The following is a 72,089-nucleotide window of genomic DNA, read 5'->3' on the forward strand; positions in this document are numbered from 1 at the left end:
TTCAGAACACCTCAAAATCTGTGCGTCAGTGGCTAACCATGACAATATCTTTGAAAAATATTGGAGTGCAAGAGGTCAAATGACTTTATTGTCAAGTGCCTGGCATTAGGAAACAACAACATATTTGGGCTCAGAATCACTTGTAAGAATGACAGTCATATAGAAATTCAAAAACTCATAATAGCAGCAAATAGATGTTTCTTTGGAGTTAGAAAACATCTTAGATCACATCTAATAACAAAGAAAACCAAACTATTGATTTATAAAACTCTTATGAGACCAGTAATTACATATGCACAGGAAACTTGGACTCTTTTAAAGTCAGATGAGAAATCTCTGGCTACTTTTGAAAGAAAGATACTAAGAACTATTTTTGGGGCTGTGACAGAAGGTGATACTTGGAGAAGAAGGAGAAATTGTGAATTGTAGGAATTATATAAGGAACATGACTTAGTGAAGTATATTAAAATTAATACATTGGCCTGGGTTGGTCATTTGATACGTATGGACAATAATAAAACTGTTAAAAAGATATATATGACACAACCATTACAAACAAGAAAAGTTGGAAGACCGAAATTAAGATGGGAACATGATGTTTTGCAGAATATTAGAATTAGTAAAATTATAAATTGGACGAATTTAGTAGCAAACAGAGAAATCTGGAAGGACATTCTGAAGAAGGCTACGGCCCGTAATGTGCTGTCATACCATGTATGATATTAATAGACATTACACACACAAGAAGTTTTTACATTATTGTATCTATGTTTTTAATGGTGTGCATGCAATAAATACAACATATTAAATCATTTTATCACCAACAGGCTTGTAATTAAATCTTCGGTAATTTTTTACATTTATTTATTTTTTTCCTTTTCTTAGGCTTATTGTGCAATTATTGGGATGATTTTTGAAGTCCTTATGATTGCTCATCAAACATGTGATTCGCTGCTTGATGCCATCTTATCGATTCAGGCACAGCATCCAGGTCTGACAGAGTCCGCGTGAACAGGAACACCCCTCTGCCTCCCTGTGATATTCCTTTGCAGCCTCTTAAGACTGCGTATACAAGGGCATGCCATGATTGTAATTCAACAAGGGTCGAACAAAATTCGAGACTTTGTTTGCTCTTGTGTATGCAATTTCAAGGACGTGCACACTTCCCATGCCGTGTAGCAAACCGTTTCCTGTCAGTTTTTCTCGCAAACACAAATGGATTAGTTGCCATTTGTCTCATGAAGAGTGCACACCTCAAGCATGGAAGACCTGAAGTAAACTGAACCCTTGAAACATATAAATTACGTCCAGTCCTGTGGAATCCTAGTGATATTGACTATTATAATAAAAACAACGAAACGTACCAGTGTACACTCAAGATGAAGCAGGGTTTCAAAACGAGTGAAAAAGCAAGATGATAAATATTATTGGGTCGTGAATGGTAACCCTCGTGATCAGAAAAATTGGGGAATTACAATAGTGGTGAAATGTGATTAAAAAAAAAACATAACACCTGTACAGATTTGCACCACTGACCATGCAGCACTCTTATCCCTTCTGTTAGTTACACAATTGACTACTAGATGGGAGGCACATGAACAACCTTGGCTGTAGCGCCATAGACTTAGAGAGTCAATTATCGGGCAATAAGACGAAAATAGTTCAATAGAAGACTCGCAGAACCAAATAAACATTCCTGAAGGTCTTACAAGTTTGTGGAATTTACAATAGTAAAGTCATAATGAAGGATTCGTAACAAGCTGTTTTTTACGGTGATGCGTTGTTAGCCCTTAGCCCAATCCCCAAGCTGGAGGACCACCCCTCATCGGCTGTCCACGACTACTTATTCAATATATTCACACCTGACATATTTAAGAACATTAAATCCAGACGTTTGAGATGGGCAGGGCATGTAGCATGTATGGGCGAATCCAGAAATGCATATAGAGTGTTAGTTGGGAGGCTGGAGGGAAAAAGACCTTTAGGGAGGCCGAGACGTAGATGGGAAGATAATATTAAAATGGATTTGAGGGAGGTGGGATATGATGATATAGAGTGGATTAATCTTGCTCAGGATAGGGACCAATGGCGGGCTTATGTGAGGGCGGCAATGAACCTCTGGGTTCCTTAAAAGCCAGTAAATAAGTAAAGTCAAAATGAACACTGGACAATAATGGCCGTGTCAAAGCATGAAGGCTATTATTTTTTACTTAAGAAAGATTAATTTCACAATGTCTCCCTTACGTTTTCTTTTTATCTGTGTTTGAGAAATGTTGCACTATGCCATAATACACATCTTATTTTTTCTATATTCATTCATAGTTTTCTGCCCAAAGACAGGCCTTTTTCCATTACAATCGTTCCTATTTTCCACCTTCCTCTTAGTCTCCACACACAATCCATATATCTTAATGTTGTATATTATAATCTGATATCGTATGCACCAAACTTTTATCCCATTCACCATTCCTTACAGCGCATCCTTCAGTAGGCAAATTGTTCTCCGTAGGTACTATTTTAATTCTTTAATCTTCTGATCTAAAGCACCTTTAGGAGTAGTAATGTCAAAACTTTTGCTTTTTGTTCTAGTGCACAATGGAAGGTGATCTATGTTACACAATCACGATGAGTAAGTTTAATCGGAGAAATGTGGAATGTTTTGAAGAAATATCTCTTGTAAAACTATCACCAACAGTTTTTTTTTTTTTTTTACCTATTAAAACTTTAGTTGAGGCACTAAGATATTCAGTTACTGGTGCACTAGATGTAACTCCAAGCAATCCTACTACTAACACAAAGCCATAAAATATTAAGGGGCAATTTATATGTGGAATTAATCGTATACTTCACATGGAGAATGACTGTATGTAACAGTGCTAGGTGTCAGATCTGTCAGGTTCATTGGTATCATATGCTTCACTAGTATTGCAACTAATGCAAGCTATTATGATTATATTAAGTAAGTAACTGGTAAATTGGCCACTAGTATGGTTTACTGCAAACTAGAGTGACTTGTGGTATGCATCTGAGAATTCTACTTGGGCTGATTAACAGGTTGTTTCTTCAACTATAATGCGAGTTTTAAGCTGTTCCGCAGCATGTGTGGCTAAAGTGCTAATGCACGGCTCTTCTATTCAGGCAACCCTGGTTCGATTTGTGGAAATATTCACAATTTAATTCCAGAGTGTAATGAACATACCTAACATCTTTGGCTATCAACATCACGTTCTTTCTTGCTCTGTTCTCCAGGAATGGTAAAAACTCCAATTGTGACATAGAACTAATCATAAGAAACTTCAAATTGATAAGATAATATAATTGGAAAGTTTTTTCTAGCTTATTTCCATCTTTAAATATGCGTCAAGAACATGTGACGAAACAGTGCTGCTGTGTCCTAAAAATATTATCTTGGATCTTTCTTGAAGAAGAGAGACTAATGGTTCTTCAACTATTATATTCTTTCCTTTATCCGACATGTTTGCAACGAAATGAAATTACTTAATAGAACAATAAAAGTGAGCTATGTACTGTTCCTAAAATATACAATAATTTAAAAGTACATTCACACACTCAAAATCAACGTCTGTGAGAAACTCTCACACCTACAAGTAAATAAACCGAAACACTACAGAATAATGAGACACAGAAGTGAGTGAAATTTTGGGGCTTATAATGCTGATATAGATTAGACAGAGCTTGGGGCTTCAGATCCCAGAGTTTATCAAGTATTATCTGCGGATAAGACTTGGCTGTCAGGATGATCTAGCTGTCGAACTTTAAGGGCAATCATCGCATGTATGTGGCGCACAATAGACCAAAATAAGTGAGTGCAAAGCTCTGTCCTGGATCCAAGCCAAGTTAGATCATCCCTTGGTAAATGCCGAGATTATTCTCTTTAAAATACCATTATGCTATCACCAATTCCAACGTCACAAAATAATCTCACAGTTGATTAAAAATGGTAATTACATATTGGTAATTTGAGAATGACATCAATACAGAATATTTCAGTTTTAAAGAGGTGCCTAGTACGCTTCACATTCCGTAAGTTTAGAACTCAAAGGAAACTTCGACGAACATGGAGGAAAATCGATCAAGCAGTTGCAGAGGTAGGAGACCAATGAATCCTGGATAAACTTACCATTACATATTGCTAGTACACTTGTCACCAGATACCTGCAAGCATGGATGACACGATATGGAAACATTGACTGTAACCATTTACTTACAATTACTGTTGTGTAGAGCATTTATACCATTGAGTTCTCTATCATCGTCAGATTTTCATCATTATCAATGTCACAACTCAATGTGATAGCCACGTGGTGAACGAATGTTTTTTGTGATGTACATAAGCACCTCATGTATGTATACTCCCTAATACACAGTCAAATCTCAAAGGTTGCCGTGCTTTCAGCTATCCGACGACAAATGTACATTCACATAATGCTCGCACACAGTGTTTAACATGTATGTCTGTAATAAAAGTAAAATATATTTGTTACTATTTTCAGCAGAGGACTGCTAATTTTCACAGCCTTACAAAAGACATTAAATGACTCAACAACCTGCACACTTGTATTACATACGACACTTCATATAATACAAAAAAAGTCTTTGACAACCACAAACTCTCTTCCCTGACAACTAATCCCACATAAGCTTATTCTGGTCTACAATTTGAATGGAAAGTACATCCCTTCAGTGCTTCAACGATGATTTTCCTTTCCCTTTTCCCTTTCCTTTCACAGTGCCATCTCTGAGGAATGGCTGGTGTAGAACCTTGTGTAATCGACTAGCCTTCTGTGGACCTAGTCCAGGGCACAGTCCCAATGTCTCAGGAGATGCTCGCACAATCTTCTCAAGTGAACCAAATGATGTGAGAAGAGTCATTGCATCTGTGCGATTTATGGATCGAATGCTTGTTAATGCATTTACCAGCTGTAACAGGAATTAAATGTTTATTATTATTAGCTTGTGATATTCTGGTATGCTCATAGTTCAGACTATAGTGCAATTTCATTTACACATTTTTTATCAAGGTCTGAAGAAAAAACGCATACATAAGAAAAACATAACTGAAATGACATTTAATAGCATTTGAAGAATATATGGGTAGAACGAATTAAGTCAATTCTGTAAAACTTTCGCAAAGGAAATTTGGAACTTCATAATTAAGCCTACCTCTGATTGAGGTTCTGGCTGACAAGTACACTGGGTTGAAAAAGAAATGCTAATACGAAATTATATCGTTTTCCGAAGACTTCAGCAAACATGGCGAGGTGGAAAGCTATTTTCCTGAGTTTAGTTTTTAAAAACAAGTAATATGACTTTTGTAACATGTTCAGTTATTATTTAATATGAATTGATTTTAAATTATTCATATACTTTTATTTTACAATATTAATAAGAATACTTCACGAAAATAGTGAAACTACAGTTTATATGGTATTCCACAGCCTTCCTAATTATATATGCATGCTGTCATTTACAGTCAATATATACTGCCAGTTACCTATCACATTGTATTAACAAAAAAAGTATCAATTTTATTATAAATATAAAATTTATAGTTTATTGATGACATACACGAACAAGCTGAAAGATGTAATGATAACAGAACAATAATACAGTTTATGTGCCATGCCTTCTGTGTATCTCTATTTCTATTGCACCCAGTGTACATCTATTATTATCCAGTGGCATATACTGGTTAAAGGGTTTGGGCTACCACTGACCCTATTATTACACAAAATATATTTTAAAATCCCTATAATAAAATTCCTTACATATTTATGTGAATTCCAGACGTCTTGATTGGGACGAAAATACGTTGATGACTTCGTCATTGAAATTACAGTTGGGCCACTTGCAAAGTTTCTGTAGAAATGACTTTTCAATGGACATCAGTGCCAAGCCGGATAAACGTTCTTGTGTAAGAGTTGATCTACAGTAGGATTTTATTCTCTTCAACGCAGAAAATGTTCTTTCTATCGATGCTGACGTAGCTGATATTGTCAGAATTAATGTTGCCAATTTAAGGACTTCAGGAATAACTTGGTTCAGCTGTTCTTCATATATGGCAGATAATATTTCATGGATAGGTTTGTTCGAAAAATCAAAGACTTCTGCTGAATATATTACACTTAATTCATTTTTCAAACGTACTTGATCAAAGTGACTGTTATAGGACTGAAATAATATGTTTAGTGCCTCATTCGGGAAGTTTTCTCCATAAGCAGAAAAATTGTGAGAATCTAGAAGATGTGTGAACTGAAGCTTTCCATAATCAGAAAATCTGTCAGTAATTTCCATGTGCATACGATCTAGTATGCTGTAGTACAGCTGCCTGTATTTCAATTCATCATCTCCTTTTCTTCGCTTTAATGGTGGTTCCATTGTATTGGCTGAAGAATTTTCATTTTCCATATTACTCCATATGGATGGAAACCCACTACGTCTGAACTCGGATATAGTATTTTTTTAACTTTGATACCTCTTGCAAGTATTGCAAGTAGTATGCTATGTCTAGACTTTCTGTTTTAAGAATATTGTAGAGCACATCTGTATGTGCGAACACTCTAGCATAGACTTCAAGAAGAAATATATTCTGAAACTGTGTGAAAAAATTCTAATATCCTTGAGCCTGCACAATTACAGCATCATCCCAGTTTTCTTCAGAGTCATTACAAATGATATTTTTAAAGAAAGCAGTCCGTTTTTCTCTGTATTCCTTTAATGTATTTACAAGCCGAGATGTAAAATTCAATCTAGTTGGTGCTACTTTTGGGAGTATCTTGTTCATAAATTCCTTGAGTTTTCTGATCTTTTAGGAGATGATGAGAAAAATGCAGCTAAACCCGACAGTGTTTTGAAAAAAAATGCGGCATTCTGGAATGGATGAAGTAGTTTGTTGCAAAACTAAATTGAGAACATGGCTGTAACAATGGACAAATAGTGCTTGAGGATACTTTTCTTGAACTTTTGTTTTCAAGCCATTAATATTTCCCGCCATAATTGAAGCACCATCGTATGTCTGTGCAATTAACTTATTGCTGACATTGTATTCTGCTGTAACACCTTCCACATGCTGAAACAAAGCAGCAGCAGTTTTGTCCGAACTGACATTTGTGAATCCTATAAACCGTTCTTGAACATTGGCAGTACTGTCGACGTATCTTAAAACAGTGGACAATTGACTCTGATTAGAGCAGTAACTTGTTTCATCAACAACAATGGCCACAAAAGGTTTTATTTTCTTTATCATAACCCCACTTATAGCAAATATTAAGTCATTCTGAATTGCGGGAGAAGTACCACGAAATACTGTTGAGCTCTCAAGATGATTGGCCAGTAAATGGTCAAATTCACTTAAGGAACTTAAATATTCAATATAATTTCCTCTATTGTCTGATTTCACACTCTCGTTATGACCTCGAAAAGCCAATTCTTGTTTTCCTAGAAAGCAGACTGCGTTAATAAGACGCAGTAATATCTTCCGATTTTTTTTTTCACAAGAGCATTGTGTTGGTTGATGTGAGAGCTTTTCGCTTATCTAGCTGTAAATCAATTCTTGTCTTCCCAAAGTTTGCAAAGTTCATGCTACTACAAATATGAGCTTTTGATTTGTCGTATTCTAGGACTGCCGTTCGAAGGGAGTTCATATTAGAAAACCCCTCTTTTGACCACACATTAGTTTCGTGGCTAAATAACAAACATGGCCAGCAAAATAGTTTAGACAGTTTAGAAGTACCACACAACCAATTCCACTTACCATATGATGTTGAAGTGAAATGGCATGTGTACTCAAACTGTTTTTCTTTTACGTCCATGGACAAATTTAACTCAGGAGATGGTCTTTCCATTTTCACAATTTCAACTTTCTCGTTGTTATGTACGACGGTTAAAAGGCACTTTTAATAAACCTTTTATTACACAGTCATTTTCAACACAAACCTCTCCAGAAACTTGTTCTGCCATATTTTTCACAATATCACTTAATTGGGAAATTAAAAACTTAATAATTCACAATTAATATAACTCTTAGACACTCGAACAAATCACAGATTTAAAATAATGCACTGCAACAACACAATCACATTCAGAGCTAGCGTACTAAGTGTATTGTTGCTTCGCGCCTGCGAAGAAACCGATCACGAGAGCGGCAACTCATGGCCTACACTGCACGATAGAAACAGTAGGGAGCGGGGGGGGGGGCAGTTGTGCAGACAGCGTGAGCGGAACGGTCACAGGCTACCTCACGTAGCAAGCGGTTTTTCCAGCGATGCCGCCTTGACAACTTGTTTCTTTTCGAGAGCAGAGAGCGCATATAAATCTAACAATTACTTTAATTTTAATTACTATGGTAAAACTAATAATACAAAATTATTACATTATGTTATATTATAAACTTTTTCTTTTGTAATTTCCTTGGGCTACCGCCGGTAGCCCCGGTAGTCCGCAAAATACGCCCCTGTTATTATCAGGCAGTACATCTCACTTGACGATAGGTGACAGAGGATGAACAATTATTGTTTGTATACATCTGAAGTCTGATTAGTGTAATATGTTACTAGTCAGTGATGTATGCAATGAAGGGGGAAAGGAACTGGCCACACTACCCCATTATTTCCTGACTCAGTTGTCTCATGACTGATGCCTTATTGGTGTCACTTATCAGGTTCAAACCTGTCTTCAGACAGTTGACTAAACAAACATAGTTAAGCCACTTCGAATCAAATTTATAACACACAATCATGAAGAAAGTAAGATTATTTCTAGGAAATCTTAGCTGCTTACAGTCAAAGCTGGCTGATATATTACATTTCGAACTCCAATGCACAAAATTGTACGAAATTGACTTACCTTGTGCTTATCATGTGATCTTAATTTAATCACGAATCCTCGGACCTCATCTCATCTCACTACATCTCGCCAAAATGTAAAAAAATTGTACAAAATTGTAAAAATTGTAGAAAATTACTAAATTGTAAAACTATAAAAATTTGTAAAAATTGTAATTGTAATATTGTAAAATGTTGACATGTTCCACATCTTAAAGCTTCATTGCTCATGTAAGATCTATGGAATAAAATGAATGAATGAATGAATGAATGAATGAATGAATGAATGAATGAATGAATGAATGAATGAATGAGTATGCTTATCATGTGATCTTAATTTAATCACGTTATTATTTTACAAAAACAAATGTCAGTTATTTTGGAGTGCTTGCTCGTAAGGAATAAACCATGCAATCAAATTGTGATAAGTTCCACAACCTGTTCAAATGCATCATTATGTGTTACGAAACGTTTTATTCTTTCTAAAGGAATAACAGCATCATTAAAGGAGGAAACGCACTACGATCATGTCACATGAGCTCACGCATATGATCGCTTCAAGAAAATATGTGCTATGCCTTTCCCAGTAAATGGAAGGAGCTAGACGCACATTTACCTCACATCATGGGTCCTCACGTTTCCCTGACATCAATGTGGCTTTGAATCACGTGACTGTGTCCCTCACACAGAGCACATTTTTCTGCTGTTGCACATTTTCGAGATGTGTGACGGATGGCTGTGGAGTGAGTTTTCCTTACAATACGGAAAAATACCGATCGAATTGATGTGGGTGCATGAGAACCTCTATGTTCTTTATGTTACAAGTTTCAATGATCGCAGATATCAGCAGATGCATCAGGAGGCTTGGGAAGAAATAGGAAAGCAGTTAAAAATCTTAGGTTCACAATAGGATTAAATATTAATAAGTATGTAAGAATAACATTCTTATTTAGTAATAGTAATAGTAATAGTAATAATAATAATAATAATCTATTACAATACTATCAATATAGTAAATTATGAAGAGAGAACACTAAATGATTACATATAAATAAATTTATACAAATTATCCTGTTCAATCAGAGATTAGTGAATATTATCATTGTTAGGCCTCTTAAGCACTCCACAAACATTTATTCTTTCTTCAATTTTTTCTTCCACAATGAATGATACTGGTACCTAATCACTGTCATAACACAAGAGCCTTCAGACGAGCTGAAGTAACTTTCAAAATTTCCTCTCAAAAGCTTTTTGTATAGGATTTCTCCGAATCAATGCTGTATAGCTCAAGTTTCTGTATATAGCTGCTCAGGTTCATATGGCAAAGGATTTTTAGGCACATGTGAAGCAAAAACAACTTAGCATAGTGAAATTGATGAAAGTTGTTGCTGTCAACATCTTTAAGACTAAGCAATCTAGTTATTTATGATCTGGGCTAGCAGTCTCTTGTGCAGGGTTACCACTATATGTCTTCTTTTCCCTGAACATGTCCTATTTTTTGACAAGAGAAAATCCGTCCAAGCGGGTTTTATGAAAAGGTACAATTGTCCAGGTTTTCATTTGAAACTTTGTTGAATCCATGTTGTGCACTTTACTTTAAGTATTTATTATTTTATAATAGTTTATGTTTATTAATTATGTAGCTTTCTTACAATGTCAAGAACTTTTTTTTCACAAAGTTATTAGTTGTAGATCCTGCACCATAGCTGCATGGTCTAACATGTCATGTGCTGGACTAGCAATATCGAATAAACACTGGTTCCAGTCCTCATGAAGAAGAAATTTAGGCCAGTGTATGGGACTGGTGCCCAACCAGCATCATGATGAATATGGCCCGGAAGTTCATGCATTTGCATGTCTTTTCTTAGGGGTTAAAAATGTATGCTTATACATTATGTGCACGAATTATGGAATTTTCAGCTATTTGAACATGATTTTATTATGCATATAACTACATATTTTCGTTATTTTGATAAATGCATCATATTTCAATATTTTAGTGCCTATATGGCATATTTTAACGAGTTTTATAGTTTTTTTTTACCTGGATCATATTGGCAGTAACTTTGCGTGTAATGATGCCTTAAATAAGGAACAAAAGACGATACCTTAACTTCTTAATGTATGTGAATTGCTGGCTACTAACAATGTAACTGTGACCCAGTGTGTGATGGACTCCGTGAAATTATTATGACCATCTGAAATCAAATATGACCGGCTAGTTTTATTTGTAACTGATGCAGGTACTTATATAGTAAAATCAGGACAAACACTGGAAGATATTTTTCCTAACTTAATTCATATAATTTATGTGGCACATGCTCTTCGACGCATTGCTGAGACAATACATAATTATTTCCAATTGGTAGATAGATTTGTGACCTCTACAAAGAGAATTTTTGTTAAATCTCCTTCAAGAGTCAAGTTGTTTAGATCAACAGCACCTAATATCCCACTTCCTCCTGCGCCAGTGTTAACTCAATAGGGAACATGGCTGGGTGCAGTTTTGTATTATGCTCAGCACGTAGAAATAGTCAAAGAGGTTAGAAACTGTCGGGTGCTGGGTTAGAAGAGAATCTTGTTTTCATATCTGCCCATTTTTCTCTCTTATCAACAGCCATAACGTAACTGGAAGCTGTGGGATCTCCCTTAAATGAATCACTTATTGTTTAAAAAAAAAACAATATGCAATCAAAGTTCTGTTCCTGGTAGTATAGGACAAAAAGTGAAAGAGAAAGTGAATTATGTAATTTAAAAAAAATTCTGGTTATAAACAGATCTGCGATATTCAAGACATCCTCGAAGGAAAACTGTCTGTCACACCAAGAGACTCTCTGTGGAGCAGTTAACATCATTTAAATATGCCCCAATAACATCTTGTGACGTGGAGAGAAGTTTTTCACGTTATAAAAGTGTTTTGCGAGAAAACAGACGAAGTTTTTCAGTTGAAAATTTGTGCAAAGTGATGGTTGTGAACTGCAATTCATCAGTCAACACTGGCAATGGGACCACTTCTGCTTCAACCTCTAAGGAATAATGTAAGTTTATTATTGTTAATATTAACTCTTGTCTTGTCTACTGCCAAGGGACATTAATTATTTTAATTTAATAGTGCATATTTATTGGCATATTTTCAAGTTTTTAAGAACATATCTGCATGCATATTTTATAGTTTTTAGGGCATGAACTTCCGGGCCCTAGTGATGAATTTGGGGAATTACAATGAGTAATGAAATTCGGTTTCATATGTCAGCTATTTCATGCGTCAACTATAAAGTGCTGACCATACATTATTCCCATACTGGTTGGATGGTCGTTCACCTCTGCTGAGGCATGTAAATGTGAGGTCAGCAATTAGCTGATAAGTCTTGGCCCTCCATGGACTTTTGAACCATAGATTATTATTATTATTATTATTATTATTATTATTATTATTATTAGTTGTAGATATGGCTGTTATTAACAAATATTTATTATTTGAAGACAACTGAGATTATTAATTTAATAACTCTATGATCAGTTTTTTCTGTCACCCAGATTATATTCTTTTTCTCTTTGCCTCCCAACATTTGAGGTATTTATTTGCAGATACTAAAATCGCGCAAAACCTCTTACGCCCAAGATACTGCCAATTTAATCTGGATGTAATGTAGTGTAATATTATATAATCTAATCTAATTTAATGTACTCAGGAAGCAGAATACTGAGAACGGGATAAGAAAGAACTTTGTCATTATGCCACAAGTTTACTCCCCGATTGCTAAGAATAAGTTATATTCACACATATTATACGTACCTTCTGATAAGGACTGTTTTCTTGTTTTTCCATAATGAGGTCTGGTGGTTTATGTTCAAAAATTTTATATGTCTCTATTATCCGTCCAGCCTCCTCTGCACTCCATGCCAACATCAGTGTCACGTCTGTCAGAATGCTTATTCTGGTTAGATTCTTGAGAGCATGATGCGGATCTTTTGTGTCCACCTAGAAGGAAAAAAATAAAAATCTAATTTTTTGAAATGTAAGTTTACAACACATTTTCATTTACTCACATTCAACAACTGGGCACATAAATAAACAAATATAAATCAGCAGTAATATGAAAACATTGTAAAACTTGGGCTTTATGTATCTGAAAGGGTGTAATTTAAATTACGCACAACTCAGAACTATGTACAAATAAGGTTTGAATGCAAGATAATTTTCGAATGGCTAGAAATCAATTTAATAGAATATAGAGAGCTGGGAACACTTAAGTTTTCTTTTAACTTGTCCAAATGTATTGTAACTTTTAATTCAAACAATAATAATGTTGCTTTTATTCACAACAATAATGACTTTCTATAACTGAATTTAAACACTTCCGTCAACAATGGGTACTTCACTCCACACAGCAACACAGTATTCGTTATTGCACTCCACCGACGACAATGACAATTCATTTTGATTATTGAGAACAACAATGTACTGCTAATCTCAACTAATGTTCACAAAGCACTATTTATAACACAAAACTGTCAGTTCTCAGTTCACAGTTCGTTTGCCTTGGCTAGTTCTTCTAGCTCATTCACTCAAGTTCACCCAAGACTTGCAGAGACAGTCCACTGAATTTCAAACTCAAGACTTCTGGAGATAGTCCACTGCACTCGAACTCAAGACTTCCAACTGCGTTGCTTCCGCCTGGACGCTGCTCAAGTTCACTCGCATGTTGAACCCTAGATTCCTGGGTGCTGCTGATTCACAAGCTGAACTCGCTGTCCAATACTAACAACAACAACTGGCTTCCTTCGAAGGCTGCTCGTTTTTTATTAGTTAAACCACACTTTCCAGAAACTACGATTCTCGAAGTTTCTGCTTCTACCGACTTCTGTTCTCGCTGCTTCTTTTCCTGGACGATTCTGTTCGGGAGGTTTCGTTCCCCCCTTCACCTCGCCAACGCAGCACCTGCAGCCTTGCGTCCCCTTTGCTTTGTACCACACCGCAAATGCCCATGCACCAAATGCGCGAGCAACCTCCCCCGCCGTGCCGCCCGTCTCTCGCGCTCCCAGCCCTCTGTGGGACTCGCGATCGACTCCCGGCTGTCACAGTATTTTAACCAATGTTTAGCATAAATGAACTATATACATTTAATATAAAATTTCCCTTCAATCATGAACTTGGACTTCAAGTTATCTTAATTGTTAACTTTTTATATTATACATGTTTATTATCAGAGCTCGGATGGTTAGGGACTAAAAATCAGTATACAGTAAAACCTCGATAAGATGATGTTCAAGGGACCGCGTATTAACCGGGACCGCGTATTAGGCGGGTATACTAATTCTGACTTATATATAGTATCTACGTATTATTGAAATACATGATTCATGAATGGTAATGCAGTATTACTCCATTATGTAATTACTGTATTGTACACATTCTGGGAGCCTGCCCTCATGGAGGACTACTGAGGAATAGTCATCACCACAAGATTCGATCCCTCCTAGCATCGGCCCTACGAGGAAAAAATTACCAAGTACAAGAGGAGATCCATGGTTTGTCCACAAATGGGTCTTCAAGGCACATTGACATCATCGCTATCCCAACAAGATCAACAAGCAGATTCATAATTGCTGTAAGGATGGAAACGTACGAAAATCAACCTGCTGAGGTACATCAGGAAAATACGACATATACGACCCCACTATACCATATTATAAGGAAAAATATCATCTAACGTCAATCCAAGTTATTGGATTACTGATTGGGGCTAGAGGGACCATCACAAAAAGATTCGCGCATTTTTTGCAACAGTTTGGTCTAGGACTCTTGTCACTGAAGTATCTCTGTCTGCAGTGAAGGGATCTATAAAAATACTAAGAAACCATCTCTACACTTAAATAGATTGATCTCTTTCCTATGGTGATCTGCTCATTTAAGTTGGGACTTGCAACTAGTGCTAAATAGACGACTGTGATCACCTGATAGCAAATAAATACTAGGAAATTTTATGTTTCTTCTGGAATTAATGATGTTTTGTTTAGTCATTTTCAATTATTTATAATTGTGTTATTTCTTTTTCTTTTCCTTCTCCATTGTTTTCTTTTTTTCCATTATAATTGTTTACCTACCATTTACTAAAAAAAAAAAACAATAATTTTATGGTAAGCTTTGTCTTCTAGGCAGCCTTCACTTGGAGGAAGCTGAATAAAATTTATTCAAAATAAAAGACATTTACGATACTGTATGCATGTACTGTACTTAATTCTTTCGAAAAGAGTCATTTATAGTTGTTCGCCATATGCATGTTCTCCAAGTCCTCATGTTTACCACACTTCACTCTCTTGCACTTACACCCTCCTGACGTCGCAGCTGTGGTGATTGAGTCGCGATTTTTTATTATCGTTCTTAATGTCGATGATGGGATTCCTAATGAATCAGACAGTTGTTTCTGATTAAGAGTACTGTTTTCATCGTACTTTCGTAAGATTTCCAATTTTTCCGACACAGAAAAAACTTTTTGTTTAACATTCATTGTAATCGCACTCATAGACACTTCAATACATAAGGACAACAGATGACCAGCAAAAATTTACAGAATTTTATTATGGTCGAGTGAGGAATGCTGTTTGAGAGAGAGAGGATTAGCAAGAGGGTGGATTATTTTAACTGAATGTAAGCATTAAGCGCGCAGGTAAAGGGTCGAATAAGAGAGTGTAACAAGAGGATGGGGTATTGTATAGTATGAAGGTTTAAATGCGAAGGTAAAGGGTCGAATACCAATACTTTTCAGGTTAATGGCACCAGTAAGTTCAATGGCCAAAATGTTTCATTGCTGTTACAGTACATTGCAGAAAATTACATCGAAAATATTCCACAGAAATAGCGTATTATGTGCAATAAAAATGGGGTATTTTATAAAGGCCATTATATATGAAATGTACAGGGACCGGACGAAAAAAAAAAGCATATTACACGGGATAGCATAATAAGCGGACACGTATCGAGGTTTTACTGTATATATATTTAAAAATCTTGAAATAAGTAATAAAACCATTGAAATACCAAGAAATATGTAACATAATAATATCAGAATTTCCCTACATTTTCTTCAAATATGTTGCTGATTGACTACCTACAAAATCAAATACCATATTGTGGATCCAATACTACAACTAGGTATAATAATCTGGAGATGTAAATAACTCAAACATTGAAAATTACATATTGTTGTTAACTTTCCAAATTAAGATCCCCAAAACAAGAAGTAACAAACATGTGTTTCAAATTGTCAAATAGAGAACTTCTCCTGTTATCGCGTAACATGACTTTGTACTGACTAAATGATCGTTCAACTTCACATGAAGTAGTAATGGGTGCATATTTAAACTTGCACAAATCTTCTGGTGTGAACTCAATTTCAAAGACTTCGGTACTACTTTCACTTGATACTCTGTTAATAACACTGATTGTCTTGAGTTCTGAGTTTTTCTTCAAACTGGAAGAGAGCTTATCCTTTGCTGCAGCTCCAACTGGCGCTTGTAGACTTTCCAGAGAAGTGACTACAGAATGAACAACATCAAGGCTGTCTGAGAGTGATTCTGCGCACAACTGATGGATACCAAATCATATGCCCTGTGCAGCTGGTCATCTCCCTTGAAGCAGTGGCGGCCACTCTTATATGTGCTGCAGTGCTGCAGCACACAGTTAATTTTCTGTCCCTAGCATAATCTTATTTATATTTTCATTCTTTCATTCGTGTTACGCGTTCCAATGCACACAGAATCAGGAACTGCTATTGTCTATAGCTTGTGCGTCGTCTGCAAGTCCCAGTCGGTAATGTGTGCTGACTTCCTTATCGCAGTGAACTGCAGTGAAATGCAGCGAACCTTGCACATGCGCAGAGAGCTTACATTCGCTTGTTGTATGACGTAATCTATGGTTTCCCATTATACGAGCGTAAACAGTGTGAGCTACAAGATGACGCAGTGAATTGAAATGACTCATTCGCATTGGCGTTTTATAAAATCTACAACCAATCAGGTGTGACTGACTGTTTGTATAGATGGTTTGCAGTCTACAAACAACGCGGACGTCACGACATCTTTGAGAAGCAGTCATGTACTATTTGTGAGTTAAGTCTGGTTCAGACGGTGCTAGTTTCTGTGATGGATTCTAAGGTGGCTATGCTGATGGGTGCTCTGCGTGCTCACTGGTGGCTCCCGTGTTGCCTACGGTAATGGTAGTTGTTCACACGGAGCTGGCTCTTTTCACAGTTCAAATAGGGATATCCTGAACTAGCACCAACAGATAGTGCACGTGTACTTTGAGGGATGCGCTTTGTGTGTGCATTTGTTTTTCGATATATAAACATTGAGGATATACGTATTGTACTAGTATATTGAATACTATTAAAAACAACTCAAAATGGCAAATTTTTGTTATGTTCCTATATGTAAACATCAGGGAAAGCTTTTTGCCTTCAATCAGGTCCCAAAATATTCTGAATATATGCTTTAAACCTTAAAAAATATAAGTAATTAAAGTGCGCCTCGAAAGTGCTAGCTATTAAATAAAAGTAACTACTCCAAGTAAAGAATTGTTGACTACAGTTTCATTTTGGAAGAGGAAAAAGAAAAATTAATAAAAACATATGCAATCTCGACAGCGAGCTATGTTAGCTTAGATTATAAATGATGTAGTAGTTGTAGGAGTCTCCGACGTTTACGCCTGCAGTAAACTCTCGATAAACTGGGAAGTTTATTATCCAGGATGATCTGTAGTGAAATCCATTTCGTGAATTAATGTCTTTAATGTACTGTACCTTAATTATTAAAACCATGTTTTAACTTCAAATTTTCAAACTCATCCTACATAGTATTCAAAACTTTATGTCCTTAACCTGCAAAACACACTAGTAATCGTGATACTACTGAGATCATATTATATCATCCTATTAAAAATTGCATTTGATCTTTTTGGAACTACAGAAAAAAATACTAGGAATTCAATCTCGATAGTCCCTTCCCTATAAAAAAAACACACACACACACATACACATTGGTGGCTGCATATCCTGTTTTTAGCATACGGTTCTTAAATACTAATGATTAAAGAGGGCAATATTCACCTTCGACATATTTCCTACTTTTTTATTCGTGCACCTCGTTCTCAGAGTTCTCGTTTAGGTTCATGAACATTCAATTTACTCGTATCTGTATTCTGCATACTGCAGATTTCCCCATCCATCTCGGGGAATCGCTCAATATTATAAAGGTTTACATTATTATTTATTGTGAATTAAATTAAATTATGAGGTAAGAATATATTGAATTATGTTAAATTATACTAGGTTGTGCAAAATAATTGTAAATATAATTTTGACACGCACAGAAAACCAACAAGCAGGAAAACGTAATCAACTGTAGCATATGACATAACATAGCCCTACAACATGTTGCGCCGCATGGAACGCTCCTGCCATCTAGCGGTAAAACTTCGCATACGATATCCCTATTGGAAAATCATCTGCTGTTTCATCTGTGGCCAACACTCATGGTCAAAAGGAAACTAAACCCTGAGTGGAAAACAACTAAAGTCGTACATTAACAGTAGTAAATGTCGCAATAAAGTAATTATGCCATAAGTGCAAAACAGCTAAATTCCGATATTTAATTGTTGTTTCTTAGAAACTAAAGAATATAGAAAAAAAAAACAAGTTTAGTTGGAAAACAACGAACATGGCGACATGGTTTCAGTGGTGATATTCAGCAACCCAGCCTGCAACCCATCACGAAAAATAGCAAGGAACCTACCCTCGAAATCCAGCAAGCTAGCCATCCACTGAGCCACCAGAGGACATTACTTCCGGCTAGTGAGCACGCAGGCGACCCATCAGAGCAGCCACCTTGGAATCCATCATAGAAACACGCACCGTCTGAACCGGGCTTTAGTGTCTATTTTACAAGTCCTGATCACAGAATGTATGGACGACTATTTTATTCTTATGCTAATTATTAAACTTTCCTGTAAAACTGAAATGTATTGTTTATAACATTTATTATTAGCTTATTTATATGTACTATATTTAATACAATTTAATTAAAAGATGCTGCACTCCTGTTCTACTCCTTCAACCTTCCGACAGATGGCTTGAATGCACCAGAATGCTATTCGAATTTAAAATTTTGATTGCTGGTTGCCAACATGGAGGGGTTGAACTCCAAAGTAACTGGCAGCAGTGTTTCCAACTGGATGGAAATTCCGTCAGTTCCGTCAAAACTGACGGAATTTCAATGTAGCAGACGGGGAAAAAAATGGCTTTTTAACTGTTGTCATTTTTAATTGTTTAATTTTTTAGGCAATGTAGGTCAACCCAGCACATCAACTGCAGAACTAGAGGCAAATGATGTGGAAGAATTATTATTTTAATCAAGACTGGTAAGAAAGTTGCGTTAATGTGTTTATTTTTATATAGATATATTAAGTGGGTCTTATTTCTTTTTAATTTTAACGGATTCTGACGGATTTCCAGGTGTTAGACTGACAGGGATACAATTTATGTGTTGGAAACACTGATTGACAGATTCTGCAGCATGAACTTCATACTGCTCCAGTAGTGAGTGGATCAACCAAATTTTAAAGACTTTTTTAAAGTAAATTTCCCATATTGTAGCACATTCTCATTTTCAGCCATGAGCTGCCACTGCCTTGAAGTCGACCAGAGTAAAGAGGATGTGGAAGACTTCCATATAACTCAAACTCGATTTTTAAAAGATTATTACTTACAAATGCGAATTACACACAAATCAGTTATGTACAATTCAGAATTAATTTATATGTTGTTGTTGTTTGGTCAACTGTCCGAAGACAGGTTTGTACCTCTAAGTGATGCCAATAAGGCATCATTCATGAAGTAACTAAGTCAGGAGATAATGGAGTAGGTTGGCAGTTCCTTTCTCCCTCCATTGCATACATCGCTGACTAGTGACATATTACACTAAGACTTCAGATAATTTATGTAATTAAATGTCATTTTGCCAGGACCTATGCATAATTACGTAGAAACCATAATTAGCCTACGCTGTTGTTTAGTCAACTTTACAAAGACAAGTCTGAACCTCGCAAGTGATATCAACAAAGCACTACTTGTGAGGCAACTAGGCCAAGAGGTAATGGAGTAAGGTGGCCAGTTCCTTTCCCCCTCCATTCCATACACTGCTGACTAGCTACATATTACACTAATCAGACTTCAGATGTATACAAACAATTGAGGACCTTTTTGCAAAACTTGCTAACTGCAAAATTTGCAAATTGAGATTTTGATGGATTCGTTAACATAAGGCAGGCCTCTACACGATGTTCAAAGCGTCTTAGTAAAATTGGGTTATTTTTCTTCATTGTAGTGTGTCAAAGTGTGATAGTTTTTTCTTGCTTTCTGCTATAAGTGAGACATACAGCAAAACTTGCTTACTATAGTGTTTTGTCTCTCCTGTAAAATTTAGTTTTTTCAGTTAGCAAGTTTTGCAAAAACGGTCCTCAATTGTTCTTCCTCTGACACATATCGTCAAGTGAGATGTACTGCTTGATAATATATGTACAGTTCCCCAAAAAAGGAATGAGACGTCTCTTGGTGATTCGAAAGTCTAAGTTCTAAACCATGGTTCACACGATATCGACGTAACCATGCAGGAAGAATCTGGCATTGCATGCGTATTTTCACCCTATTCCAAAATGTTATTAGTTATCTGTCCATTTCTGGTACATGTCCCTAATTACATCCCTTTATGTTTTATCTATTATGAAAGTATGGAAGAAACCATGTGGCAAAAAGTCACTTATCGTAGGGGGAAAACAAAAACAATGTTATTAAGAAATGATAAATATACAGCAATGATAAACACCACAAGGACCACGAGAAAGATAACAAGGATCACGAAAAGGACAAATATAAGGACCACGATAATGATCATGACAAGAACCAGGACCATGATAAGGACTATGAGAAAGAGAACAAGAACCACGATAAGGACGATGGTGAAGACAACAGCAACTACAATTATAAAGATTACAACAAGGACAAAGACAAAAACAAGGAGATCACAGTAAGGATCACGACATGGACTTAAGGATTATGATAAGGTCCAAGACATGGATCACAAGGGCCACAAAAAGACCACAATAAGGACCATGACAAATATAACAAATACCATGATGAAGATCATGACCAAGATAACAAATACCACGGTAAGGACCATGAAAAAGACAACAAGAAGAACGATAAGGGACATTACAATAAGCAGGACCACAACTAAGGCCCGGTTTCTGAAACGTATGATATCCACTATATAGCTTTATCCAATGGAGAAGTGTTACCGAAATGTGAGATAGCGTTTATCCAATGTATAAATCTCAGAATAACTTATCCCCCGAAAAATGAAGGAATAACTCTTTATCCACTGAATAAGTTATACAATATGGCGAATGCGTAAATGTTACAAATTACTAGTAAATATTGTATTAATAGCAAGATGAACATTTCTTCATCCTCATCATCATCATCTTCCTCGTCAGAAGAAATGTTAATGCCGATACGACACCGACAATTTCATGACCGAAATAACTCTTTTGATGTATATGACGATGGTGAATTCAAGAAACGATTCCGGTTATCGAAAGAACTTGTAATGAATCTCCTTCATGAAATTGGCCCACATCTGGAACCAAGAACAAGAAGAAATATGGCGATATCAGGAATGAACCAGCTGCTTTTATGTCTTTGTTTCTATGCGTGTGGCAGTTTTCAGATTGTGATTGGGGACAGTATAAATGTTAATAAATCTACAGTTAGCAGGATCATTAGGAAAGTGACACATTACATCGTCCTATTTCGACCCAATTATGTAAAAATGCCAGAAACTGATGCAGAGGTGACTAACACTAAAACACAGTTTTTTAATATAGCGGGGTTTCCTGGTGTGCTCGGATGTGTGGATGGCACACATGTGCGAATTCAGTCTCCTGGTGGAGACAATGCCGAAGTGTATAGAAACAGAAAAGGATATTTTTCTTTGAATGTGCAAGTGGTGTGTAATGCAAAGCTAGAAATATGTGACATTGCTTCCCGGTGGCAAGGCTCAACTCATGACAGTACTGTTTTCGATTCTTCACATCTTCGTGCCTGTTTAGAGACAGGAGAAATAGTTAGCAGTTAAATTCTTGGTGATAGTGCCTATCCTTGGCGAAGGTATCTTATGACACTTATTATTAATGCAGGAACAGCGGCTGAAATCAGGTACAATACAGCTCACACAAAGACGAGGAATTGTGTGGAGAGAACAATTGGAATATGGAAGAGGAGGTTTCCTTGCTTGTCTTTAGGAATGAGGACAAAATTGCAAACTACAGCAGCTGTAATAGTAGCAACAGCTGTACTACATAACATGGCGAAGAGAGATGACCTACCTGATGAGTTACAGGAACAATTACCTGACGTGGATTATGACCATGCTGTTCATAACAATGATGCTGAAGGGAATGCAGTACAAATGGAAATAATTAACACATTTTTCAATTAATACTTATAATATAATTGGACTTATTGGACACAAATTACAAAATATAGCCTAATCCAAACATTTTGCTTTATGGAATATATCAGTCCCCTATCTGCCCATTGTGCGACTCAGACCAAGAGATGGATTCGGAACACCTCAAAATCTGTGCTTCAGTGGCTGGCCATGATAATATCTTTGAAAAGTATTGGAGTGCAAGAGGTCAAATGACTTTATTGTCAAACGCCTGGCATTAGAAAACAACAACAACATTTTGCTTTATATTCAGGTTTCTTGTATTCTATCTCTAGTTTTTTTAATTCAATTTCATACTCAATTAATTGCGTTTTCGCTTTATGTTCCATTTCCATATGCTGTAATTTTACCTTATGTTATTCTTGAATTAAATGTATTTCTTCTTCTGCTTTTTTCAGTTTTATTTCGATCGTACTGTTTTTGTTTATGCACTTTTGTACAGCACCTTTCTGTTGTGAAGTTCCAGTTGTAGGATGAGACTGTGTGGTAGTTGGTGTTGACTGTGATGTGTCAGTTGAAGGGTGTGGTATTGTGTCTAGTGTTGTTTGTGTTGAAATAGTTGTAAGATGAGGGACTGATGATACTGTTGATTGTGTGGTAGAGGCTGTTGAAGGTTGATGTACCGGTACTGCAGTTTCTTCTGATTGTGAGTCCAAAACACGAAGTGATGCATCTTCTAATACACACAGGTCTACTTGATTGTCTTATGCTCCAGATGTTCCTGAATAGTCAGCTGCATCCACCCCTACTTCGTATATCACATCATCTAAAAATAAAAAGTATTGAAATTTAAGGCCCATTCACAATGAAAGTTAAACGTAAATGTAATAACATAAAACTTAAACATGTAAAATTACTGGGATGTTCATATATTTAGGACTGATTTCCTACATATATTTACAGTGACTTACCATGACCAAAGTACTGTGCACTTGAATCATATGCCGTTTCTAGTGGTTCAAACTGAGGCTGAAGCAAGTTTATTATTTTTGAACCTGTTTCACTCAGGTTAGGAATGAATACCCCACCACCAGTTTTGTACCTCTCCATCTGCAATTAATTAAACAGAAACGAATATTTTATACAGGTTGTCATAAGACATACACACTCACCATTTTCGACGAGCATTGTATGTTTAAAATTATTCTTACCTTGTCTCTGTTTAAATCCTTTCTAGCTGCTTTTTTCATACAGTTGTACAAAGCATGAAGCTGCTTTGCACAGCGTGGCCCTGTACGGCAAGACGCATTGTATTTAATAGTGATCTCTTCCCATGCTTTGTTTTTTGTTCTTACGGTTACAGAATCGGTCTTTTTATTTTCAATTATGTGCTTGTAATTGGCGATTAATTCAATCAGAAAGTTCTTTTCAAAATCGTCGAAATTCTTCCCACGTTTAGCAGCCATTGTGTAAGTAATATCGATAGCAATACTTTTATTTTACATTTCGACCAATAGTAATATGTAATGCCCCTGACCACGTGATCAGAGAGAATCTAACCATGGATATTCAACCATGGTACAACCATGCAAATACAGGTCTCGACATCTATTAGCAGCAGAAGTAACTTCTTATCCAATGCACTGTTATTTCATCTGTAGATTTGCTTTCAGAAACGGACGTGTGTTTATCCATTAGAAAAAAGATATAAAATGGATAGCTATGTAGTAGATATCGCAAGTTTTATGCAATCGGGCCTAAGACAAGGATCACGATAAGGAACATAACAAAGACAAACAAGGACCACTAAGGTGATAAGGGCCACGAAAAGGACCACAATAAGAATCACAACATGGACAACAAGGATCATAACATGGACTACGATAGGGATCACAAGGATGACGAAAGCACAATGATAAGTATCATTACAAAGAAATCAAGGACCATAGTAGGACAAGAACAACGAAATGGACCATAATAAGATCACAATATGTGCCACAAGAACCACAAAGAACACGATAAAGACCACAAGAACAATAACATTGACCATGATAAGAATCACGACATGGACCACTACAAGGACAATGAAAATTACCACGAAATGATCATGATAAGGATCACTACAAGGACAATGTCAATGACAACGATAAAGTTCCTGATAAGGGCCACTACAAGGACAATGAATGACCACGATAAGGATCACGATATGACCACTACGAGGGCAATAACTGACAGTGATAAAGATCACACTAAGGACAACTACAAGGGCAATAACAATGAACACTCTAAGGACCACTACATGGACAATGACAATGATCACGATAAAGGTCACTACAAGAACACTCCCAATGACCACAATTAGTATAACATGGACCACTACAAGGACAATGACAATGACCACTATAAGGGTCACGATAAGGACCACGACAATGACAATGACCACTATAAGGACAATAACAATGACCACGATAATGACCACTACAAAGACATTGGCAAAGACCATGGTAAGTATCACGACATAGACCACTATAAGGATAATGAAAATGACAAGAAGAATCACAATAAGGATCAGGACTACGATGAAGACTATGAGAAACACAAGGATCACTATAATGATCACGACAAAGACAACAACGACCATTATAAGGACCACGGCAAGGACAAGAACAAGGCAAATGACAGAGACCACCATTAAATATTATGGCTAGTATTACAAGATCCAGGATAACGGTCACGACATAGACTACAACAATGATTAGGATACATGGCCCGCAATAAGGATCACCATGATAAAGATAGCAATAAGAACCAAGAAAATGATAAGGACCAAGACCACGATAAGAACCAAGACCATGATAAGGACCAATACTACGATAAGGAGCAGGCCTACATTAAGGATCAAGACCAAATATAACAATAAAGATTATGACAAAGACAAGAAGAATAATAAGGGCCATTAAAATGACAAAAAAAGATATGAACTACTACAAATAAAACACGGATCATGGTAAGGAACATGACGAAGAATATGGCCCATCAAAGGAAAAGGACAAAACAATAAGGATCACGACATGAACTAGGATGAGGATCACAACAAGGATCACGTTCAGAACCATGCAAGTAAAAGACAATGACCACGATATGGGCCAAGACAAACACCACGATAAGTGTCACATTAAGAATGACTTAGACCATAACAATGACCATGATAAGGATCAAGAATGGACCAGAACTTAGACCACAACAATAACTACAATGAAGACCATGACAAAGACCAGGTCTACGATAAGGACTATGAAAAAAAAACAAGAATCACGATAATGACCATGACAAAAACCATTATAAGAACTACTACAAGGAAAAGGATACAGACAAGGTAAACGACAAGAATCATCATAAGGAACACGACATAGATTGTGATAAGAATCACGAGAAGCACCAAGGCGATGATAAGGATCATAACAAAGACAACAATGACCATGATAAAAATCTGAACAAAGACAACGAGAATCACAATATGGAACATGACAAAGGCAACAAGGACCATGATAAGAACCTGAACAAAGAAACGAAAATCGCAATATGGAATATGACAAAGACAACAAGGACCACTATATCAACCATGACAAGGACAATGACCATGATTAGGATCACAATATAGAATCCGAGAAGACTCACGAAAAGGACTACAATATGGACCACAATAAGAATCATGACATGAACCACAATATGAATTACAAGGACTCTGATAAGGACAAAGGTCACGATAAGGACCATGACAAAGGCAACAAATACCACAATAAGGCACATAAAGGCAATGAGGCGAAATATAAAGGACCATTAGATAACAATAAGGGCAATGAGAAAGATATCAAGGATCATGATAAGGAGCACGACAAAGACAAGGACCATGATAAGGAACATGACAAAAGAATAATGACCACGAAGATTAAAAACAAGCACCACGATAAGTTCACGACAAGCACTAATATAAGGATCATGGATTCTCTGAAACAGTTATGTTATTGTTTTGTTTGTTTCATGGCCTACTCCATTATGAATACACATATTTACTTTGTGTTACATTATGAAAACATTTGAAAAATATAAATAATGGTTTTTTAACGACACTCACAACTGCAGAGATTATATCAGTGTCGCCGGTGTGCCAGAATTTTGTCTCGTAGGAGTTCTTTTACATGTCAGTAAATCTACTGACATGAGTCTGTCACATTTAAATACACTTTATGCCATCGATCTGGACCAGGATCGAACCCGCAACCTCGAGCATAGAAGGCCAGTACTATACTGACTATGCTACCGAGGCTGACGAAAGCATTTGAAAGAACCATAACATTTACAAGAGAGTATTCATCATTTACGCTGAGTTAAACTTCTGTTTGTACGATTTTGGTTAATTCCATCACGACATTATATTTTATGGAATAAACTATTAACAAATTTACATACAGAATTCAAAACATTACTTGGAACAAAAAATTAAAATTGAATGGAGATTTAAAATATGTAAAATTTAACACAGGGTGCCATTTAAAAAAGTTATTTTTTGCCACACCCTGTACATGAATCAATACTTTTGAGAGACCACAACCATAAGTTTTAGTTAGATATTTCCAACAACTTTTGTTTTTAGTGTTTTTTCATAAAATGAATATATAAAGAGTTATTAGCAATATTCCATACTTAATTAACATACTGTATACATATACACATACGTATTCTTTTAAGGTATGTTTTTCATAAATATCTATTTCTGATCTTTGTTTGCAAGAAATGTATGTCATCGTTGTTTGACTATGTGTTTGAATACTGTGTTGAAATGCGGATGTTCTCACAATTATTTGTAGTAGGTACTCCACACAATTTCGAATCATTCATTCCACATATCATAACAATATTAATGATTTTATGTAGGAATCAAATTATGTGGAATGATTTTCAAAACTTCAGTGTGAAAACTTACCTGCACTAAGAGAACCCTAAGTTCATACTGCTTTCCAAGTTCTTTCAGACGCTCATTGATATAATCTGGATTAAGGTTATGGTACCTCAAACTAAGAAATAAGGCACATGTCGTTCTTCCCATCACATAATCTGGGATAACCTCTTCATATTCCCAAGGCACATTGCAAATAGACTTCAGTAATGGGTTACCTCTCTAAAAAAATAATAAAATACACATGCATTAAATAATAGCAATTTCACCAACATTTCAATAATTGTAGGGGACACAGCTGGGCTGAAAATATAATTTACTAGGTAGACCTACAGAGAAAGGCTATTCCCAAGATTTTAAATATATTTAACAGCATTTAAAATTTCATGCATTCTAGAGTGCTGGTTTTTTCTTTTTTTTTTGGTAATTATGTCAATAGCAATGGCAGCTTGCTTTCTTACTGGTACAAGTATTATCGAGTCTGCTGTCATTACTGTCACCCTGCCCTGGTCACCATGTTTGTCACTCGCACATACAAATATTTGTGTGTTTATTATTGTATATTAATACGTTTTACAAAGCACAAAATCAATTCATAAGATTTTGTACTTACATAACTACTTCACATTGAAGGTTCAAGGGACATAATTTCATTGTTGTTGTTGGTCAACTGTCCGAAGACATGTTTGAACCTCACAAGTGGCACCAATAAGACATCACTGATGAGGCAACTAAGCCAAGAGATAATGGGGTCACGTGGTTAGTTCCTTTCCCCTTCCATTCCTGCTCTCTGACTAGTTATATATTACACTAATCAGACCTCATATGTATACAAACAATTGTTCTTCCTCTAACACATATCGTCAAGTTAGATGTACTGTCTGATAATAATAGATGTACATATCAGCCAGAACCTTAATTACAGGTAATAATTTCATTATGGGCGATATTTTTCCCTGTTGAGGTTAAGCAACCTTCTCATCATATGATACAGTATTCCCTGTCACATAACTCAATTTATCTTTAGAAATAACCCCACAAATAACTTTTTTTTAATAAATCTACTGCTGTAGCCATTACATAAATGGTCATACTCCACAGTTGAAGTGCACTCCTCCATGTCTCGTTCAATTATGCATACTGGAATTCCGCTGTTTTCTCCTTGCTTGTATAATTTCAGATTATGAGAAAAATGTCCCTGGATCAACGTAAATATCCCTTCTTTTCACTCCATCGGTATCTGAATCAGTTTTCAAATGATTTGTTCCAACTGGATCTCGTCGTCTAGTGGATAACACATTGTACAAGTCCATATAAACCTTCCAATCATGTGGAATCAAATCCCAGCTCCAGGAAAGATGAGTAAAATAAAATTGATAATAAGGCAACTCTCACACCGAAGCAATACATAACAAGTAACTAGCAACAGGCAATATTTTTATGATCGCCTCTCACACTGAAGCAACATGCAATTAGAAATCTAATCAGTTCGAGTTTGATTTCTCTAGTAAAAGCTAAGAATGTCATCATCTGACGACTATGAGGTTCTCATGCTCCTGTGGTTATTGAAAAGAAAGATGAAAGGGCAAAGGTTCTGGATATACAACTCATAAATTACAATCAAGTATATATGTCAAAGAATTCAAAGAACATCCTACAAAGTTAAAAAATTCTGTCCAGATAATTTTCAAGTTCTTTATAAATTTAGTTTCCTCACAAATCACGAAAGGTACTCCCACACATGTCATGAGACACATGATGACATGGAGGTAGAGCTTCATGGATTCTTTGACCTCTGCACTAGAATGAGGTGATGTGGTTGGCACAACACTCAGACTGCATTTTTTTTTTTTTTTAAGGGGAAAGACCCAGTACTCTTTGATAGGAGGATGAGTGCACTTGGGGCCATTCTGGAACTTTGGTCACGAGAAAATTCAGTCATTGTCCAGAATGGAAAACTGGACTTTCCAGAGAAATCACAAAGTGAGAAAAAAATTACAGGGAAGACATCACCTCAACAGAGGAATTGAAGAGTGGAACCCAAACTCGGCTAAGTGCCAAAAAGATGTTTAGAAGTTATGAACAAAAACATAATAACAGCTGAACACATTTATTTATTTTAATGAATACATGTTTCATAAACATACACACATGTTTCTTATTGAACTGAAGTGGAAGAACATTTTTCTGAAAAACTAAATATGAAAAATAATGCCTTGTAAAGTTGAAATAAAGAAACACAGCTATGTCCTGTTACAATTCAACCCAAAAGACAGCTATATGCCAACATAGCTTTATATTCAAATAATGCAGTTACTGACACGTATTTTCATAAAACGATCTATATTTCTCAGCCAAGAAAGGCAACATTAATAAAAGATCCTGTCTCTTTTCATTACTCAATATTCTTCTTTTTTTGTTTGTGATTCCTTTTACGGTGACAGTTCTGATAGTGAAAACAGTTTCCTTCCCCCCCCCCCCCAGAATATGTAAAGGTTTCCATGTTTCTTCTTGTACTACACTGTACATCTCTACAAATCCAGGATTTTCTGCTGAGAACCGTATCATTGATATCTTTGAGATACCAAGGTTCTTTGTTGTTATAAGAGAATTAGCAGCAGCCTGGATATCCAAGAACATATCTTCTCTCATTTCAGTAACCTCTAATTTGTTGTTCTGACTAGAAGATTTCATTATATCGTGTAACTCTTCAGATACAAAAGCCTAGCATACTCTTTTCCTCTTCTCTATCATTGCGAAGTTTCTATTGCATGATAGATAGGCGTGGCCACATACAAGGTATTTTTACTCGAATTTTTCTCGAGCTTCCAGCCAGGTAAAAAGTTGGTGATACACTAATGTTTCGAGGATGTTCATCTTACTCATCTTCAGGGTGGCCAGCTGGCTCCTGTCCCCAGCACTATAAATACTCCCCAGCCATCAGTTCACCCTGAAGACAAGGAAGATGAACATCCTCAAAACATCAGTGTATCACCAACTTTTTACCTGGCTGGAAGCCCGAGAAAACCTCGAGTCATCATGTCACCAGGAAAGCTTCAGTAGTTTGTTTTAAGGTATTTTTGTTCAATGACTTAAAATAAATCCAAGGACACTGGATAATTTAAAGAAATATCATCATATGATTCTTATTCTGTACCACACAGTTGTTACTCCATATTAGATGTTTTCGTAAGGCCGTATGGTTCAGCACATGTAGTACACAGGACACAATATCATTTATTGGGTTATTTTACGACGCTGTATCAACATCTCAGGTTATTTAGCATCTGAATGAAATTAAGGTGATAATGCCAGTGAAATGAGTCTAGGGTCCAGCACTGAAAGTTACCCAGCATTTGCTCGAATTGGGTTGAGGGAAAACCCCGAAAAAAACCTCAACCAGGTAACTTGCCCGACCGGGATTCGAACCCGGGCCACCTGGTTTCACAGCCAGATGTGCTGACTGTTATTCCACAGTGTGGACAACACAATATCATTACCACCTCTACCAGCAATCATTTCATGCCAAATGCACATAAATGCTTTATTAATATCACATAAATGGTTGCAGAAGTTGTAGCATGATAGGCTAACTGTCGTTTATAAAACATATCTGAATGTGACAGTGTAGGGACAAACATAACTCGTTGGAGATCCATACACATGACACTGATGGTACTTCTGGGCATCTGGGATCCTAAGGGGACTCATCTTCAAGCATAGTGTTGGCTCTTTCCACTTTATGTGATGGTGTTCAACCTATTTTGGTTGTTTTGCACCTTCTACAGACTTGTACCCTTTTATTTGACACTGCAGTTGATCACAGAGTGTGCAGGTGTAAGACTATGGTGATTTGAAATAAATAATAGGAAACTCTTCTTTGATCATTTGGGAATAACATTTGTATATTATAGCAGTAGCAGGATTAGCATATTTAAATGCAATAAATAGTCTATTAATATTCAAATGGGGACTGAGAAATTCTTATTGTGACTTGGCTCTTGAATAATGATTTTTAGCTCGTGATATATTATTTATGTGCTCCTTTATTTTTTATCCTCATCTGTCAATTTCCGTGGTTTTGGATTCTTTCATCACTTTTCTTCGAAATATACCTCTTCTCCTTTCTTCCTCTTAACTGAACTTTGAAGGGTATGTCTTGAGAGAGCAAAAATTTGCTTAAAAGTCTTACGACAAACTTGAATATTGTCTTTCCTGATGTGGAATAAATGTCAAATGTTGCTTTTGTTTTTAGAATAAAACAGTTAATCTTCAAAAATAGTTTTTACTTCCTATGAATGTTGATGAAGGTTAAAAATTATTTTATTTTTATTTTACAATGGTCATATGTTATTACACTGCTTTTATTCTTTCTTGGCTTAATGGCTTTAATAGGCCTAAACACTTGATTGAACCTTTTTTTTAACTATGTCTTGCTTTTTATTTTGCCATAGAACTGTATGCAGGTAAGCTCTATATTAATTTTACAATGACAAGAAGTGTAGCAGTAATGACAATGACAATAATGATGATGATGATGATGATGATGATGATGATGATGATAATAATAATAATAATAATAATAATCCATGTATTGTGGGTTCCTATCACCACGCATGGCACGTCCTCAGGTTGCAGAAAGAGATGGTTTCCAGATATTGAGAGTAACTGTGAATATATTGAATAAGCAGTTGCAGACAGCCAATAAGAGGTGATCCTCCAGCTTGGGGGTTGGGCGAAGGGCTAACAACCCATCACTGTAAAAAGGAGCTAGTTATGAAACCCCCAACATAAAAAAAAATAATAAAAAAAACATTAGACATTTATATAAGGGCATAAAGAAATTTAAGAAAGGATATCATGCAAGGTTACACACGATCAAGAATGAGAAGGGCGACTTGTTTGCAGACTCTCATTCCATCCTGAACAAATGGAAAAACTATTTTGGGCAACTACTAAATGTACACAGGCCAAATGTAAATGATCGGGACGATATTCAAATACAAACTCCTGAGCCATTTATACCCAAACTCACACTTTCTGAAGTCAAAATTGTGATAGAAAAGCTGAAAAAGTATAAGTCTCTAGGTAGGTACTGATCAAATTCCAGCAGAATTAATACAAGAGGTTAGAAATGCATTATCTAATGAAATTTATAAACTTGTACTGGGAAGAGGAAATTGTACCAGAACAATTAAAGGAGCCCATAATCGTACCTATCTTTAATAAGGGGAAAAACACTAACTGTAATAACTTTCAAGGAATATAACTTCTATTGATGTCATACAAAATTTTGTCAAATATTCTTTTGAGAAGATTAATTTCATATCTAGATGAAATTATTGGGGATCATCAGTGTGGTTTTAGGTGTAATAGATCGACTATTAATCAGATTTTTTGTATTTCACAGATATTAAACAAACAAATGAACGTATAAGGGCATAGCACATCAGTCTTCATAGATATCAAAAAGACATATGACTCGGTTAAGAGAGAAATTTTATATAATATTCTTATTAAATTTGGTATTCCCAAGAAGCTTGTTTGATTAATTAAAATGTGTCTCAGTGAAACATATAGCAGAGCCCGTATACGTCAGTTTCTGTCTGACACTTTTCCAATTCACTGCAGACTAAAGCATGGAAATGCACTATCACCTTTACTTTTTAACTTTGCTCTAGAATATGTCATTAGGAAAGTCCAGGAAAACAGGGTTTGGAATTGAACGGGTTACATCAGCTGCTTATTTATGCAGATAATGTGAATATATTAGGAGAAAATCCACAAGCAATTAGAGAGATCACAGGAATTTTACTTGAAGCAAATAAGATGATAGCTTTGGAAGTCAACCCCGAAAAGACAAAGTATATGCTTATGTCTCGTAACCAGAATATAGTATGAAATGGAAATATAAAAATCTGAAATTTGTCCTTTGAAGAGGTGGAAAAGTTCAACTATCTTGGAGCAACAATAACAAATATAAATTACCCTCAAGAGGAAATTAAACGCAGAATAAATATGGGAAATGCTTGCTATTATTCAGCTGAGAAGCTTTTGTCATCCAGTCTGCTTTCAAAAAAACTGAAAGTTAGGATTTATAAAATAGTTATATTACTGGTTGTTCTGTATGGTTCTGAAACTTGGACTCTCACTTTCAGAGAGAAACAGAGGTTAAAGGTGTTCGAGAATAAGGTGCTTAGGAAAATATTCGGGGCTAAGAGGGATGAAGGTACAGGATAATAGAGAAAGTTACACAACACAGACCTGCATGCATTGTATTCTTCTCCTAATATAATTAAGAACATTAAATCCAGAAGTTTGAAATGGGCAGAACATGTAGCATGTATGGGTGAATCTAGAAATGCATATAGTGTGTTAGTTGGAGACCTGAGGAAAAAGCTCTGTGGGGAGTCCAAGACATAGATGGGAGGATAATATTAAAATGGATTTGAGGGAGTTGGGATATGATAGTAGGGACTGGATTAATTTTGCTTAGGATAGGGCTTATGTGAGGGCGTCAATGAACCTCCAGGTTCTATAAAAGCCATTTTTAAGTAAATAATTCCCTTCCTGATGCACATGATTAATACTTTTATTATTTTTTCCCGGGATGTCACAAACCGGCTGAGACACTGGTAAAACCATCCTGGTAAAACTGGGACATATGGTGAGCCTAACTCACACCTATTAAAATATAAACAGACCGAAATCAGCGATATCACATACTGCCAGTTGCCAACTGCTTGTTGCGTATCGCTCCGATGTGAGAGTTAGCTAAGATCTGAGACACAGGAACCAAATGTCACCTACTGTTCCACAATCCAGTAAGCACTTACAATGGCTTTGCTTCTAGTGTAAATACAAGTTAACAAGTTTTCCTTATTCCTCAGTGATACACTATAGCAGTAGTAATAGTTTTTATATAGATTATATTATAAAATTGTGTATAAAATTCGTTTTAATACCTGTATGCAATATATATAGCATACGGTTTTATTTCTCTAGGAGATTTGTTTTTCCATTTTAAGTGCTATCAAATCATCACAAATTATTATTTTAATTGTTGATGGGATTAACATTTCAACTCTCATTATAAAGGATCTCTAGACTCTAGACATTAAGACAAGGAGGAATTTGTTTCATCAACCCAATTTATTTTTGAGTACATATATGTGTACCTAGATTTATTAATTGTATGCTAATAGAAGTCATGGTTGAATTCAACCAATCAGAAGGAATATACTCATTGTCTAAACTCTTATATTCAATTATTATCGAGGAACTCTAGCTATATTAATTTACACTTCATTTTTTAATGTTTCTTAATTATTTACTTTAACAGCACAGGGGCTTTAATTGGCACATATTAGAGTCATTCCACGTCAAATCGCACAAAATTATGCAAATTTTGACCTTCATATTTCTGATTGCGTTTATATTTTTTTTACCAACTCTATGGGTCTAATAAACCAACAAGTGTATTTTATTTCCTCCTAAGTCCACATGTTTTTAAAATATTGCATGTTAAAATTCGTTAAAAATGTCGCACAATGCAACATTTAAAGCGTCACATTTCTGACGATATTGATATTAAAATTTTTTTTGAAAAATGCATTTAAAAGCTTAAAGTACTGTCTTTTATTAAATATTTACTAATTAATTGTAATATAATTATTACAAATATTTTTTTATAATTCAATTTTTAAAAGTTATATATCAATGTGAAATAGCCGTATTACAAATCTAAAAAAATTCTTACTAGGTGCACTGAAGTATTCTTAATAATTCCAGAAAAAATCAGAATGGTATCTCCAATAGTTTAATGGAAATTTAATTACTTACGACACAATGTGTAGCGGTCGGTGCAGCAGCAGTGGACGGGAAGTGCAGAAGCGCTCTGGGAGGTTTATCGGCGCTGGATGATTGACTGAACATTGCAACATTACACCCAGTACGGATCAAGTCACTCGAGGAAATGCTGCTAATTTACTTATTATATCTTCAAATATTTGTACATTATGCTTTTTAAATGTTTCTTTTCATTCATACTTTAAATTTTCATTCGCCTACCTTCTTTCTTGAAAGAAAATTGAAGCGTCGGCTGGAACAACGTTATAAGTTACATTTGGTAAAACTTACAGGAGCTGCAAAAATGTGTACACGTACAACATTGTTCTTATAGGGTAGCAAACTTCTGAGTGGACAAATTTCACGTACTGTATTGATGGACAGTTGCAAGCCAAAGAGTATAGCAAAGTAACATGGCATACAACATTACACGGAAACACGCCGAATGAGAATTTTGTAACTTATAACGTTGTTCCAGCCGATGCTTCAATTATTTTACTAAATCTTCAGTTTTTGACAACAAAATGAAAGAATGTAATTTTAATGTACCAGTTATTGGTTTTAGATTATGGTATCTGGCCTACAAATTTTCAGTGTGATTTTTGTGCTTATTCAATGGACAAAATATAAATGACACGTTATAAATGTTTTTTGTGACCAATCAAACCGTTTTTTTTTTTTTTTTATGTTGTTATAGGATCTTGTATAGGCTGACTCTCGTGGCAAGTCTTTTAACAGTTTCTCCAATGCCATCACATGGACCTTTACCATGCGACGTTGCAAAGAAGTATCATTCAGCACTAATTCCATAACTGTCTTCATGTAAGCAATTATTTTTAAAATTCATTTTTTTTTATTATGAACTTGATCTATTGGAAAAGTAGATGATTTTTTTCATATCGGTGAATTCTTGCTTTAAGAAATTGATTGCTTCGGATTAAAAAAAGTGAAAGGGATCGGTGTCATGTTTCATGGTTTCTGAGATGACAATGCTTTTGTGACGAATTTCTGAATCTCCTTTGAAATATACTACGAAAGAATGTATTGTGGCTTGGCATATGTTCCAATGCATACCTTGTATTGAATCTTGTATTACAAATGAATAATTTTCAGAAAAGTCTGCAATAATTATGTAATTTTCAGGTTGTACATTTCTTTGCATTCCGTCAAAAATAAAATATGGCTGACTTTTGAAGGGATGACGATGCATCTTCTACATGAAAAACTTTACATGCTAGGGAGCCTCTTACTTTTTGAAACTTTTAACAGGGGTATCGCTTTTGTTGTAGCTTTCTTTTCTTGATAGGGGATTCTACTGACATCAAACTCTTGTTTAATTTCTCAATATTAGTGATTTCTAGCACTGTATCCATAGAACTGCTACAAGAAGAACTGGGATAATCACTTTCTCTGTCCGCACTTTCATTTGATTCATGTTTATTAATATCACAAGAACTACCGGCTTCACATATAATTTCACCTGACCTATCCGGAAATTGATTGATTTTTACAGAACGAATCACATATTTGCACATTCAAAGACTCCTTTAAATTGAGCTTTATCAATTAGTCGCGACTTACGCGTCTTAGTGTACTTTTCTTTTTAAAAGCGTGATTAGGAAGGTAAATGGATTTAAACACTTTTATATATTACGCGATCTTTACCATCACTCATGTTGTATAGAAGTCACGTCACTCTGTGAAATTCAAACCCAAACTGATTATTTTTCTCTTCAATATTTTGTCTCCTGCCATCTGTTTACTGCCATAAAGTTTACTGCCTTACCCAGCCTTGCTGTCATCAAACACTTGGCTATATTACAGTATAAACATATAGCACTGTGAAGGGCTTCCCCACTTAGCTGAGCTGACAATAATAAAATAACTTTAGACGAGATATTTACTGTTCCTTAGGGTATTAATCATTTGATGATTAGTATGGTGACATCAGATGCAACAGGGGATTTCGTAAAACTTTCCCCGGGCAGCCTTCTATCCAATGGCTGCAAGCAGTTCATTAGCTGGGCATCACGAGCACATGCATGCCTCCAGAAAATAAATTGTTACAAATGTATGGGTGCCGATCCCATATTTATAAATGCGGTAGTTTACAGATAATACATCAGCGAACAAGTCTATATTTTTTTCAGAGTTTTTAACTTGGCTATTTAATATAGTAATTTTGCTTTGAAAAAGAAGTGATTAAAAAAATAGGCCAAATTTTAAATTTATTTGTGATAGGCCTAAAGTAATAAAAAGTGTTGTATTTAGTCTTTCAAATGCGCCAAACCGCAAATCTCAATTATATGTAGACACAGAGTTCCAAGTGAGTTTATGTAACAGTGCGCGCATAATTTGCGTAACTTCAAATAGTCATAACTACACAAATAATTAATAATTGTGAAAATAAAACAATACGAGTCTCCTTATTTGATGTCTGGAATTCATGAAAAAAAATTCGACCATTTCCGAGAAGGTCGTGTTTTATTGCTGTGCGATTTGACGTGGAATGACTCATTAGTGGTAGAGTCTGATCATGGGGATTGTGGTGCACTGTGTTTTACCCACCACCAATTGTGTATTGCTGTAAATATTGCGAGTTTAAGGTTAGATTAGTTTAGATAAGGGGCTAGTTAAATGACATAGAGCAGAGGAGACAAGTTTGGAGTGGATTAGATGAGAGGATAGGTAAGTGACATTACGCTGAGGAATGTGACAAGGTTAGAGGGGGTTAGATGAGGGCATAGGTAAGTGACGGAAAACTGGGGAGTGTGACAAGGTTAGTTACAGATGTCGCTACTGTCTCTCCACATTTGGCCACAGTTTGGTGCCATTAAAGTAAATGCTAATTAAACATAATACGCCAGTGAGTGATATTTGAAGCTGCCTGCTTTTCACATATGCCAGTTATACATTAATTCAATTGTCTTCCGGGATTATTCAACTAATGGGATAGTTGTTTAGTCAACTGTCCAAAGACAGGTCTGAACCCACAAGTGACACCAACAAGGCACCATTTATGAAGCAACTAGGCCAGGCGATAATGGGGTAGGGTGGCCAGTTCCTTTCCCCCTCCACTGCATACACAGCCGATTAGCTACATATTACACTAATCAGACTTCAGCTGCATATGAACACTTGTTCTTCCTCTGACACATATCGTCAAGTGAGATGCACTGACTGATAATAAATGTACATATCAACCAGAATCTCAATCAGAGGCATAAAGGGGCAGAGAGAATAAAAACTACTATTACATATACATCTTGATTACACAACTTTTAACACAATATCTCTTCGGAAAACATATTATTTGTCTTTCTTGTGTTAAATTTTATATTACCTTGTTAACATGTTTCAGCCTGCTATTGGCCATCTGCAGAACTGGTTGTTGCTGGTCTTGGCGTATTTTTTTTTGCTTCCTGTGGGGGTGTGTATGTGAAGTGTAATGTGAAGTCAAAGAGTGTGTGTGTTCTGAAATTGAGTTGTGTGCTGAGAATTTTATTTGGATGTGTTTTTGTGTGTCTATATATTTCGTATTGTTCTAGTGTGTTTAGTTTCTGGCTTTTTGGTTGGATGTGTAGAATTTCCATGTCTGTGTTGATGTCTCTGTAGGTGTGGTTAGCATTTGTGATCTGTTTAAAATGATCTGCCTGTCTGTCCTATGTAGAAGTTGTTGCATTTGAGTTTGTATACGCCTGTGTGGTTGTATTTGTTTGTGTTATTTGTGTGTTGAGATGTTTTTGTAGAGTATTATTTGATCTGTATGCGATGTTATAATTTAATTTCTTGAATGAGAATGCAATCTTGTGTTTTTTTTTTTTTGTTTTCTTATGTTAGTGTGATGTATTTTTTGTGTTCTTGTGTTGTATTCTTATGTTTTTTATGATTGTTTTGTCTTTCTTATTATGTTGTCTATTATGTTGGGATTGTATCCGTTTTCCTGTGCTATGTATTTGATTGTGTTTAGCTCTTCTTTGTAGTCATGTTGGTACTATTATATTCTTTCCCCTCTTGTTTTCTTACCTATCCTTTCCCTCTCTTTCTTCCCTGTTTCTCACTTTCTACTACTTTCATTGCACTTATACAATATATTAACACATTCCTCACTGACAAATCTGTAATGGTTGGGAAAAGTGGCATAAGTCAGTTTCCACAAACATTTTTCATTAATTTATTGATAACTTACAGAACATCTGCTCGCTTGGGAAAAGAGACATAAGTAATTCTCCCATTACAATAATTCATACAGACGGAAATCAAATCGATATAAACCAGTGTGAAGATAGTTTTTTTTCTTCTCCTGTAATATTAACATTTTTGACTTGTGCCACTTTTCTCGAGCACTACAGAAATATATCTTAAAATACTAAAGAGAGCAAATTTGTCTGAGTTTGTCGAATGCGCATCATCATGCTTACGAAAAGGTACTTTTAAGTGCCAATGTTTTATTTTGTGCACAAAGTTGGAATTTTGAATTAAGAGGGAATGGAAGGAATTCGTGTTCTGAAATTTATGGATAGTTAATATTAGTTTTATTTTACAATTATAAGCATACCTGTCTCGGACTAACTAATATTGGATTAAATTTACTGGTGTTGGGTCTAACAGCTTTAAAAGCACCGACATCAACTTTACTATTCAAAGGTTCGTCTGGCTCCTTGTAATATTCAGATTTCTTCAAGCTACTGAAAGCTTCTGAAAAACAAAACAAGCACTGATGAGATTACAGAAACTTAAATGTATGAAAAATGTTTTGTGCAAGGAAAAGCCTTCGATTTGAGAAATTGTTTAGGTTAATCTAGAGCCTCCACCAGCCACTGAACGAATATTGCACACTTTTATCACTGCCAATGTGGCGCTATAAACCAATTTTCAATACTTTTATCACAACTACGACACATTTCGGTATACCCACATTTCAAATATTATTGTACCATATATAGAATTATTACTACATTAACACATTTAGTATATCACGAAACATGTAAAATGCAATTATTATAAAAGTCGCCATTGCTTCTTCGAATTAGTAGTATTAGTACGATCCACTAGATGGAAACCGAGACGATTGGCAGAGCCGGCAATACATGAAATCGAAATGATACTATATGTGAGGTATGTTACTGCAGGTGTGTAGTATTATGTGACAGGTTAGGTTAGGTTTGATTAGATGTGTATTATGTGACAGGTTAGGTTAGGTTTGGTTTGATTAGGTGTGTAGTACTTATTATTACTATGTTGGCAACACAAACCCACTGTTACATTAAAGAAATATGGCTGTATTCTTCGTTCACGCACGACGATTTTCATATATAAGTAAGGTGGGCTTAGAGCTCTCCCACTGATCACATCAATTTCTACTAATCAGTACTATAAATACAAGGCATTTTCAAGGTATTTTTTTATTTATTAGTGGCTGGGACAGAAGAAAGATTCATCATTCTTTATACTAGCCTATTCTACTTTTCAATGTACCTGCAAAAGTTGTAGGTTTACTGACAGAATCGATTCCAACTTCATCACACTGCAACAGGAGTGCATCATCCTCATAATCAGACATGTTCGAATTTATTGGTTTGCAATATACTTCATGAAAATTGTAGATCTCTTATTTCTCCAGCCTTAAGCATATTTACAACCATAACCTGTACTTCTTGTGGCATGTTGGATTTAAATTTTTTTCTGAATAATTATCAGTATTTCGTAACAACTTTAGTCTGATTGTAGTACTAAGACTAGTGATAAAAGGTACTTCCTATATCTTCATCCTTTAGAAGGCTTAAAACGTGCTTAGATCACTTCAAAAATCTAAATTTAAATATTCACCAGCACAAAATACAACCACTCATCAATTGCAGTACCTACCAGTGTTGTCATTGTTCCGATAATTTCCCTTGTGATAAGTTGAAATTTCCCTCTCACGAGCAGAATTTCCCTCGTTGAGCCAGCTTGTATAATACTGGTGACAGCGTTGCTTACGAGCAACGGGCAACGGGTGACAGACTACAGTCACAGTCTAATATATACAGTCGCGCAATTTCAACACTTTTTTTGCCAACATTCGCGACACTAGCACCAGGGGGGTGCAACTTGATTTGAGTTATTTACAACCAGAGTCCGTGGATATACAGAGTACCACAATCGTTTGAGCCGGCAAATGCCGACAAATCCGCCATTGTTTGTCCAGCGCGCGCTATGCAGTATACAGTTGCATAGGGAAAGAATGTAATTTAAATATGAAAAAATGCAATGCTACTGTGTTCAGAACTGTTCACAGAGAACTGAAAAAAGCGCACATTTGTTTTCTCTGTGACAAGGTGACAGAAATAAGGAAAAAGGAAAGAAGTGACTATAAATATAAAAAGGAACGATCCGCTACCTAAGCGAGCATACATTGTGAGATTAATGAATGACTGTATTTTGATATTTATTTTTTCAAAATTTGGGCCCCAAAATATTTTTATAAAACTAATCTAGAATTTAAGTTGATTCAACAATGATATTTCTACATAAAACAAATGAAAGTCACGTACCAATTAGTATCAGTGTCAAATTTTTACCATCTTCTCCCTTTCAAATCAAGCATTTTTCAATTTGATCCTATTTGCTATTTGCAAGAATGACAAAATATATTTGTGAAGTTCTGAATTTATTCTTGAGACAAGATTGTATTGTTTGGCTCGATTAGAAAATACAAAGACCGTGGAAACTAGAAACCCTGTTAAGGTTAGACTGATGTGAAATTTCAATTTTCTAAACTATTCTAAGTAGATCTATGAAATTTTGTACTTTTAATTTGTAATTTTAAATTGTGCAAATTTAGGTTTTCAAAAATTGCTACTATTTTGGCCAGAATTTTTGTCTACATACGTGTCAGACCTTCAGAAACGAAACTTACTATACAATTTTCCTCTTTATTTTACTAAAAAATAATTAAACATATTTAATGCACTAAAAGTGTAAAAACAGAAAAATTCAACTCGAGCGTAAAAAACTTAATATTAAAAAATACCTCTTCTGGCTGATATGCATATAGATATAATCAGGCAGTACATCTCACTTGACGATATGTGTCAGAGGAAGACAATTGTTTGTAAGTATCTGAAGTGTGATTAGTGGAATATGTAGCTAATCGGCAAAGTATGCATTGGAGGGGGAAAGAAACTTGCCACCCTACCCCATTATCTCCTGGCCTAGTTTTCTCATGAGTGATGCCTTATTGGTGGTACTTATGGGGTTCAAATCTGTCTTCAGACAATTGACTAAACAACAAGAACAAAAAAAAAAAGAGTGTTAGGTATAATACTGATAGCAAGTTTTGTTAAGAACATATTCAAAAACCTCTACAAAAAAATCATGCATGTAGTACAGAATCTGTAGAAAGAGTAGCATTTTTAGCAATGCAAAATTTACAGAAAATTAAAAAGGAGAAAATTGACTTCAAAAGTTTGGGATAATAATAATAATTAACCAGGTCTCTGTCTTTTTTATTTTCTAGGCATTTTGAAACATGTAGAACTATCATATTATATACAGAACTTATCCTTATATACACTACCACGCTGTGCACACCTAACCTACACTAGTAAATAAAGATGACTAAAAATTATGTAATCTTATGAAAACACTATAATAGATAAATATTATTTACAAATCACTATGGACTATAGACACTATTATAACACTAACAATAAAACTGTTAGAAACTTGCAAATATTTCTTGTATCACAAACAAAAACCAAGCATGGAAAACACGTTGTTATGGCTACTAGCAACAAGTGGAATTTTCCTTTAGATAAGAGTTGTGCTCTCCTTTGTAACTGAATATCTTTTAAAGGAAAGCAGCCTTTGAAGTAGGTCTAACACCTGTTGGATTATATGAAGCAATATTTCGAGAAGTCAAGAAGCTACACTGGCTCAATCGGAAATCTAATATAATAAATAATGTATGAAATATAGCGTAATTTCCAAAATGGTCGCAGAATTCAGAGTGGAGGTCGTCAATGGAGAATTTAAATTAACAGGTAGAGCCCGCAGCCTTTTAAAAATGTGACCCTAAACAGCTGATAGACCGGTCGTATGATCATGAATATTGGCAGAGGGCATCTTTAGACCATAAATGAATTTTTAAAGATAAAAACAAAGAAACGAATTTTTTTTACCAAAAATGACAAAATCTCACATCACTGTATCCTTGGGGACATTATAATGAAATTACTAACTTCCATACTTTTAAAGCTAAACTCATAAAATGTTTATCACTAGTATATCTGGTTGATAATAACACATGTACAAACTTTCGTCTCTCTCTATGATAAGTGGTTTGCACTTTATTAATAACTTAATTATATAGTGTATTGCTTAATGCAAAAAGTCCCTTGCGTCACAATTTACATTATTTTTCATTGATATTCACTTATAAGATTCTGTATATACCTAGAAACAAACATTACTATTGGAATTTTCTGTACAGCGAATGGGTAAATTACTAGGAATTTTTATGACTATTAATTTTTTTATTAACTAAAAAATTCTAGCAATATACTTATTAATTTTACAACAAAACCTTATAGTAAGCTTTGATTCCATGTAAGGAGCCATGTAAGTGAAAATCACTTAAGAATAATGTCAATTGTAGTGCGACTTTTTATATAAAGCGGTTCAATATTTTAATAAAATAATTAATAAAATGGAAACCACGTATCATAGGCGGATGCAATTTTGTACACTTGTTACTAATAAGCAGATATACCAGTGATCAAAATTTGGTGAATCTAGCTTCGTAAGTATGGTATTTATTGGTTTCACTGTTGTGAACTCTTAAAACTAATAAACTTCGAGAAATTTCAGTATAGTGTGCCCTTATATGCGGAAGCCGGAGAGTTTGCACGAGGAATGCAGTTGGAAATGTTTAGATTTATTGTTATTTTATTTGCAAAATTGTTGTTTTCATTTGTTACTTGTAATTTATTAAGTTCATGCTGCTGTGATGTTTATGAAGGAGTACGCTATATTGAACACTTAAATGCGTATTTATGCTGTAATAATTATTAAATGAAGTTTTTATACATTAGTATGTTGACTGATAATAATGTTCTATAATGTGAGAAGATCCTTTAGACGTTTTTGCCCTTCAAATTAAAAATATCTGAGTTTTACTTCAAATATTCCTATCCCTAGCGTGTTGAAAAGGACTAACAATGGCGGCCGACTCGGTGATTGTTCTACTCTGTATATCCACGGACTCTGTTTACAACGTGAACTGAGAGACATCTACCGACATTGGTAAGCAATAAGTCCTCGTTCCTTCAATAATTCCTCAATAGTCAACATGCTCTCTATGCAGATGATACAGTCATATATACGAAGCACTTCAATTAGAGTTGAGCTTTAACGATATTTTCAAGTATCTGTGACAATTAAATATCTGTGACTTTTATCTGTGATTTTGTCACACAGATATTTTATATCGCTAAGTAAGCACAATATGCATGAATTATACCGATATTTTGTCACACCGATAAAAATTAACAGGAAATATTGAAGAGCAGTGCAATGTGAATACGATTTCTCTATACACGCCACATTTCAGTGGTTTATATGGGAAAATCCAACAAATAAATTATGTACATGTACCATTAACAAATAAATACTAATCTAACTGAACAGTAACATGTAAAAAGTTAACATATACCAAGAGGTTATATCGTAGTTGATTGTAGATACGAAATCAGTTGATAATTTTTAATGTAGTTGGGTATGGAGAAATTGAGGTTATGTGATTATCCTAATCGTTTTAAAAATTGATCTTTTTTATTGTATATAATATAATCGATAAATTATTTTAAGTCGTGCATTAACATTATAATATTGAGTCAGAATAAAAATTAACGAAACGTAAGTATTCGGAAAAACAATAGAAAATAATTACAGAACAAGACAGTTGTTCAGACAGGATTTTACACAAGATAAAGTATTGGTAACCAATGGTATTATTATTATTATTATTATTATTATTATTATTATTATTTAAATCGTGTAATCACTACATCATTTATAATAAGATGGTGAAACTAGCGCTGAAGTAGTTTCGGCAATTTCGGATGTGAAAATCATTGCATTTATAAGGAATTTTTTTTTTGTGGAGAGACAGTTGCTCAGGTTAAACTAGCGCTGAGGTAGTTTCGGTGATTTCGGAAGTGAAAATCGTCGAACTTGATTGTTTGTGGAGATGCAGTTGATCGTATATCTAAGGCATAACAAAGCCTAAACTAACCAAACCTAACCTGTCACAGATTCGTATATGCAAGGTGTATAAGGGTAATACGAAGGAAACTACCTCAAGGTTAGTTTAGCCAAATAAGTTTTATCTCGTTCGGTTTTAATTCTATAGGTGCTGTTGTCGGCTTGTGAGAAATGCTTCGAAAGTTCGGAAGAGCATAACGTTCAGTGATACGGAATGAACTAACATGATTTACGTTTGATACCCCTTATTTTCAAATGTAATTAATTATCCCATTTATGTGTAAGTGTAGGTCTATTTTAAAAGTGTGCAAGGGCAATGAGAACGATTTGTTGGAGCAGTGTCTGCTAGATGTCAGATCTTTTTGGAATTTATAAAATCGACAATTTTTGCTAATACCCCATATTATTATATTTAAAAGTTTAAAATTACTTGCAAGTTGATGATTTTAACAATATCTAGATAAATATCACTAAATGTCAAGTTTAGAACATTGATTAGGCCTATTAATTGGGTAAAATAACACCCCACACGAGTACCAATGTTTGAAAGCACTGTGCGATTTCTTAAGAGTTAATAACCATAAACATACCGGTAATGAACTTATTACAAATAATTTTATTTTAAGTTTAATTATTTTAATGAATACTACCCTGCACTGTTCGTGTTTGAGCTATACATTAAAACTGGATCATACATAAATGACAGAAGTACATGTAAAGTTATTAAAATAATGTAGGCTCCTGTAACTATTCTGTTTGTAATTAATAGTATAACTAAAAAAAATATTGTTACTGCGTAAAAATTGAGTGGAAAATACTTATACATTAATATATATTCACAGTAATATGAAAATGTGAAGATCTCGGGGGAATATATAAAATATTTATAAAACATATAGACTTAATATGAAAACAAAATGTTTGATTCATGATTGTATTATTATAATGCCGCTAATAACTTTGCAACACATCATCACTTTGAAAAAAATAATATTGAACAAAATATCACGAAAAAATAATCAAATACCACCGCCCGATTGCTGTTATTGTATCATGCACATGCGCAAACCCACGACGTAGAGGAGAAAATATCAGTCGCAGACGTTGCAACAGTCACAGAGTACTGAATACGGAGCAGATTTCGATAGCGATATTTTGTCACAGATATTTCGCATCATCAGTCACAGGTTTATCTGTGACAAAAAATACCTGTGACAAAATATCGGTTTGTGAAATATCGGCCATCTCTTAACTTCAATATACAGTTTGCCCGCAAACATATGTAAGAAGCTCTAGATAAAATAACGCAATGGTCAACGAGATGGCGGCTTAAAATAAATAACACCAAATCAGAGGTAGTCATATTCACAAGACGTTTCCCCCGTATAAATGAGCCACTTCATATTCAAAACCAAGCCATCCCCTTTAGTTCAACAGCAAAATATCTTGGAGTCCTCCTTGACAAGAGACTAACGTTCAAACACCATATTCATTCCGTGAGAAATAGAGCTTTTCAACGATTCATGTTCCTATATCCCATCTTCAAGAGCTCAATACCAACAAAAACCAAATTACAACTGTACATATCCGTCATCAGAACACTCATGATGTATGCATGTGAAGCATGGTCTCACGCCCACCCCCGCCATCTTCGAAGACTCGACGGTATCCAACGTGCAGTATGCAGAACCATCACTGGAGCAGATTACCACATCCGGAATACCCAATTGTACAGAGACCTCAACATCAGTTTATTTAGTGACTACGTTCGAACGTTTCGGAAAAATTATCTGGAAAAGCTACATTGTCACATCAACCCTCTCATGCAAGAATTAACTCAGTGATCACCCTCCACCTGCTACACTCATCCACTGCCATCGTGATCTAGACCAGGCCGTAATGCAGGTTGTGTGACGTCACTCGATGAGTCGGGCTTTTCTATTTGAGTATATGGAGCTGAGTGAAATATATTACTTTAATGCGTGTCGGCGCTCAATTTTATTTAGTGTAATGTGTGTATAAGACCCCTTCACACTTCTTATTGCATAATATGTTGCAGAAATAATTACAAAACTGTGTTATTTTAATGTGAACGGAGTTTTACATGGTAACATAACCTGGTTGCATCAACATTTTAAGTTTGGAATGGAAGCTATTTTGAGATTTAATAAAGAAGAATTATTTATATTGTGATTTTAATTTAGCACATCTACCTTCCTTACTTGTAGGTACAAAATTTACCACAGTCCCTCCTATGAAATTAGTGTATGTACAGTTGTGTGTTAATCTGGTAGGTTAGATAAATACAATTCATTACAACCCAGTATAGTAGGGAACAAATAAATAATACAATTAAATTTTTATTCAATTTAATATGTGCATAAGTTCCATTTATGTGTTGCATAATGTGGCAGGAATAATAAATAAAACTGTGTTATTTTTATGTGAAGAGAATTTACCATGTTAACATAACCTATCTGCGTCAACATTTTAGGCTAAAGTTGAGAACGAAAACTGTTTTGAGATTTAATAAAGAAGAATATATTTTAGGATAAACTTCAGAACACGGTTACCGTCCTTACTTATAGGTAGAAAATTCACCACAGTCCCTCCTATGAAATGTACATACGTTATATTACTTAGTAGCGCTGGGGTATAGTTCCGGTAATTTCTGAACTGAAAACAGTTGAATTTATTTTTTGTGGAGATGCATTTGATCCTATAAGCAAGGCATATTAAAATCCTAAACGAACCGAACTAATTTGTATATGCAAGATGTATGAATACGAAGGGAACTACCTCAGCGCTAGTTTAGCCCTAGTAACATATTAAACTAATCAGACTTCAGACTGGAGTACCGTCTGAAACGAATAAATACAATTGAAGTGTAAACAAATTGCATTTATAAGTTATACGTAGCATTATGCTTAATTATAATGCATAATTGCGAATATGGAAATAAGGCAAGTACTGATAGAATAAACATAACATATAACTTCAACACATTAAAATATGCGTGCGATGCAACTGAAAATTGTTGAAACGTGCATAAATGAATGTGCAAGAATTTCGTAATGAAGCATGAGTGCTTTATTTCAACTAATTACAATTCTAGATACCGTAACAGTAATGAAAACTATAGGGTATAATTTTTCGTAATATACTATATGTATCTCGTTTTTAGTTCAAATTGTGTATATTATCAAACGTCGTATTATTTACTCGTATAATGTAGGTTATTCACAAATGAAAAGGGCGCAATAATTTAAATTTAATAAGACAAATACGGTAAACTAGCAATGATGGATTAGACAAGAGTAACATCGGTAACGCTGCATTTAGGCCTAATCACAATTTACTTCACATGCCAGTCAATGTTTCACTTTCACGTATATATTATTACACATATTTAGCCTACTGTTTATAAGACCAAAATTTCACTTAACCACATAAGGACGCAATATTTAATCGAAATAAAGGCAGGTATTATACATACGAACTTTGCCTGCAACAACGTAATTTTCACACCAAAAATAATATTATACCTTAAATTGCAAGTAAATTGTGTCTCAAGTGTCTCACAATCACTGTTAAAAATTTTACTGACGCAATTACACTGCATTTCAGAGAAATATATGTTATTCTTTATGCACTGCAACTAATTCATATGGTTGAAAGACCGCCTTTCGCGATCAGCTGTTAAGCGAGTCACGTGGTCTGCCTTACGGCCTGTATTAGATCACGATGGCAGTGACTCAGCTCACCTATCTTCATCATTGATGAAGATAAAAGGAAGATGAAAACGTCAATGTAACATAATCATATTTCCCTACACGACTGCGAAAGGCAAGGGTCCATAAGAGACCTGGAACTTATTGAAACAGGCATATAAAGTGCCACCAATTAAAAAAATATATAAAAAAAAATAATAATAAATAATTCCTCAATAGATTGCAAACAAATCAACAAATCGAATTCTGCGTCGATGTTTTGCGTACCGGTATGTGTTTTCATTCGTATTTCAACGTGTTTTGGGCAAGCCCCTACAGTCTCGGCTGCGCGAAACGAGGAAACCGGGGCAAATTGAACGCTGCGCTTGCCGCCATATTGTTGGAGAGCAGATGCATAATAGTACGTAAATCACGCAATTTAACGCTGTGATGATCTAAAATTGACAGATTATGGCCATTTTCGACATTTAACGTAAAATTAGGACGAAATAAACATATTCAAAGTTTCATTGATATGCATTAGAACATTAAAGAAAAGAAAATACGTACGCAGCAATTTATAGAAAACATACTCATACATCCATAAATAGGCCTACACAATACACATTATAGATTGTATAATTTTACGATAATCAGCAAATTGTTAGGTTTCAGAGACTCTAATATTATATTAACATACATTACTCTTAGATCACAATACATAAATATATGCACCTTGATTACACAAGTTCTTATTATAATCAAATTCTTAAGTAAAATAAATAAGTGATAATCAGTATAGACCTGTTGTTAAGTTTTAGAGAATCGAAAATTATATTACCGATACTTGTAGACCACAGGACATGAGTAATGTGGCAAAATATAATGTGCGAAGGTAGCCAAATTACATTGAATTCATTCTTCAATTAATAAAGGGAATGCTATCAATTATAAAAGTATCGGTACCGGTACCTAATAAATTGCAAACAATAGGTAATGTGAAGACCTACAAACTAAACAATCACTTTATGCAAGATAAAAAAAAACACATACTTTTCATGTGTGGATTTTTTACATACCGGTATTGTATTTTTATTTTAAATAAATAAAATAGATATATTATCATTGCTTGCGGAGTGATGGTACATAATTTTTATGCACATATGTAATATCAATAAAATGCCATTCCTTGCTTTTGTTAATAAAATATATGTCCGGCAAAATGTAAAAGAGTTATTTATAAGTGAACTCTGAATCATAAGTTCACAAGGAGGGCTTAGCTATTATAGCTATTTATTTATTATCTGTATATTTATTTATCCATTTATGGATCTTGAATGAAAGTTTATAATCTTGCAGATAAATTCATTTACATAATAAAAACAAAAATTTATCATTCCACTAATGTTTTAACATCTGATGTGTTAGTCTAAATAATTCACTCAGTGGGATTTCTCTACAATCTGATAAGTATTCTTTATTGTCGTAAACTACTGATTGATTTTTAATGATATTGATATTGTAACAACAGAGATATTATTATATCGTACCGTTTGCAAATGGCGTGGAAAATTAAACAGGGATGGTATTATCGCCGCGCTCTCGTGGTTAACATTCGGCAGGTCTTTGAGCGGCCTCGTGCATAACATTCGGCAGGTCTTTGAAATTTAATTGCATTATTGTTTTCAATTTCTTGTGTCGCCGCTCCAATCACTCGCCTCAATTTCAATATTGCAACCAATAAGCTGCTTCCATTATTAAATGACACTTACTTGTCTAATCCACATGGACTAAAACCGAGGTTGCAATGTCTTGTGCTGAGGACGAACATTAAGGTATGTGATTAAACATTATTATTAAATAGTTATTATTAAGAGTTAAGAAAGCCAGCGTACTCGTATATGATATAGTAATAATTATACTAATAATAACCATTTAACAATATAACAAACTAGTGCTTATTCTTATCGAGGAAGTAGACGTGATGCTTAGTGTGAAACCTACAGAGCAACAATCGGTCGGCAAAATTATGTTTTAAAAGCACACCGCACGTTATTGTATGATGCCGACATGTTAAGCATGAGTCCGCGGCGATAATATGTATCATCTTTCAAAATTCTATTGCCATTACTTTCAAACTGTTCACTAAAAACACCAGAGACAAAACGAACAATCGTGTTTACCGCTCTATTTCTACCAGTAGCATGGCGGCGTAAACATGCGCAGACTGGTTTCAATTTAGGACAGCACACCAGCGCTCTGTGTGAGTCTAGTATACTATATAACATCTTTGGGATCAACCTCGGGAAGCTACTATTTTAAGGGGTGAGGATGGTATTTTTGATGAAAAATTACTAAATTAAAAAATATATATATATATATAATTTAAAATACTCTGTGATATGTGTGGATCGCCATTTTTAAACTTCCTGCGCTATGGAATTTTAAATCACACGTCCGCTTTTATTGGTTTCCAGTAACTTCATTTTTTTGCTACATTGCCAGACAAAATGAATATAATTTCTGAACTATTAAAGATACATGCATGATATTTAGAACACACATTCTTTATACTATTAGGAAACTTTTCTCTGTAACAGAATTTTGTTAATTGATTTCATTTTAAAAATACGTGCGTTTGTTTGCAAGAAAGTAATTCAGAAAATTGTTATTAAATTTTAATTGTTTATTTTACCAACGTAGGGACTAATATCAAAATTCTGTTACAGACAGTTTGTAGAACATACTTTTGCAAATACATTGCAAAAACGGTTTGAATCTATCTTTAAATATATATATATATATATATATATATATATATATATATATATATATATATATATATATATATATATATATATATTTAGATATATCGGTTTTAGTACAATCCTGCATTGGGTATATATTTTTCAAATTTGGGCCCCCAAATATTTTTTTTTTCAAAATATTTTTATTTGGTTGAGTTGCCACAGCTATGAGCTCTCTACATACAAAAAATTAATAATTTACACCAAATAGGAAAAAAGTTTTGAAAAATATCATCCTCTCCCCTTAAGAGAGCAAGTCGAAAATTTTGATTATGAATTCCTACGGTTGGACCAAAGATCAAGTCAGAACTTTAATTGAGGCGTACAGAGAAGAAACATGTTTATATGCTATATAAACAGCATTGTTAAGACATCTTGGCCCGTATTTCTACGCAGTAACCATTTTCTGCTCCACATTCTACTCTTTTAAATTTGATCCATCTCCTCAGCGTTCAAAGCTAGCAAAACAGCAAAGGCTGCTAAACGTCTTCTTCGTACAGCCACAGTCTACTATATACAGTCGCGAAGCTCAATATGTATCTAAAATGCAAACATGGGTAGTTGCCCACCACTAGAATCGCTACTATCGCGTCATCATCGCAGATCTCTCGCCTAGCAGATGACAAACTCTTTCGTTTTCGTGTTCTTTTGGAAAAATTAACACCTTCCTTCCATTATTGAAATATTAAATGCATAAAGTTAATTTATTAATTTAATGAAGTATATTAAATTCCACCATAAACTCGAAGATACCTGCAAAAAATAAGTAATATAATTTTTGTTTGTGCAAAACGAACTGAAATTTACTATAATAGCTTCATTCATTCAAGATTATAGCGATAATTAACTATGAAACCAATAAATATTAATTTGCATTTCCCTTTACAACAATAATAATGGAAATATGAATTAATGCAGTAACTTACGTGTACCGGTACTTGTAGTGTAAGCTTACGTAGTTAACAAAGTGGGATGAGGTTAAGCAATAATAATCACACCAGAATTGGAAATAAAACGTGATCAGTGAATTTTATTGTAACGGACATTTCTACGTCTCTAGTAAAGCAACAAATAAAAATAACAACAAAATTAACAGCTATAATTAAAAACATGTCCTTTGAAAAAAAAAGTAGGCCTAAGCAATAATAATCCTACAAGAATTGAAAATAAAACGTGATCAATAAATTTCATTAAAACAAACTTAATTTTTCTACGTCTTTAGTAAAATAACACATAAAAATAATAACAAAATTAATAGCTACAATTAAAAATATATCCTCTGAAAAAAAAAGTAGACCCAACCTTAATTTCTCTGGAAATTTAGCAGCCTAAGTGACAGAACTTTAACCGGTATCTAATGTCCTTTCTGTTAGACTGAAACATTTCATTGTGAAATTTAAGGATATAATGTATTCTAACAGTCACAAAGAACTTCAAAATTAAGAGTTTTGTTTCTGCACAGCATTCTTGTGGAAACCTAGGAACCTTTCTGAATCTTTCGGAAATCGGAAAAAGGATAACTCTGGCCTCTTTCTCTTACTGTAGCTACAATTTATAGCACTACAAACGTCTCCTCCTTGTCCCATATTATTATTCAAATTATTCTATTTTAGCCATTAACATTTTCATTACAACCAATAACGAACATTTCACAAGCATCAATGTGAAAGACGCAACGAGCTAGCACTCGATAGAAATACGACACAGTCCAAAGTCGACCATGGACAGTCTATTGTTTCTAGTTGCTAACCACTTGGAGCGCTTTATCACGAGATTTGCAAAAAAACACCCCAAGCTTCGCGACTGTATATAGTAGACTGTGGTACAGCTTCAAATACAGCTTCCATATTTGATGTTTACAAATCGTACCGCGCCAGCATCTCCACCTTCCAAACTGGGATCCAGCCAAAGAGTTTGTAATACTTCAAACTCTTTGGATCAGCATGCAAGGCGGCTCGCTCCGTGTGAACGAAAACCATCACCGCAGCCACCACGGCACCCAGCCTGCTAGCCACCTTGGAATCCATCACAGAAACACGCACCGTCTGAACCAGGCTTTAGACTGTGCTTCAGTCACTAATCGCGACCTAATCGCGATAAATTTAAAAGTAAAGTACAATTTGATTTCGGAGAAACATGAGATGAAAATACATTGTAGAGCAATGAAATGAATGCCTTGTGTCGAATTCTTCTGATTTTTAATTTCTATCAGAGCTAGATGAGATTTTGTTTTGAACTATTTGAGAATATGTTGAGAAATCGACATTTTCAGACCAATGTTAGACCTCATAAAATGGTATATTATGTTAAATCATTATATTTCAGGAAATCAGAATAGGCCTACATTTTGTCATCAGAATTATGGTTTTTCTTTCTGTTTGCAATTACTTGGTTTTGATTAGTAGGCCTACAATAATCATACTCTCTGTCAGACAGCTTGTAAATTAATATTTTTTGCCAATTATTTTTTAACCTTTAACATATTTACTGAATAGAGTAGGGAATAGAGTGTAAAGCAGCAAGACTATAAAACAATACCGGTACACATATCTATTTTTCGTCTTTAGTGTTGCCGCCATCTAGCGTCAAAAGATTCTATTAATACAAAAACTGTAACATCACTGTCACCTGGCGAATGAAATTCTAACTATGCAAATCTAGTCTTTCAGGTGAAGGGGGAAGTTCGCATCGAGTGCTGATCAGAGAAGCATCGTATCGAACAGTGCTCCGACTTGTCTTGTATTTACGAAATTGCGTAGTAATTTCAAGATTATATTTAGTGGAATTATAATATTATTTAACAGTTTAACTACGTTGTGTGGTGTTTGTTAAAGATATATCTTTATTTCTTCATTATTTTTGTGTTACGTGCGCGATCATAATCGAGTGATTGTGTAGTAATTACCTTAGCTTGGCTCTCTGAGCCAAGCGTAGTGACTGTTAAAATGACTCAAAATACTGAAGACTGGTGTCTAATCGAAAACCAACCTGGCATTTACAACATAGTGACTTCACATACGACCTCACCACAACATCTGTAACAACTAGTAGTACCCCTACATCTACAATGACTATATGTGATCCTACTCGCGTACCCAATTCAACTAGCAAACAAATTAATCCCGCGGAAAACGCAACTTCAAGTAAAAGTAAAGTAAGAGATCATGTCATTAAGAAACAGAAACTAAATACGGACAAAGCCAAACCAAATTCTACAGTTTCCGATACACAAGCAACTTTATCTCATGAAACTTTAATTCATCCGGATATCAAACTACAAAATGTTTTTGATCCTCTTGTCCATGAAATGAATACCGACATATCACCACCAAACCAAAAAAATCCTCAAGTAGGGAACCAAGAAGATAGCACCAACACAGATTTTTCCAAACCCAAATCAGCTCGAATGCCGCCAATAATTGTGAAGAATATTCCAGCCGGAAATTTCTTTGCAAACAATACAAAATTGCAGTCACTACTTAGCCAGCCACTGAAAATCACATACTCTACTGAAGGAATTAAATATTTAACTAGTTGTCGTGCTGATTATGACAAGTTATATAATATCTTGCAAACTGAAAACCTTCAGTTTTATTCTCACGAACCTCGGGAAACTAAATTACTACAAGTAGTACTGAAAGGACTTCCAGCGTTTGTAGAATCTGCTACTCTCAAAACAGAACTTGAACTCTTAGATTTTCAAATAGAACACATTCGTCAAATTACTGTTCCTTGCTACGACACTGATGGCATACAGACACGACGTCCCATCCCCATCTGAATACTTACACTTCCAAATAATGAACACTCCCGAACCATATACCAATTGCAAGATATTAACAATCATATCATAAAAATCGAGTCATATAGACCTCGTCCACATATTACACAATGTCATAAGTGTCAGGGTTTTGGACACACTTCACGTCGATGTAATTTACCTACTCGATGTCTTAAATGTGGAAATAATCACTTATTCGCCGAATGTCCTCTGAAAGGTCCTGTCCATATCCCAAAATGTGCAAATTGTGACGGCGCACATACTGCCAGCTACAGCCAGTGCCCCATTCAACTAAAGAAGAAAGCGGAACTTCAAGAGAAGATGAGGAACAGAAAAATTCTTTCCGAAGAACGTTCTACTACACCAACATGGAAACAGAACGACTTTCCTTTACTTGCTAATCCTGGCAACACCAAAGCTTTCCAGTCAACATTCAATACTCCAAGTGCAACATCAACATCATCAGAATCAATATCAGACTCCTTCAAAGATATTGTTAACATCTTACGCTCACTGAACATTCAACATACAATTCTGCTTATCCGCACAACTTTTCATAAAATTCAAAATGCAAATGACTCAATATCCAAGGTAATAATATTCATTGAAGGTTTCATTAATCTTTTCAATTACAACAATCCATAAAAGACCTCTAAATGATTTCCAAACACAGAGGTTTAAACATCTTAAATTTCAATGCAAACGGAATAATTCACCAGACTTACGAACTACAAGCCTTGCTCCTTAATTATGATATTAACCTCGCATGTATCAGTGAAACTCATCTAAAACCCACCATGAAATTTCGTATACGCAACTATACTGTTAACGGTACAGACAGAATCAACCGATCTGGAGGAGGAACTGCTATACTCATTAAAAACTCCATGCCATATCGAACAGCCATATTTACAATTTTTCAGACTCTCGAAGCCGCTGGTATATTCATCCAGCTTGAAGGAACAGAAATACTAATAGCATCTGTTTATTATCCGCCATATGCTCAACTCAATAAAAATGACCTGACCCTGCTTATCACACATCACAAACATTTCATTTTCTGTGGTGACCTCAATGCTAAACACAAATCATGGAATTCCAGACTAAATACTTCAAAAGGTGAAACCTTACTATTACATTCAAATCAATATCATTATTCAATTACAGGACCTAAAGAACCAACCAGAATTCCCTGGATAACCATTCATCATCCAGATGTACTTGATATTTGTTTATATAACACAAAATACTCTCCAGTACAACAAATCTGCTTAAACGCTCTCGACTCTGACCATATTCCAGTTCTTTTGACTTTCAAGGCCCCCTTTCATATGATCTCAAGTCAACCTTCTACAGAGAAAGTTACAGATTGGAATTTCTTCACGAAACGCTTGCACCAAATCATCCCGGGTAATCTACCGACTTTGGAAACTTCTGAAATAGACACAGCTATACAAATATTTTCTGACACTATCATAGAAACATTAGATGAATCGTCCTCCACATTGACTATTGAGACATCAGATAACATCTACGGTAGTACTGAACTAAAACATCTTCTTAAAGCCAAAAATCAAGGTCGAAAACGGTGGCAGCTTTATGCGGATCCTCAAGCAAAAAGAGCTTTTTATCGGTATCCACGTGCTATCCGAAGAAAATATCAGACTTACAAAATCAATAAATTTGCCGACACAGTGGAAAACATTAAGCCTACAGGAAAAACCTTCTGGACTTTTACAAAACGAATGCTAGGAAAAACTACCACAAAAAAATCGACATCTATTAAAGACTCAAGTGGTACATTTAATTATGATCCTATTGATAGGCTTGAAGCTCTTGCAAACTGCTTCCAAAACCGATTCTCCTCCCATCATCATTCCTCACTACAAGACTTTTCAACAACAATATCACAACATGTACAGTCCATATTACATCACCCTGAACCTGGAAATACACCTCACGTACGACCACAAGAAATCAAGACCATAATTCGCAACCTAGCACCGAAGAAGACACTTGGCCCGGATAAAATCACACCAGCCATATTGAAGAAATTACCAAAAAGAGCCATAACACATTTAACAAAGATATTCAACTCATGTCTACATCATAATTATTTTCCAACATCATGGAAAACAGCACATATTATACCAATAGTTAAGCCGGGAAAAGGTCCAACATTACCCAAAAGTTATAGACCAATCAGCCTAACCATCTTCCTTGGAATACTTTTTGATCGTATCATTCTGGCACGACTAAAGCCATATTTAACTGCACCAAATGCCATCCACCATGAACAGTTTGGATTTAAAACTCAACTTAGTCCCAGAGAAGCACTTCACAGAATAACATCCATCCAAAGAGGATTTCAACTTGGACAACATACAGAAGCTACATTTATTGACATCCACCAAGCTTTTGATACAGTCTGGCACACCGGTTAGTTATATAAACTTCACAATCTTAACATTCCTGTAAATTATATTCAACTTATCGCCAGTTATCATACAGATAGAACCTTTCGTGTTCAAGACGGACGCTATCTCTCTAACGCTCACACAATAACTGCAGGAGTTCCTCAAGGATCGGTTTTAATTCCAACACTGTACTGTGCTTATATCTGTGATATACCAATTCAATCCAAATGTAAACTTATGCTATACGCTGATTATACTGTTATTTATACTAAGCACATAAACATTCAGTTTGCTTGTCTACAAATGCAGGAAGCCTTAAATATCATAACCCAATGGTCCACAAAATGGCGTCTCAAGATAAATGGCTCCAAGTCGCAAGCAGTTTTTACACGAAGATTTCCGCGGCACTTTCAGCCCTTCACCATCCAAAATGAAAATATACCTTTCAAAACTACCGTCAAGTATCTTGGAGTTCTTCTTGATAAGAGACTTACTTTTAAACATCACGTCACACATATTCGTGAGAAGGCCTTCCAAAGATATATGCTTCTCTACTCATTTTTCAAGAGTTATACGTCTTTAAATATCAAAACAATGCTTTACAAAGTATTAATTCGATCCTACATGACATACTGCTGTGAAATATGGGCTCAAGCACATACAGGACATCTTAAACGACTAGGCGGTCTTCAACGAGCCGTCTGTAGAACCATCACTGGAGCGGACTATCTCATCCGAAATAGCCAATTGTATGATGATCTTGGGATACGATACTTTTCAGATTATATCAAAACTCTTCGTACAAAATTTCTAGCATCCCTCCACAACCATCCAAATCCACTAATAAGTAAAAATATACCGGTTCCTCATACATGACCGTATGAATTTGCTCACTCTACTATTGGTAGATAACGTTGCCTTGAACTATTTTAGGTTATAACTTATCATATGATCTCCTACAATTCTTTCAAAAGGAAAGGGCCAAATTCGACCTGGTACTTATGAAGAAAGAGTCATTGGAGAAAAAAAAAATCAGGTGAAGGAGTTCGCATCGAGTGCTGATCGAAGAAGCATCTTATCAAACAGTGCTCCGCCCTGATTTGTGTTTACGTAGTTGCGTAGTTTTTTCAAGTTATATTTAGTGGAATTATATTATTATCTAACAGTTTAATGACATTGTGTGGTGTTTGTTTAAGTTATAACTTTATTTCTTCATCATTTTGTGTTACGTGCGCGAACATAATCGAGTGATTGTGTAGTAATTACTTTAGCTTGGCTTTCGGAGCCAAGCGTGGTGCCTGTTAAAATGACTCAAAATTCTGAAGACTGGTGTCTAATCGAAAACCAACCTGGCATTTACAACATAGTGACTTCACATACGACCTCAACCACAACATCTGTAACAACTAGTAGTACCCCTACATCTACAATGACTATATGTGATCCTACTCGCGTACCCAATTCAACTAGCAAACAAATTAATCCCGCGGAAAACGCAACTTCAAGTAAAAGTAAAGTAAGAGATCATGTCGTTAAGAAACAGAAACTAAATACGGACAAAGCCAAACCAAATTCTACAGTTTCCGATACACAAGCAACTTTATCTCATGAAACATTAATTCATCCGGATATCAAACTACAAAATGTTTTTGATCCTCTTGTCCATGAAATGGATACCGACATATCACCACCAAACCAAAATAATCCTCAAGTAGGAAACCAAAAACATAACAACAACACAGATTTTCCTAGACCCAAATCAACTCGAATGCCGCCAATAATTGTGAAGAATATCCCAGCCGGAAATTTCTTTGCAAATAATAGAAAACTGCAGTCACTACTTAGCCAGCCACTGAAAATCACATACTCTGCTGAAGGAATTAAATATTTAACTAGTTGCCGCGCTGACTATGACAAGTTATATAATATCTTGCAAACTGAAAACCTTCAGTTTTATTCTCACGAACCTCGGGAAACTAAATTACTACAAGTAGTACTGAAAGGATTTCCAGCGTTTGTAGAATCTGCTACTCTCAAAACAGAACTTGAACTCTTAGATTTTCAAATAGAACACATTCGTCAAATTACTCTTCCTTGCTACGACACTGATGGCATACCGACACGACGTCCCATCCCCATATGGATACTTACACTTCCAAATAATGAACACTCCCGAACCATATACCAATTGCATGATATTAGCAATCATATCATAAAAATTGAGTCATATTGACCTCGTCCACATATTACACAATGTCATAAGTGTCAGGGTTTTGGACACACTTCACGTCGATGTAATTTGCCTACTCGATGTGTTAAATGTGGAAATAATCACTTATTCGCCGAATGTCCTCTGAAAGGTCCTGTCCATATCCCAAAATGTGCAAATTGTGACGGCTCACATACTGCCAGCGACAGTCAGTGCCCCATTCAACTAGAGAAGAAAGAGGAACTTCAAGAGAAGATGAGGAACAGCAAAATTCTTTCCGAAGAACGTTCTACTCCACCAACATGGAAAGAGAGCGACTTTCCTTTACTTGCTAATCCTGGCAACACCAAAGCTTTCCAGTCAACATTCAATACTCCAAGTGCAACATCAACATCATCAGAATGAATATCAGACCCCTTCAAAGATATTGTTAACATCTTACGCTCACTGAACATTCAACATACAATTCAGCTTATCCGCACAACTTTTCATAAAATCCAAAATGCAAATGACTCAATATCCAAGGTAATAATATTCATTGAAGGTTTCATTAATCTTTTAATTACAACAATCCATAAAAGACCTCTAAATGATTTCCAAACACAGAGGTTTAAACATCTTAAATTTCAATGCAAACGGAATAATTCACCAGACTTACGAACTACAAGCATTGCTCCTTAATTATGATATTGACCTCGCATGTATCAGTGGAACTCATCTAAAACCCACCATGAAATTTCGTATACGCAACTATACTGTTATCCGTACAGACAGAATCAACCGACCTGGTGGAGGAACTGCTATACTCATTAAAAACTCCATGCCATATCGAACAGCCATATTTCCAATTTTTCAGACTCTAGAAGCCACTGGTATATTCATCCAGCTTGAAGGAACAGAAATACTAATAGCATATGTTTATTATCCGCCATATGCTCAACTCAATAAAAATGACCTGACCCTGCTTATCACACATCACAAACATTTCATTTTCTGTGGTGACCTCAATGCTAAACACAGATCATGGAATTCCAGACTAAATACTTCGAAAGGTGAAACCTTACTATTACATTCAAATCAATATCATTATTCAATTACAGGACCTAAAGAACCAACCAGAATTCCCTGGATAACCACTCATCATCGAGATGTACTTGATATTTGTTTATATAACACAAAATACTCTCCAGTACAACAAATCTGCTTAAACGCTCTCGACTCTGACCATATTCCAGTTCTTCTGACATTCAAGGCCCCCTTTCATATGATCTCAAGTCAACCTTCTACAGAGAAAGTTACAGATTGGAATTTCTTCACGAAACGCTTGCACCAAATCATCCCGGGTAATCTACCGACTTTGAAATCTTCTGAAATAGACACAGCTATACAAATATTTTCTGACACTATCATAGAGACATTCGATGAATCGTCCTCTACACTGACTATTGAGACATCAGATAACATCTACGGTAGTACTGAACTAAAACATCTTCTTAAAGCCAAAAATCAAGGTCGAAAACGGTGGCAGCTTTATGCGAATCCTCAAGCAAAAAGAGCTTTTTATCGGTATCAACGTGCTATCCGAAGAAAATATGAGACTTACAAAATCAAAAAGTTTGCCGACACAGTGGAAAACATTAAGCCTACAGGAAAAACCTTCTGGACTTTTACAAAACGAATGCTAGGAAAAACTACCACAAAAAAATCGACATCTATTAAAGACTCAAGTGGTACATTTAATTATGATCCTCTTGATAGGCTTGAAGCTCTTGCAAACTGCTTCCAAAACCGATTCTCCTCCCATCATCATTCCTCACTACAAGACTTTTCAACAACAATATCACAACATGTACAGTTCATATTACATCGCCCTGAACCTGGAAATACACCTCACGTACGACCACAAGAAATCAAGACCATAATTCGAAACTTAGCACCGAAGAAGACACCTGGCCCGGATAAAATCACACCAGCCATATTGAAGAAATTACCAAAAAGAGCCATAACACATTTAACAAAGATATTCAACTAATGTCTACATCATAATTATTTTCCAACAGCATGGAAAACAGCACATATTATACCAATAGTTAAGCCGGGAAAAGATCCAACATTACCCCAAAGTTATAGACCAATCAGCCTAACTAACTTCCTTGGAAAAATTTTTGAACGTATCATTCTGGCACGACTATAGCCATATTTAACTGCACCAAATGCCATCCACCATGAACAGTTTGGATTTAAACCTCAACATAGTCCCAGAGAAGCACTTCACAGAATAACAACATCCATCCAAAGGGGATTTCAACTTAGACAGCACACAGTAGCTACATTTATTGACATCCAGCAAGCTTTTGATACTGTCTGGCACATTGGTTTGTTATATAAACTTCACAATCTTAACATTCCTGTAAATTATATTCAACTTATCGCCAGTTATCCTACAGATAGAACCTTTCGTGTTCAAGACGGACGCTATCTCTCTAACGCCGGTCGAGGTGGGTTCCTCCAAGTGGTGTCCGGGGGGTGCAATGGTGGCTCTCGTGCTCTTCTTTTCGGCCATTTTTCGTCCTATCACCATCCACTCCTCTTCGTTCTCTCTTCTTTTTCATCACTATTTCTCTCTGCCGGCCGCCATTGCATGCGGAACGCCCACCACATCATCACACCCATTTTCACCTCTCCATCCCCGCTGTTTTTGTTCTTGCCACGTCCGCTACCATGACGGGATTTGTTAACAATGCCTGATGAGGCTTTATTCTTCTTCCCCTTCTAATTCATATATCTATTATTAGGTTAATTTTCTTAGGTTTATAACTCCCGTCTCACCAGCGGGGATCTTTCCTATCTCCGTGGTCCTGTCCCACGGTTTCGAGCGCGACTTCCAACTTGTGTGGCCCGACAGGGCGCCCAGCAACGAAGCAATAGTGGACCCTTCATACTGCCCCTATATGCAAGTCTAGGTGCGGAGCCCGGACCAGTAGTCATGTACACTCACGTAGAACCCCAATGGGGGTCCGGAGCGACTTAAACGTCCCGGTGACCGACTCTGCTCGCCGGGGCGTATATATCGCTCCGACGTGTTACCGCTGACGTATGGGTGTCGCAGTGTAATCAACCACAAGTCCCCTGAAGCTGCGTGCGGTCTCGGATTGCTCCGGCTTTGGGAGGTTCGGTCGGAGTTAGCCGCAGTAGTCTGGCACTTGTATTCGGTGTAGAGTAGGGAGCCACGGGCGGTTATTCCCGTGTTAGGGGCATAAAACTGCGACACGCCTCTGGTGTAAGACTTGCCATTAGGTGTGTAATGACCAGTTTGAAGGGTAACTTGCGTGAAGTGGGTTGCTTGGGATCGGGCTGTGGGGGGGTTCCCACGGCCGGCACAGACCGCGAAGAATTTTTAGGTGTCTTTTTCTTTCGCCCCCCCGGTGGCAGGCTGACGCCGACAGTTCCGTAGGGGGGGCCAGTTCAAAATGGCCTCTTCGCGCTCCTCTTCTCCTCCCTCAGAAAAAAATAATAAAAAACAGAGGAGAGGAATTGATACGACTGGTGGTCAAATTTTGACGAAAATTGCTATGGACTTGGACCCTGAGAAAGTAACTGTCAAAGTGCCGCCTCCGAAGTTTATCAGTATCGCCTTGGACGGAACAGAAAAGACAATGAAAAACATTAGTCCATTTTACGTGAGACGCGCACTCGACGGACTCGTTGGGAAGGTCAAAAATGCAACTCGCCTACGCAACGGTAGTCTCCTCGTCGAGACGGTATCTCCAAAACAGAGTGAGACGCTGTTGAAAGCGAAGTTGCTAGGGTCTTACCCTATTAAAGTCGAACGGCACTCCTCGCTAAACACCACGCGGGGAGTAGTGCATACGGATTCTCTGGACGGTATGTCTGATGAAGAGATCCAACTAGAACTGGCGGAACAGTCTGTGTCCAAGGCTTACCGTTTATTACGTAAGCGGGACGGACAGACTCTTCCGCTGAGCACTGTCTTTTTGCCCTTCGAAAAGCCTGTCCTACCAGATTACATCCTTGTCGGGTACGAGCGTGTCCCAGTTCGTGCGTATGTGCCGAACCCAATGCGGTGCTTTAGGTGCCAACGGTTCGGACATACGCAAAAACGTTGCACAAACAACATCGTATGTGAAAGGTGCGGCGGTTCTGACAATGGGGAATCCCCGTGTGCCAGCGCCGAGCACTGTGTGAATTGTGCTGGGGACCACGCCTCCAATTCTAAAAATTGCCCGAAGTATATGGTAGAGAAGGATATCCAAGAACTGAGAGTCCGAGAAAATATTACGTTTTTCGAGGCGCGTAAGCGTATTTTAGATCAACAGAAAAATGCGACGGAAAAGTCCTATGCAGCAGTTTTGCAAAAGGCAACACAAGCAATAGATGTATTTACGCAAACGCCACCTCTTGTTAGTATACCTGGGAAGCGTATTGAAAGCGCAACCCAGACGTATGTAGACGTTGCCACTCAGACTGCTGAGTCAAACGACTCGTGTGGCCATGACATAAGGCCTTATATTCCAAAAAAGATTATTACCGTGGCGACAGAGAAAGACTCTATGCCTGGTAGATCGCCGCGACGTCGCGCTCCCTGTTCTGGTGACGGGTCGAGATCACGGTCTCGATCAAGATCACGATCGGGCGTGCGGCGATCTGCGAGCGAATCCCCACGGTCGAAGACCAAGCAGTCTCAGTCAACGGCACGAAATCCTAGAAAAGATAAGAAGAGAAAATCACCCGTCAAGCCACCATGATAATTTAGATCCACATAATGACTGATATCATACAATGGAATGTGAACGGTGTACGCAGCAGATATGCAGAACTACAGTAATTGATCTATCGTGAGAACCATGCTATTTTATGTCTACAGGAGACACACCTCCGACCTGAACATTCCCTGAAAATCTCGGGATACAATGTTTACCGGTATGACCATCTTGCCGGTATTCGTGCTAACGGAGGTTGTGCCCTCCTTCTCCGCCAGAATATCTTTTCCTCTGTTCTAAACATTAACAGTCCTCATCAATGCATAGCTGCCAGAGTAACCTTACCTACCATACAGTTTTCAATAGTCTCCGTTTATATGCCCCCAGATACACCCTTTACAGTACTTGAAATTCAACATATTCTTTCACAGGTACTTGCACCATATCTCTTGGTGGGGGATTTCAATGCATCCCACCACTCTTGGGGCTCAAATTCCGATGACGACAGAGGAAATAAAATAGCAGAGGTATGTACCCGTCTAAATCTTGTTACCCTGAATTCAGGGGAAGCAACAGACCTTTCCTTGGCTTATGGTACATACTCCATGATAGATATCTCCATTTGTAGCCCAGTTTTGTCCACGCATTTCGAATGGTCTGTGATTCACGACCTACATGGTAGTGACCACTACCCCATCCGAATGCGTATGTCCGCTTTACGTCCTGCGGAATCTCGATCTCCAAACTGGGTTATTAAAAAGGCGGACTGGGTCGGATTTTCGGAGTCCATATCATTCGAAGATAACGGACATGAAAGTGTGGACTCCGTAGTAGACCATTTCTCAAATATGGTAATCAAGTCAGCGGAATTATCTATCCCCCGGTCGTCCTGCAGGCCAAAACGCTTCTCTGTCCCCTGGTGGTCGGATGCCTGCAGAGATGCAATCCGAGACCGCCGATGTGCCTTACGTCAATTTGAGAGCCATCCGACCCAAGACAATTTTGTCCAGTTTAGACGTGTTCGAGAGGAGGCTCGTCGCACTGTGTGCGATGCTAGGAGGACGTCCTGGACAAACTACGTCAATTCAATGAAGAGGAGTGTCCCATCTAACATCGTATGGGACAAAGTCCGCCGAATAATAGGGAAACGTAGTTCTGTAATTCCGGATATAATAAGCAATGGATTGAAGACCACCAGTCCAATAGAAATTGCAGAAATGTTCGCTGCCTCGTTCGCGCAGATTGGCATCTCAAATAATTATGACCCGGAATTTCTGAAAATCGGGGATGCTGCGGAAAAACGAAACCTCAATTTTATATCGGATAGTACACAGTACTACAATGCACCGTTCACATCCGAGGAGCTGGAGGCGGCGCTGGACACATCCCCTGACTCCTCCCCTAGTCCTGATAGCATCCATGACCGAATGCTTCGCCATCATCCGCCTGCTGGAGGATCCTTTCTTCTGGCAATGTATAGCGGAGTCTGGACTGGGGGAGTGTTCCCGTCTGCTTGGCGTTCCGCGTTGTGGTCCCCGTCCAGAAACCAGGAAAGGATCCTTCTTTGTCTGGAAGCTACAGACCAGTTTCTCTCACCAGCTGCGTGTGCAGGGTTATGGAAGGAATGATAAGCAGACGCCTGATGTGGGTGCTCGAATCGGAAAACCGATTATCTAAGATCCAATGTGGTTTTCGTGGGCACGGATCCGCCGTGGACCATCTTGTTCGGCTAGAGACCGCCATTAGAGATGCCTTCCTCAAGAAGGAGTATCTTGTGGCGGTCTTCTTTGGTCTGGAAAGGGCTTACGATTCCACATGGCGGTGTGGCATTCTGCAAACTCTGCATGACTGGGAACTTCGTGGTAGTCTGCCAACGTTTATTGCGAAGTTCATGGCAGAGCGGTATTTCCGAGTTCGAGTAGGCACCACACTTTCTGGCGAACACCTCCAAGAAAGCGGCGTTCCGCAGGGTTCTGTATTGAGCGTTCTTGTTTTCTGCATTGCGATCAATGGAATTGCCCACTGTGTGGGTGGCCGATTATCTTCTCTGTTGTACGTTGATGACTTCAGTTTATATTACAGCTCCCGATATCTTCCGTCCATCGGACGACATTTGCAGCTGGTCATCGGCGTACTATCAGAACGGGCTGTTCGCAATGGCTTTGGGTTCTCCTCTCAGAAGACGCAGTGTGTCCACTTTTGCAACCAGCGTGGACTGCATCTACATCCCGAATTGCGTCTGAATGGAGTGGAATTGCAATGTACAGGCACTGCGAGATTCTTCGGCCTTATCTTTGGTTATAAGTTGACGTGGGAGACGCATATACGTGATTTGAGAGGGCGTTGCGAGAAATCCTTAAACATCTTACGCCTTTTGTCAGGGGTCCGATGGGGTGCAGACCGTACAGTGCTTTTACGCCTTTACCGAGCTCTTATTCGATCAAGGCTGAATTATGGGTGTTTTATTTATGGCTCAGCAAGTAACTGTAAATTACGTCTTTTAGATGCTGTACATCGCTATGGGATGCGACTCGCTACAGGGGCCTTCCGAACCAGTCGGATAGCGAGCCTGTATTGTGAAGCAGGAGAGCCATCACTGTATCGGCGACGTCATGTTTTGTTGTGCTCATATGCTGTTGGGCTCCGCTCGCAGCCTGAGCACATCTCTTACGACTCTTTCCATTTATTCGTCTCTTTGCGGCCGATACAGTGAAGATCCACGAAGAACTCGTCCAGCAGGTGTGCGGTTTCGTGAACTGCACTCTGAGCTAGATATACATCTACCATCAGCCGCACACTGGAGTATGCCACCTCTCCACCGTGGATTATGCGACGTCCCATGTTTGATATAAGTCTGAGCCGCTGTTTTAAGAATTTTACACCAGCTTTTGTTTATAGACTTCGTTTTAGTGAACTTTTATCCCGATATCCAAATTATTCACTAATTTTTACTGACGGATCCCGGATAAATGATTGTGTTGGTTGTTCCTTCGTTACAAATGGAGAGATATTTAAATACAGACTAAGCCAATATACTAGTGTTTTTACTGCTGAACTCTATCCTTTTTACAGAGTTTTATTGTTTTTAATTAGGCAACCTCGGGGCAGATTCCTTATCTGTTCCGACTCTTTAAGTGCCATCCAGTCCTTGCAGTTTTTTAATTGTGATGATCCGCTTGCCTTAAGAACTCAGCAGCTGTTCCATACTATCCTTAGAGCTGATTATGAGATTGGAGTAGTGTGGAATCCTGGCCATGTAGGGATTGCAGGAAATGAGGCCGCGGATGCTGCAGCCAGGGCTGGCGCACAGGATGGCTCTCTGGTATATTGGCGCGAGAGGTGGCAGGACATTCGAAACTACTTGAAATCTAAAATTTGGTGGCAATGGGAAGGGGAATGGCCTGCACAAGAGGGAAACAGATTACGAAATATAAAGAACACTGTTAGAGTTTGGCATTCGTCTACAAGAGCGTCGCGACACGAGGAGGTTTTACTCACCCGGTTGAGGATTGGCCATTGTCATCTGACACACGGCCATCTCCTACATGGCGAACCTCAGCCGGAGTGCGATATGTGCCATGTTCCACTTACGGTGGAACACTTTTTATTGCGTTGCAGGAAATATGACCATGCACGGAGGCAATATGGAATCCGGCCGACATTACGTGACGCTCTTGGAAATGATTTTAATTGTGCAAATGCAGTTCTGAGATTTTTATCAAATACAGGTTTGGATAAGGTGATTTAGTTTTTTATTGATCCGTTTTACTCATCCTCCGGACCCTTTACATCCGGAGGTTACATTTGTTGTTTTATATTTGATTTTACATTGTTGACATTTCGGACTTTATACATCCGAATATTTTATAAAATTTTATGGTTTTAAAATATGATTGACAAGTTATCCTCGGTGGCCTTAGTTTTATTGTTTTATTTGTTCGTCTTGAATACCACCTACTGTGGTAGAATTGCTCACTTTTATGATTCTGTAGAAATCACCTTATGCATACTGCATTTGTGTGCCTCGTTTTATCGTGACAACGCTTTTTAGTTCTTTTAGCACTCTAATTATTATATTATTTATGTCTTTGTTACATTAAGAATTTTAGATAAGGGCGCAAATAGCCATAGTAGCTGACGCGCCCTTCTTAAACCCTACTACTACTACTACTAAGATATGAACAATATCTTTGAAGGAATCTGATATTGATTCAGATGATGTTGATGTAGCACTTCGAGAATTAAATGTTGACTGGAAAACTTTGGTGTTGCCAGGATTAGCAAGTAGAGGAAAGTCACTGTGTTTCCATGTCGGTGGTGTAGAACGTTCTTCGGAAAGAATTCTCCTGTTCCTCATCTTCTCTTGAAGTTCTGCTTTCTTCTTTAGTTGAATTGGGCACTGGCTGTAGCTGGCAGTATGAGCACCGTCACAATTTGCACATTTAGGGTTATGTACAGGGCCTTTCAGAGGACAATCGGCGAATAAGTGATTATTTCCGCATTTAACACATGGAGTAGGCAAATTACATCGACGTGAAGTGTGTCCAAAACCCTGACACTTATGACATTGTGTAATATGCGGACGAGGTCTATATGACTCAATTTTTATGATATGATTGTTAATATCTTGCAATTGGTATATGGTTCGGGAGTGTTCATTATTTGGAAGTGTAATTATCTAGATGGGGATGGGACGTCGTGTCGGTATGCCATCAGTGTCGTAGCAAGGAACAGTAATTTGACGAATGTGTTCTATTTGGAAATCTAAGAGTTCAAGTTCTGTTTTGACAGTAGCAGACTTTACAAAAGCTGGAAGTCCTTTCAGTACTACTTGTAGTAATTTAGTTTCCCGAGGTTCGTGAGAATAAAACTGAAGGTCTTCAGTTTGCAAGATATTATATAACTTGTCATAGTCAGCGCGGCAACTAGTTAAATATTTAATTCCTTCAGCAGAGTATGTGATTTTCAGTGGCTGGCTAAGTAGTGACTGCAGTTTTCTATTATTTGCAAAGAAATTTCCGGCTGGGATATTCTTCACAATAATTGGCGGCATTCGAGTTGATTTGGGTCTAGGAAAATCTGTGTTGTTTTTATCTTTTTGGTTTCCTACTTGAGGATTATTTTGGTTTTGTGGTGATATGTCGGTATCCATTTCGTGGACAAGAGGATCAAAAACATTTTGTAGTTTGATATCCGGATGAATTAATTTTTCATGAGATAATGTTGTTTGTGTATCGGCAACTGAAGAATTCGGTTTGACTTTGTCCGTATTTAGTTTCTGTTTCTTAACGACATGATCTCTTACTTTACATTTACTTGAAGTTGCGTTTTCCGCGGGATTAATTTGTTTGCTAGTTGAATTGGGTACGCGAGTAGGATCACATAATGTAGTCATTGTAGATGTAGGGGTGCTGCTACTTATTACAGATGTTGTGGTTGTTGTCGTATTTGAAGTCACTATGTTAAATGCACCAGGTTGATTTTCGATTAGACACCAGTCTTCAGTATTTTGAGTCATTGTAACAGGCACCACGCTTGGCTCCGAAAGCCAAGCTAAAGTAATTACTACACAATCACTCGATTATGTTCGCGCACGTAACACAAAATGATGAAGAAATAAAGTTATAACTTAAACAAACACCACACAATGTCATTAAACTGTTAGATAATAATATAATTCCACTAAATATAACTTGAAAAAACTAGGCAACTACGTAAACACAAATCAGGGCGGAGCAATGTTCGATAAGATGCTTCTCCGATCAGCACTCGATGCGAACTCCTTCACTTGATTTTTTTATTCTCCAATGACTCTTTCTTCATAAGTACCAGGTCGAATTTGACCCTTTCCTTTTGAAAGAATTGTAGGAGATCATATGATAAGTTATAACCTAAAATAGTTCAAGGCAACGTTATTTACCAATAGTAGAGTGAGCAAATTCATACGGTCATGTATGAGGAACCGCTATATTTTTACTTATTAGTGGATTTGGATGTTGTGGAGGGATGCTAGAAATTTTGTACGAAGAGTTTTGATATAATCTGAAAAGTATAGTATCCCAAGATCATCATACAATTGGCTATTTCGGATGAGATAGTCCGCTCCAGTGATGGTTCTACAGTTGGCTCGTTGAAGTCCGCCTAGTCGTTTAAGATGTCTTGTATGTGCTTGAGCCCATATTTCACAGCAGTATGTCATGTAGGATCGAATTAATACTTTGTAAAGCATTGTTTTGATATTTAAAGACGTATAACTGTTGAAAAATGAGTAGTGAAGCATATATCTTTGGAAGGCCTTCTCACGAATATGTGTGACGTGATGTTTAAAAGTAAGTCTCTTATCAAGAAGAACTCCAAGATACTTGACGGTAGTTTTGAAAGGTATATTTTCATTTTGGATGGTGAAGGGCTGAAAGTGCCGCGGAAATCTTCGTGTAAAAACTGCTTGCGACTTGGAGCCATTTATCTTGAGACGCCATTTTGTGGACCATTGGGTTATGATATTTAAGGCTTCCTGCATTTGTAGACAAGCAAACTGAATGTTTATGTGCTTAGTATAAATAACAGTATCATCAGCGTATAGCATAAGTTTACATTTGGATTGAATTGGTATATCACAGACATATGCACAGTACAGTGTTGGACTTAAAACCGATCCTTGAGGAACTCCTGCAGTTATTGTGTGAGCGTTAGTGAGATAGCGTTCGTCTTGAACACGAAAGGTTCTATCTGTAAGATAACTGGCGATAAGTTGAATATAATTTACAGGAATGTTAAGATTGTGAAGTTTATATAACAAACCAGTGTGCCAGACAGTATCAAAAGCTTGCTGGATGTCAATAAATGTAGCTACTGTATGCTGTCTAAGTTGAAATCCTCTTTGGATGGATGTTGTTATTCTGTGAAGTGCTTCTCTGGGACTATGTTGAGGTTTAAATCCAAACTGTTCATGGTGGATGGCATTTGGTGCAGTTAAATATGGCTCTAGTCGTGCCAGAATGATACGTTCAAAAATTTTTCCAAGGAAGTTGGTTAGGCTGAT

At 36.4% G+C, this 72,089-nt stretch overlaps 1 protein-coding gene across 4 annotated transcripts; it reads right to left on the bottom strand.

Moving 5' to 3' along the window:
* Positions 1-4,475: 4,475 nt before the first annotated feature.
* Ercc1 (DNA excision repair protein Ercc1) lies at positions 4,476-41,035 on the bottom strand. Of its 4 annotated transcripts, none has more exons than XM_069828593.1 (5): positions 40,633-41,033; positions 39,713-39,852; positions 27,334-27,528; positions 12,640-12,825; positions 4,476-4,941 (listed from the first exon to the last, which is right to left on the bottom strand). In XM_069828593.1, exons 1-5 carry the CDS (start codon positions 40,715-40,717, stop codon positions 4,702-4,704), a joined length of 846 nt encoding a protein of 281 aa, XP_069684694.1. In that variant the 5' UTR covers positions 40,718-41,033; the 3' UTR covers positions 4,476-4,701. The 4 variants fall into 4 exon arrangements, with proteins under 4 accessions (XP_069684694.1, XP_069684695.1, XP_069684697.1 ...); XM_069828596.1 differs by lacking the exon at positions 4,476-4,941 and adding an exon at positions 4,948-9,706 and having other exon boundaries at positions 40,633-41,034; XM_069828595.1 differs by lacking the exon at positions 4,476-4,941 and adding an exon at positions 9,794-11,041 and having other exon boundaries at positions 40,633-41,035.
* Positions 41,036-72,089: the final 31,054 nt, after the last annotated feature.

Source organism: Periplaneta americana, chromosome 6 (genome assembly GCF_040183065.1).
Source record: "Periplaneta americana isolate PAMFEO1 chromosome 6, P.americana_PAMFEO1_priV1, whole genome shotgun sequence".
Classification (NCBI taxonomy): domain Eukaryota; kingdom Metazoa; phylum Arthropoda; class Insecta; order Blattodea; family Blattidae; genus Periplaneta; species Periplaneta americana.

Excerpts from the sequence above, each read along its gene's own strand:
- Ercc1 (XM_069828593.1), bottom strand. The coding sequence starts at position 40,717 with ATGTCTGATTATGAGGATGATGCACTCCTGTTGCAGTGTGATGAAGTT. Across the intron at positions 27,529-39,712 it reads TATTAGTTAGTCCGAGACAG|AGAGGTAACCCATTACTGAA; the intron begins GTATGCTTATAA and ends TTATTTTTTTAG. Across the intron at positions 4,942-12,639 it reads AAAACAGTCCTTATCAGAAG|CTGGTAAATGCATTAACAAG; the intron begins GTACGTATAATA and ends TTCCTGTTACAG.